The 72,089-nt window shown below is 41.1% G+C and overlaps 1 protein-coding gene and 1 long non-coding RNA gene across 3 annotated transcripts; both read right to left on the bottom strand.

Annotated features, from left to right (window-relative positions):
* Nucleotides 1-15,220: 15,220 nt before the first annotated feature.
* Nucleotides 15,221-21,993, bottom strand: LOC310839707 (uncharacterized protein). Of its 2 annotated transcripts, none has more exons than XM_083728618.1 (4): nucleotides 21,911-21,993; nucleotides 17,604-17,765; nucleotides 16,430-16,915; nucleotides 15,221-15,770 (listed from the first exon to the last, which is right to left on the bottom strand). In XM_083728618.1, exons 2-4 carry the CDS (start codon nucleotides 17,754-17,756, stop codon nucleotides 15,441-15,443), a joined length of 969 nt encoding a protein of 322 aa, XP_083584744.1. In that variant the 5' UTR covers nucleotides 17,757-17,765; nucleotides 21,911-21,993; the 3' UTR covers nucleotides 15,221-15,440. The 2 variants fall into 2 exon arrangements, with proteins under 2 accessions (XP_083584744.1, XP_083584743.1); XM_083728617.1 differs by lacking the exon at nucleotides 21,911-21,993 and adding an exon at nucleotides 21,408-21,773.
* Nucleotides 21,994-42,269: 20,276 nt separating this feature from the next.
* On the bottom strand, nucleotides 42,270-67,431 carry LOC310839757. The gene is made up of 3 exons (XR_014561641.1): nucleotides 67,004-67,431; nucleotides 66,278-66,316; nucleotides 42,270-42,398 (listed from the first exon to the last, which is right to left on the bottom strand). It is a non-coding gene; the product is annotated as an uncharacterized lncRNA (long non-coding RNA).
* Nucleotides 67,432-72,089: the final 4,658 nt, after the last annotated feature.

The following is a 72,089-nucleotide window of genomic DNA, read 5'->3' as shown; positions in this document are numbered from 1 at the left end:
ATAAAACATTAAAAAAAACTTCCCTAAACAAGGCTGCCTTCAGATGTCTTCTAAAAGTCAGATAGTTGCTTATTTCCTTGACATCTGATAGGAGGGTGTTCCACAGGGCAGGCGCCACTACTGAGAAGGCCCTCTGCCTGGTTCCCTGGTTTTTAGATTATAAAAGTTTTATACAGTGGACAGGAATATAAAAACAGCCCTGAAAGATCACAGAAAAGTCAGATGGGTGGGGTACTACTGTTGTTGCTGCTGCTGTTATAGCTTCTGTTCTGGCAGTGGCCAATCAGCTGCCTACAGGGAGAATTCTTTCCTCCTATCTTAATACTATAACCTGGAGTCAGCCAATTAAGCTGAATGGCAAGAGAGTCAGAACAGACACGAGGAAGTACCTCTTCACATGGTTAAAACAATGCCGTTTAAGACACAGCGAGGGCTATAAAGTTAGAGGGTTTAAAAGGGGATTAGACAAATTCATTGAGAATGCCCCAGCATCTCCTGAGGTGGTTTGGAGACACATTGCACTCTATTGATCCTTCATAAGAAGCCCTCCATGTTTGGTGCAGTGACGCTGAACAGGGTGGGATTCTGCCCAATCCCAAGCATGTTACTAGCAGGACTGGCTTGAGAGAATAAAGGCCAGAAATCAAGCTCACAGGGAATCATGCTGGAAATATTAATTTTCTGTATTTCAAAGCATTGTTGACAAAGCATTGCCTAAAATCATTGTTTCTCCAAGTTTTGATGGGTTTTGGGGTGTTGTTGTTTTTTTAAAAAAATGTAACTGAAACATGAACGCACTGGTGGACCTTCTAAAATTCAAGGCTATTTGCTTAGATTGGTGATGTATATTTGCAAATATCATACAATATATCCAGAGCACCAGTACTTTCCCCTGCCTTGCTTTGAGTCATTCCTCAGATATCCTTTAGGCAGCAGTGTGTGCTTATAATTTGATCATTTTAATAAATAAATAAATAAATAAACAAGCCCCATCACCTGTTCACCTGCTTTCTTCAACCAATTATAACAAATACAAAGCAAAGACAGGAACAAACTGGTTCAAGAGGACTTCTGTGCTATTCAAGTTCTGATTACAACAAATAGAATAAAACTGTTCTTCCCCCATGACAAAGAAACAACAACACAATTTTGTAGTGACGTAGAGAGTGAGCTCCTACATGTGAATATCCAACCACCACCATGTGGATTGTTTCATTTCTATTTATTCCATTTCTACGCTGCCTTTCTCCCATAACGGAGCTTTGTCAACTGGGGCTCATCTTGCATTCATGGAGTCAGGCTCTTCCCCATGTGTTCCTTACTTATATACTACTGCCTAGCTTCCCTCAAATTCTGCTACAGCCAGTTAAATTTGGAGATCCTGTTTGTTTTTTCCTTTCTTTTTTTTTAAGGGGCGCATGAATCAACGGCTGAGCTTCACCAGACTCCAGCAGGTGGAAATTTAAAGAGCAAGATTTAGGTCAGCAGTATAGGATGGGTTTTAATGGGTAGGGGAGGATATCTTAATTCCCTTTTATGCCTCCAGGCATCCACATGTGTGAGTTAAGCAGAGTTTTAAAATCCCCTTCTTGACAGCCAACTGAAAGCATAGGAATTAGGCTGTAAAGCCTCCTTTTGAGCAAGTCCAGCTAACAAAGTAAACTGGCTTCCCTTTTTCTTACCCTGTTTAACAAAGAAATAGGTTGTTCTCATATGCCTTCAGCTTGACGGTGTGTACATCCATTCAAGGACAGATGGGAGTCTGTTCAACCTGACATGTCTCAGTGCCAAGAAAAATGTGTGGCGGGTCCTTATCTGAGACACATTGTCTGTAGATGACACAGCCTTGACCACACACTCCGAGGAAGCTCTGCATAGACTCATTGGCCATTTTGCCCAAGCCAGCAGGGGGTTTTGCTTTATTATCCGCCTGACAAAGACCAGCATCCTAGCTCAGGGCATCGCCAGCACTCCACACATCAGCATTGGGGACCACACACTTGTGGTGGTAGACAATTTTGTCTACCTGGGTTTCACCATAACCAGTAATCTCTCCATTGACACTGAGCTGGACAAACGTGTTGGCAAGACAGCTACGGCAATGGCTCACCTCTCTAAAAAGGTATGGGAGAATGTGATGCTAATGTCCAATACCAAGATGAAGGTATACCAGCCTTGCGTGCCAAGCATGCTGCTTTATATAGCAGTGTGTCATGGGCAATTTGCAACCATCAGGAGCAATGCCTCAATGCCTGCTGCGTCAGGAAGATTTTGGGCATTACATGGCAGGACAGAGTCTCAAACAAAGATGTGCTGTCCTAAGCCCACATACCCAGCATGTTCACACTCCTGTCTCAGCTACATCTACACTGGATTGGTCATGTCCACAGAATAAAATATGGTCGTATCCCCAAGGACGTGCTCTATGGAGAGCTGGCTTCAGGCCCCAGGCCCATTGGCAGACTAACTCTGCATTACAAAGACATCTGCAAATGTGATATGAAGGCTGGAAACATCAACCCCTCCATGTGGGAATCCCCTGCAGACAACCACAGTGCCTGGAGACAGACAGACAGGTCATTATCCATAGAAGGTACCAGAGGAGGAATGGCCACTGGGAGGAGTGCAGAGAGGAGAAACACCACGGTGCATATGCAGCAGCACAACCAGATTCCTTCATCTGCCCCAGCTGCAACAAAACATGTCTCTCCTGTATCAATCTCTACACCACAGCAGGTGCTGTAACTCTCCAACAGTTTGACTCAAAGGCGCACTTCATCATTGTTTCCTGAGATAGACGGATGCCAACCAGGACTGCAGTTCTATCCCACTACCCTGGGAATTAGTGGCCACAAACTCAGTGAGGTTTACTTCTTAGTAAACATGGATAGGATTATGTTGCTACTACGGGGGGGGGGTGTTGTGTGTGTGTGTGTGTTTTTCACCCTTCACATTCCATGGCTTGACATGTCTTGACACAATGGCATAGAAAATTTATTCCCATCATCAAATGACTGGGTCTCAGAGGTTTGAGTAGAAATAAATTCTGCCAATAAGAAACAAGACAGAAACTATTTGCCATTTTGTCTGGAGGAACATGCTTTTCAAAGCACCATATGTTTTTTCAAATTAATTTCTGATTAATTTATGAGACAGTCATATAAATTACCTATGAACAGGCATTAACTCAGTTAACAGGAGATCTCCACATCTTAAGCAGAGGATGCAAAAGAGCGGCTAAGCTTCTCTTAATGCAAGCTTCCCACCCCCCAAACAAATTGGAGCGATATTTCCATAAGTAGAAAAGCTGTCATCTTTAAAGGTTCTTTAAATTATATTCTGTGGCTTTGACTGTGTGTGGTGATGTAACTAGCTCTAAATAGCTTATTTAATCATTTAATGTCATTTTTTTAGTTCTCACTCTTTATATATTTTTATTTCATTGTTCATTGAATGTGAACGAAACATTTTTGTCTAACAGTGTCATAAAAATGATGTAAAGATACAATTGCACATAACATGTGGTGCTTTTGAAAAGCATCCTCCAGGTTGCTGCGTAATATTTCAGCTGTGCGTTGATGACTAAGACCTAATAGTTGAAGCAGTCCAGTGGGGATACATCTGCCAGATATAAATATTTATGAAAGGAAAACGGGGAAGAAAGATTAAGGACCATTAATCATCTCTCATCATAAACCATTAGATGCTAGCGAGGCTCATTTGGAACCAGACACTGTCACACAACCCCACAGCCAACAGTGTCATCTACTCCAAACTAAGTCCATTGAGTTCAATGAGGCTTACTCCCAGGAAAGCAGAACTAGGACTAGTCTAAAAAATTTAAAAAAGAGTAAGAAAATATTGTCCTCCAAGGACTAAGTTACAGTGTAATCCCATCCAATGCTATTGAATATCTGCCTCAAATAAGCAGGAGGTAAATCACTTTAAGGGGGACGCAGGTGGCGCTGTGGGTTAAAGCCTCAGCGCCTAGGACTTGCCGATCGAAAGGTCGGCGGTTCAAATCCCTGCGGCGGGGTGCGCTCCCGTCGTTCGGTCCCAGCGCCTGCCAACCTAGCAGTTCGAAAGCACCCCCGGGTGCAAGTAGATAAATAGGGACCGCTTACCAGCGGGAAGGTAAACGGCGTTTCCGTGTGCGGCTCTGGCTCGCCAGAGCAGCGATGTCACGCTGGCCACGTGACCCGGAAGTGTCTCCGGACAGCGCTGGCCCCTGGCCTCTTGAGTGAGATGGGCGCACAACCCCAGAGTCTGTCAAGACTGGCCCGTACGGGCAGGGGTACCTTTACCTTTACCTTTAAATCACTTTAAAAATTCCTATTTTTCTTTGCTAGCTGAGCTCTGGGTAATACATCTGAGCATCTATGTAATACACAATTAAGTAAACCTTTAACACATAATAATAAAAGCTTGGATACTATAAGGTAAAGGTAAAGGTAAAGGTACCCCTGCCCGTACGGGCCAGTCTTGACAGACTCTGGGGTTGTGCGCCCATCTCACTTAAGAGGCCAGGGGCCAGCGCTGTCCGGAGACACTTCCGGGTCACGTGGCCAGTGTGACATCGCTGCTCTGGCGAGCCAGAGCCGCACACGGAAACGCCGTTTACCTTCCCGCTGGTAAGCGGTCCCTATTTATCTACTTGCACCCGGAGGTGCTTTTGAACTGCTAGGTTGGCAGGCGCTGGGACCGAGCAGCGGGAGCGCACCCCGCCGCAGGGATTCGAACCGCCGACCTTTCGATCGGCAAGTCCTAGGCGCTGAGGCTTTAACCCACAGCGCCACCTGCGTCCCCTATACTATACCTCATGCTTATAACTGTTAAAAATGAATAATACCCAAAGCCTTTTGAAGAAGAGGAAAATGATTAATTAAGGCTATATTCAGATGTCATAATAAACTATGATTCAGCATGATCGAAATGAGACTTGGTGAGCCTCAGGCCACACTGCCTGCCCACATATTCCTCTGGCAGTGCCATGAAGAGGCATCTGAAATCGTTTGCATCTGTTTTTGAATAACCACAGTTTGTTGTGTCATCTGAACTGTGGCTAATCTTAACTATGGTTTCTTTGAAAGAAGCCAGCTTCAAACCGTAATTTATGAAGCTGGCTTGTTTCAAGAAACCATAGTTCAAATTAACCATAGTTTAGGGTTCAGACAAAATGTTTAACTGTGGTTAATCAAACACAAAAAAGGCTGTTTATAGTTGCTCTCACAGTACGTACATAGGGGAACATTTTTCTCACTTGCAGTGAGAGCTAAGGTCCTTCACAGCAAGCAGTATTGACAGCATGGCTAATTAAAACAAGTGTTTCTTTGGTGAAGACTGATGAACATGCATGTGATATGTTAGGCCAAGTTGGTATTAGTCAAACGAGATACCGCCTAAAGGGTGCTCATGTGTTTGTTTGTTTTTATTTTTATTTTAATTTTATTTTTAAATATGTTTATTAGATTTTTACAAAAAAGAAAAGTATATAGCCACCATAAAAAAGTATGCAAAATGCAACAGAAAAGGAGGAAAGATTAAAGTGATATTATGTCGAAAGTAAATAATATTATAAAGGTGTTTAAGTATGAGGAGAAAAGATTGGTGACATGAACTTAATAATTAGAAATGAGATCTGAAAGAGGGTAAGGATTTGCTGTATCCGATAGGGTAAAGAGGAACACAAAAAAGGGAGGCGTGAGGAAGTCAAGAAAGGAAGTTAATTAAGTATGATCGAAAAAGTTGGAGTTTTTATGTTTTTGTATTTGGTTGGGTGGAATTTTTCTTTACTGTATTCTATATTCTAGTGTTTTGATCTGTTTTATGTGTATTTTTGATTATGTTTTATTTCTTTTTACATTCTTTCTACTTCTGTGTTTGTTTGTTTTTAAAGCCATCTCCTCTTCACAAAAATCTTCAGCATGAGCTTTCTTTTTCATGTGTGTGTGTGACAAAGATCTCTGTCAGCTTCTGCTGAGGACTTTTCTCCCTCAACTGAGGATGCTGCTGCTCTGCCAGACACAACACAACATCTTCCAACCTTCCCGATAATGTGAGGCCCTTCTCCTGCCCACAATTATGTGCAGTTATCCTGCAGCCCACACTGTCTCTGGCGTACGAGCTTGAGGATAAATACTATTTGTGTTGCAAACCTGGAAAGCAGGAGGCCCACTAGTTATCAGGACATCTTCACATCATTGGGAACAGCTTGCATTGTATGTGGCACCACAGATGGGGAGATAAGAGAGCTGATGGGAATCATATTATTGTGTACAGAATGGTACAGGAGGGATAAGGATCAAAATTGGCTGGGCTGTCTCATTTTGTGTGCTTCTATTCTTCTCCTTTTAAACCTGAGATAATAATGTTATATGACCAGGCACCATAAATACTGCATAGGATAAGAATTAGCTCTACGTCTCCCAGATGTTTCTACTCATAGTTGCCCAGCAAGTGTCCACTTACAATTATCTTTTTTAAAAAGTATTTTAAATAGCACAAAACTCCAAATTTAGGGCAACTTTTTTCTTTGGACTGAGCTTTAAAGGCAGAATATATAAAAGGAGTCTGAACCAATATGATCAAGAGAAGAACATGATACAGAAGCTACCCCTCTTTTGACTCTGAATGTAATTTTCATCATCTGCAGGTCTGGTGCAAGTCAAAGGATTCCAGGTGGTGAGGGAATTCCAGGAGCTGTTAATCAGAGGTCTCAGCAATGCTTTTAGAGACTGCTATATTTACAGAGGGAGATTCATTCCAGTCACCCTGTATTTTTATATTCTCCTGGTTTTTGAACTCTGACTCACTGTGAGCTGTGAATTAGGAAGTCCTTTGTTCAAACCTCTCTTTTATTATAAAGTCACTAGGTGACTTTCGGCAAGCCACTTGCTTTCCCTTTGAAGCAGTAAGGGAGCAAAAGTGAAAAAGAATAAGGGTGATGATCTCATATCTTACCAAACTTGTCATAAAAGCAGAGAGAGATGTGGGAGAAGCTGATTCAGTCCAAATGGCCTGCTGCATACCTATCACATATGGGGTTGTATCCAGGGTTAGCACAGCTTGGAGTAGACCCATTCAAATTAATGAGCATGACTTACTTAAATTCATTAAATTCAGTGGACAGGGGGAGACTTACCCAATTTGAAACTCCATTCAGCTTGGTCATGTGACTAACTCAGCAAAAGATATAATGACAAAAAAGGGTGGTACAAGTATACCCCTATTTTAAAGGCTTATTTTCCCTCTGCCAGGCTTGGGTTGGCCTGCTGCTGAACTGAGTTAGGAATAGGGGTAAATTTCACTGGTTTGCTTTGTTGTTGTTCAGTCGTTTAGTCATGTCCGACTCTTTGTGACCCCATGGACCAGAGCACGCCAGGCACTTCTGTCTTCAGAAGTGGGGATTCAACAGAGAATACACACCACAGTTGGGGAAGGCAAACCTAAAGGAATATTCCTTCACTTCAAGTCCTAAAATCTCATGTCTGAACTCAAGTTCAGGTCATGCAAAATTGTTGTTGTTGTTTAGTTGTGTCCGACTCTTCGTGACCCCATGGACCAGAGCACGCCAGGCACTCCTGTCTTCCACTGCCTCCCACAGTTTGGTCAAACTCATGTTCGTAGCTTCGAGAACACTGTCCAACCATCTCATCCTCTGTCGTCCCCTTCTCCTTGTGCCCTCAATCTTTCCCAACATCAGGGTCTTTTCCAGGGAGTCTTCTCTTCTCATGAGGTGGCCAAAGTATTGGAGCCTCAGCTTCACTATTTGTCCTTCCAGTGAGCACTCAGGGCTGATTTCCTTCAGAATGGAGAGGTTTGATCTTCTTGCAGTCCAAGGGACTCTCAAGAGTCTCCTCCAGCACCATAATTCAAAAGCATCAATTCTTCGGTGATCAGCCTTCTTTGTGTCCAGCTCTCACTTCCACACGTCACTACTGGGAAAACCATGGCTTTAACTATAAGGACCTTTGTTGGCAAGGTGATGTCTCTGCTTTTTAAGATACTGTCTAGGTTTGCCATCACCTTTCTCCCAAGGAGCAGGCGTCTTTTAATTTCGTGACTGCTGTCACCATCTGCAGTGATCATGGAGCCCAAGAAAGTAAAATCTCTCACTGCCTCCATTTCTTCCCCTTCTGTTTGCCAGGAGGTGATGGGACCAGTGGCCATGATCTTCGTTTTTTTGATGTTGAGCTTCAGACCATATTTTGCGCTCTCCTCTTTCACCCTCATTAAAAAGTTCTTTAATTCCTCCTCACTTTCTGCCATCAAGGTGGTGTCATCTGCATATCTGAGGTTGTTGATATTTCTTCCGGCAATCTTAATTGTAGCTTGGGATTCATCCAGCCCAGCCTTTCGCATGATGAATTCTGCATATAAGTTAAATAAGCAGGGAGACAGTTGTTCCATATCCAGTTCTAGCTGTAGCTTCTTGTCCCACATAGAGATTTCTCAGGAGACAGATGAGGTGATCAGGCACTCCCATTTCTTTAAGAACTTGCCATAGTTTGCTGTGGTCGACACAGTCAAAGGCTTTTGCATAGTCAATGAAGCAGAAGTAGATGCCTTTCTGGAACTCTCTAGCTTTCTCCATAATCCAGCGCATGTTTGCAATTTGGTCTCTGGTTCCTCTGCCCCTTCGAAATCCAGCTTGCTCTTCTGGGAGTTCTCGATCCACATACTGCTTAAGCCTGCCTTGTAGAATTTTAAGCATAACCTTGCTAGCGTGTGAAATGAGTGCAATTGTGCGATAGTTGGAGCATTCTTTGGCACTGCCCTTCTTTGGGATTATGATGTAGACTGATCTTCTCCAATCCTCTGGCCACTGCTGAGTTTTCCAAACTTGCTGGCATATTGAGTGTAGTACCTTAACAGCATCATCGTTTAAAATTTTAAATAGTTCTTGGCTTAGCATGGTATTTAAATAGTTCTTGGCTTAGTATGGTAAGCCATGTGGTGTTAAAGAAGGATAGAACTTTTTTTATGTATGCTACAACTGCAGCAAGGATACTCATCGCAAAGTATTGGAAGACACAAGATCTACCCACTCTGGAAGAATGGCAGATGAAGATGATAGACTACATGGGACTGGCAGAGATGACTGGCAGAATCCGAGACCAGGATAGAGAGACTGTGGAAGAAGATTGGAAGAAGTTTAAAGACTATCTTAATAAATATTATAAAATTAATGAAGGCTAAAAAGATATGGGTTTAAAAATTAGTGGTTTGCAGGGGTATTGACTAAGGAAAAAGAATAGAATAAATAAAAAAAATATGGAAATATGGGAATGGATTTGCTGATAAGATAAATGAGATCAGAATACAGAAGGGGGAGGTGTGAGGAGGTCGGTGAAATTAGGTTTAGAAAATAAGGTTTGAAAGTATACTTGTTTTTGTTTGTTTGTTTGTTGGTATGTTTTTATTGTTGCTTGTATTTGTGTTTATATGTGTTTATTGGAAACTTAATAAATATCATTTTAAAAAAAAATTTAAATAGTTCAGCTGGAATATCATCACTTCCACTGGCCTTGTTATTAGCATGGTTTCTAAGGCCCATTTGACTTCACTCTCCAGGATGTCTGGCTCAAGGTCAGCAACCACACTACCTGGGGTGTACGAGCCATCCATTTCTTTCTGGTATAGTTCCTCTGTGTATTCTTGCCACCTCTTCTTGATGTCTTCTGCTTCTGTTAGGTCCTTTCCAGTTTTGTATTTTATTATGGTAAGCTTTGTACGAAATGTTCCTTTCATATCTCCAATTTTCTTGAACAGATCTCTGGTTTTTCCCATTCCATTGTTTTCCTCTATTTCTTTGCATTGCTCGTTTAAGAAGGCCTTCTTGTCTCTCCTTGCTGTTCTTTGGAACTCTGCATTCAATTTCCTGTATCTTTCACCATCTCCCTCGCATTTTGCTTGCCTTCTCTCCCCCGCTATTTGTAAGGCTTCGTTGGACAGCCACTTTGCTTTCTTGCATTACCTTTTCGTTGGGATGGTTTTAGTTGCTGCCTCCTGTATAATGTTACAAGCCTCCATCCATAGTTCTTCAGGCACTCTATCCACCAAATCTAAATCCTTAAACCTGCTCTATCCAATAACTTAAAAGATACCTCTCTCTCTCTCACACACACACACACACCCCAGTGTGAGAGATTACTGTTTTATCTCTTATTCGGAATTATTGGCAATCAAGCCAGAGTTCCTGGACAAAAGTGTTTGTGGAATGATTCAACCATAAAAAGTGCATCCCTGAAATTGAACCACAACAACTGTCACAGCTGTTCCCTTTGGAGGAACCAAACAAATCATGTGACTCAGGATCTAAAATGCAAACCTAGTTCCAAATTGACATTTTGCAGAGCATTCAGATCTGTGCAAAATTCAAAGGTACTTTCAACATGTTGTTGGTAAAAATAGTGCAGAAATACACTGGATGTAGCTCATTTAGTGCTGAATGGACAAAGCAATCCTAGGTCAAGGTGCTGCTCTTAAAACCATCCGAATAACAAGGGAATCTCTGAATGGAAGCAAGGCAGCTTCATAATAAAAAAATCCTTTCCATTTTTATATGAACCAGAAAGGGGGAAACTCTATAAGCCTCTTTTGTTGAATGCCAGGTTCTGCAGCTCTGTGATATGTGTGACGTTCCAAAGCTTAGTTCCTAACCAGAGTTCAAAGCTAAGTTATTAAGTCAGATTCATGGGGAGAGGCAAGAGCTTAGATGTACTGGTGCTGCATTTCAGTGTAACCATTTAGTCCTTTAAACAGCCTTAAAACAGACCCTGTTAGCTCTTTATGTAGTTTTCTGCAGCTTGCTTTGCACTTTCATTTTCAAAACTCTGGGGTTTGAGAAAACCTCACTGGGGCAGTGAACACGAGCACCAACGCTTCACAGAGCACAACTGGTTATTTAATTAAATATCCCCTTATGGAGTATGGATTCAAAAACTGCTTGTATCAGCAAGAATCTTGCCATTAACTCAGGGATGGCACATCCTGTTTCACTGTGTGAGGCAAAATGGGAAGATGCTGCCCCAGTGAGGGCCACAAAGTGCCATCAGTGGTGCCAGCTTGCTGAAATATTGTGAGATCTCATGTGCTCTGTGAGATCTCATGAGATCTTGGTGAGAACTCTTCAGAAACCAGTTCCACTGCTGTTTCTTCATGGGGGCACCACTTTTTGGGCTTCAGCCACTTGAGGTGGCAGCCTCGCCTTGCCTCACGGGTGGGTTGACCCTGTTTTAACTTTTTATTCATCAGTCTTGAGGACTATGATTCCACTGTGGTCGACATGCTCTGATGTTTCCCAGTGGCATTACAGTGGCCAAATAAGAGGAGAAAGAAAAAGATTATTTTGGGGCAGCTATTGGAAACTGTGATGCATCATGCCACTTGAGTTTTAAGCTGACACCTCTGTGTTGTGACTGACTATGCTTGCAACCAAGAAGACATCAGTAGCAGGCAGTGAGGTGACCTGGATAGGGCTCAGTTCATCTTCTGGCTTCTCCACAGAGTAAGAGTCGCATCAGCACATGTGGAGGACCTGGCAATTACAGCTGAGGTAAAAATCAACACTAAACTAAAAATATCAAAGGGAATGAAACAGAGACACGTTTTGGGTGGATTGACACACTTATATTATACGCAGTGCAGAAGAGGAGCACACGGGATCTCCACGTTACAAAATATTTCCGTTGCCATGACTGCATGTGGTAATGGAAACTGCCACATAGCAAGAATGCGATGACCTAAGGAATATAAGATCTGATGTAATTTGACCTCACGTCTTCTAGAAAGGTCAGAAATGTGGGTTTTGTTGAATGGTAATGATAATGATGATAGAGAGAATTACAACAACAACAACAACAACAACAAAGGTTGGTTGCGCTTACTGAGAGAAAGGGAAGGAGTGAGGCATGGGGAGCTGCTCCTACCATCTGCTACTGGAAGACAGGGATAGAAATTATATTCCTCCAGTGCAGGATTAAAGTTGGGTTTAAAGCAGAGTAAAAGAGGGCAGTCTGGCCATTGTCCAACAGAGACCTTCTATACACTGAGAGGGGTTTCAAGTCCCAGAGGGCACATGAGGTTTCCAATGGAACCTGATTTGCATGACAGGGGATAGCCAAGACTATTCTGGACCAAGATAAGCAAAGGTCCAGTATCCAATCTTTGGCTTTTAGGAACTGGTGAGAAATTCAATTCAGTTTGTATTTAAAAATGAACCTACCTAATCCACACTTTCTGAAACATTATATGAACTGAAACCCAGCCATTCCTTTAAATTTATACTTTTCTGAATTTTGCTACACAGTTTTCCAGTCAAGTAACATTCCAGTCAGGTAAGTGTATATATTTGTGAAAATAAAATACAAAAAATGAATCTTATTAGGCAAAACTGCATATATATTGGTATATCAGGAGAAATTAGCACTCCAACGCTGAGGAATCTGCACAAGGACTTTTTTTTAAAAAAAGTAGAAACTTATTGTGAAAATGAGCAACTGAGCAAACCCAAAACTGACAGATCTGCCCATTTCTACCTGGCAACTCTGGACAGGGCAAACCCCCTGCTTGAAACCTTGCAGAGATGCTGCTCCCAGATAGTATATATGACAAATATATGGTTATTGGTGGGGTACAAGGCATGTATGAGATTAGAAGCACTCCATCATGTTATGACAAAGAGCTTGAGATGAGTCTTGTGGGTAATAATACCTGGACAATGTCAAAACCATTTAAATAAACACTGGGTATGTAGCAGTGGTAATTTAGATTCAGCCACATTCCCTGCATTTATTTTCAGATATAGAAACAGGGAAGAATGGTTTATTTATTTTGATTTCCCTCCCACTTTGCCTAAGGGATTCAAGGTATCCTCTGAAGATTCTTTGAGATCAGAGGCTTGGGTGAGAGATAGTGACTGGGCCACAAAACAAAACAAACAAAACCCCTCTAGCTAAATACTTTTTGCAGAAGTCAAACTCCTAACAGGGAAACAAAAGGTGGTGGTGATGATGATGGGTACTTTTTCATTTTGATTCAAAATGGAGGCCCATCCAGTCCCTTGTGAGAAGTCCCTGAAGATCCACCAATATAACCCATTTCATTATTAAAAGAAAGCATTTTGTTGAGGCTTGTTTTTAAAAATTAACTTTGTGGATTCATGAGATTAAAGGATTATATGAGATCAATGGAAACTACATGGTGTGTTTCTAAGTAATTGTGGATTGTTTTGGAAACTTGAAAGAACCACTAATAATATTGAAATATTGAGGTCTCAGAGCAATAATTATGGATTTTTCAAGTAGAAAGATAAAAGTAAACAAGCTCCAGTCTGCCAAGACTTTACTGACATATTTGTCATTCCCAAATGAGGCATTTTCCATGGTGAAGGCTATATCGTGCCCTTTTCTAATTCAGTGCTGACATATGGAGAAAGTTTTGAGAAATTCATCCTGTGCTCTGTTAACTCTGTTACACAGAACAACACAAATGAAAATTTGTTTAGTGAGTATTCTTTACACAAGGAAACTGCAATTAGCCTTCTTGTTAATAATCTCTATTCTGCCATTGCATGGTTCCATGGGAGAAATATTTTAAAAATAACTTTCCATATGATAATGTGAAGTGAAGTGCTTAATGATTTTGCTTCAGATTTACTTTCATAATCCAGAAAGCCTATAATGCACTTATCTCCAAAATCCTTGATTTCTTAGATTCATTGTTCACATAAATCATACAGAAAAGCCAGTATAGAGGAGCTAATTTTAGATATATCCCGTAGCTAGAAATGAGGGCTTTATTTGATCCTCTGAATGTTTGGAAATGCAAAAATTAAGCTTCATGATAATCTTTTATGGGTTTTTTTTTTTACAACTCTTCAGCATCATTCCCGCTAACAGAAAATTTAGGAGGTTGAGTGTTGACAAGATTAGGACCACAGTGGGACTACTGAGAATCTTAGAGCAGGCAGTGCTTATTTTCTTAAAAAAAATGTTTAGGGTACTCTCATTTTCCTACTCATATTGAAATACTGCCCCTCAACGAGGCCAAACTTAGATTTACAACTTAGATTCACAAAGGTATGCATACCTCTGCGTCCCCCCCCCCCAAAAAAAAGCACTGGAGCAAGGTATTTGAAAGTGACTGAGTGGCAAAATCAAAACAGATTCCATTATACTTTCCCAATTTTGGCTGCAGCTCTAGTTACCACAGGATTTTTTGGCATTCCTAAAACCAGTTGGGCTTATTGCTTATGCCTAAGGAACTGCTTATAGCACATGATGCAGTTTTAAGCAGGTCTGATCCTGTACTGTGTTTGCGTGGAAGTCTGTCCAAGGCCATTTTTAAGATGCTCTGGGCTTCTTGGAGGGAACATTTGTCCAATTATAAGTGGTTGCTTGAACATATTGGGTTATAAACAGTCTCGAAGAACGCACATTTTAAAACATGGTACATTAATAAATAGTTGTATTTATTAAGTTTTTATACAAAATAGTCCCCCCCTATCCATAGCTCATATCAAACATAACAAAATACAGGAACTGTTTTTTGTTGTTTTTTATCATGGAGAAAAATAGTATTGCTTGAAAGATGTCTTATCAGCAGTCATACTAGTAATTTGAAGACTTCTACATCCTCTTCAAAGGCTCCATGCCTCTCCTTTCTTCTCCCGCATTTTTCTAAACTCTGACAAAGAATCAGCTGGTAAAGATGGCAATGAATAATGCATCTTTCATTCCTACAGACTGAAAGTTGCTGTTAAGTGGGCAATTACAACACCTCTGTTACATACTGAATCTTTGTTATTCTGTTGGCCAGGATGGAGAATTGGTCAGGTTGTCCCTGTCTTCCTTCTGTAACAGGAGTGCTTGTAGAGGGAATTGTCAGTGGCAGCAACCAGAAATGATTGCTCATTAGATTAAGTACACTAGTTTTTCATCTGCAGTATATTATCCTCCATGCCTCAATATACAAATTCTACACTTTTTGCAGCTGAACTATTTGGTTGCAGAAAGACTTCTCTTCTCAGATTTTCTCAGCTTGAGTTTTTGTGGTAGAGAGAGAAGCTAAATCTCAAACCACATATTATCAACTTCTTATTTTAAACAGTGGTATGGGGGGCGTATTTTGGGAGCTTGCCTTGATCATGACAAAATTCTTCTTTCCTTCAACAATTTGAGAGTCTGATTGATCATCTATAGGGTTGGCAGTTTTAAAAAAAAAAACGATAACTTTTTCATCTCCTTTATCTTCTGCCAGAGATGGCCAATTTCTCCAAGTTCAAGCAAAAGCTAGTTGAACATTTCTCCCCTTTTTTCAATGGCTCAACTTAATATGAATAACAGTTTCTTATTAAAATGTTTCAATATAAATTATTACTAGGCTGTGCAATGGCAAGAGTCCTTAAAACCATGCCTGTGGTTTCAATCCCAGTGGAGTCAGCACACCAAACAGCCATTCTCATTGTCCCTAGTTTCCGGTAAAGTTCCTTCACTTTCCATACCAAACATTTCCAGTGCATCTCTGCTGCTACAGAGCGCATTACTTGAGGCTTCTGGGCCAAGAAGCAATTTCCCATACGTTCTATAATATGGAAAATAACCACTGTCAGAAGGTGATTGCCTCAAGTTTAAAATTTCATCGAAGAGAGAGAGGTCAGAATCGCAGGACTCAACAATGGAGTCAGTTAATACTTGGTTTTCAGTGAATTGAAGACTCTCAGAACATTGGCTGGTATCCTCTGATGTTTCACAGTTTTCCTGAATATCCTGAAAACATAAAGGGGGGCATGGTCAAAATTCATGGATTATGTGAACTAAGGACCAGTCCCTAATAACTGTGGACTACTTTGGGATACTCTTTCAGAAATCTATGGGCCTCAGATCTGTGAAGTGTGAGTGTTGGAACCTCTCTGTCATTATTATTTATGTATCTCTAATGGGCATGAAAATATTATAACAAATAACGAATTTGACAAAAGAAGCAATAATTCTTCCAAAATAATAAACAGATAAGAGTATAGAGTTCCCAGGGTGTGGTTAGACAACCCCACACCTCTAAATTGCCCACTTGCATATTGGCTTTTCTCTTTTTTAAAAAGACTACAGGTGTTTTAATACACATATTTATATGTAACATTTAGTTAGGCCCTAAATCTCATAGGTGAGCAGCAACAGAAATGATGTTCTGCCATCCATAAAGCTAATAATAATAATAATAATTTATCATTTATACCCCGCCCATCTGACTGGGTTTGCCCAGCCACTCTGGGCAGCTCCCAATCGAATATGAGAAACACAGTATAGCATTAAACATTAAAAATTTCCCTAAACAGGGCTGCCTTCAGGTGTCTTTTAAAAGTAAGATATAAAGGAAATTATTGTATGATATTGGGTTCAGCGTAAGATTTGGCCTTTCTTGTACTTACAGGACCTTCAGATACTTCCTCAGTTTCACAGCTAATTTCACTCTTGATTTCCTCTGCATTGTTTGCCACACTCCCTTCACTCTCTGCTCCACTGTGTATTTCACTGGGAAGATCTGAGCTGCCAAAGTATTCCTCATATGTTCTATAATATGGAAAATATCCCGTGGTGAGACTCACGTCCTTTGGAGGCTCATCTTCATACTTAGGATTAAAGACACAGCCATCGCTTTGAACTTCTTCTCCTTCTGCGTTCTCATGGCTCAATTCTATATTTACCTGCAGAGGGATTTCCACAAGGTTTGAGTATGTCCTGTAATAAGGTATGAACTCATTACAGGGCGCCACATCACTTGAGAAGAACAAATCATTAAAAATGGTCCACTCGGTATTGAAATCCTCAGCACTATTCTCAACTGACTTGGAGGTTTCTTGACAGGAGAGAGTTGGTGCTCTTTCCTTTGTTTCTTTCAAACTTTCTTGGCTTTTCTAGAAAGAAAATGACAAAGGTTAACGTACTGAAAGGTCCACAATCATAATTTCATACATCAATGATCTATTATCTAATAACAATGATCACACCACTTGTAAGCAGAGATGTAAGAATGCATTGTTTTCCATTCCTCCCAGTAACCGTCTCATGCAACACTGTTTCCACTCTGCTGCAGTTCGTCCTAAGCTGAAACCAATATTACATCTCTGAACATTGTGAGATGGGGAGAGCGCTATTGCTCAGTGCAGAGCATCTCCTTTGCATGCTAATGGTCCCAGGTCCAATTCCTGGCATCTCTAGGTAGGGCTGGGTGAGAAACCTGCCTTAAACCCAGTGAGGCATCTTTTGCATGCTGCTGAGCAGAGAGCCAGGGAGGTATAGAGAGGGTCCCTTGGAGGTTGCTATAGAGAGGGAGGGGCCTGACATAGAGGGCTAGGGAGTGAAAGGGGAGCCACAAGCCAGTCTGGACAACAGTGTCACTAAGACAGGGGCAACCTTTAGAAGTCTCTCTGTGTTCTTTGTTCTGCTTTCCTTCATAAATAAACTAACTGTAAGTTAGCCAAGTGTTTCACTCTGTTTATCTCATCTATGAATGACGTGCTCTCCTTGTCGGCTCCCTGACATTGAAGGGCTAGGTCCTGGAGGGTGCCTGCACTTTTTTCACAGAATTAGAGGAGGCCATACCTCCTTTGACTGCAACCTTTTCTTTAACTTCCCAGTGTTCTTCCAGGGTGAAATCCCATTTTTCTGTTTCCTCATGAATCGGCAGCGTGCTTTGTGCTTATAATTCCTTTCATCCTGGGTTACTTTAGCCTCTGAGTTGTCCTCTTCCTTCATCGTGTGTAGCTTTAAGATGGAAATAAACAAAAAAAGTCATCACGTGTGTGCTCCATGAATTTAGACACCAAAACCAGACGCTAATATCCATAAAATCACAGTCAGGATACACCCACTGAGACACCTTTACTATGAAACTAGCTAACTGCAAGTCCATGCAGTGGGTAAGAGGTTGGCAGCACAAAGCCTCTTCTTTTAACAAAGGGAAGGAGTTGTGAGCGGGAGCCGGTTCCAGCGTTGGCAGGGGGGCATATTTGCCCCCCTGCATCAGATATTCTGGCTGCCACACTGTGCCCTTCAGCCAGCCAATAGAGCTGGCTTGTGGGCGGGGTTTAGCTGCGTTTAAGCGGCCATAGCAGCGCCGTGCCCCTCATGCCGCTTCCTGAATTCGACGGATCACCCGCCTACCCTCCCTTTAGGTCACATCTATGCTTTTGACCTTGCTATGGAGTTTGGTTGGTTGCCTTGGTTGCCCAGGGGGCCTGGTAGGAATTTTATCCATTTGGCAAATTGGTACCAGCCTCTTGGTTTTTGCCTACCTCATAGCAAATCGTCACAACTTTTCAAGTATTGGCAGTTAGGCATTGGAATATGTGTGGTATGTCAGAAGGCAGGTTGTAGCCATCACCTGCCCCTCCCCTCGTTGGGTATTCTGTTAAAGGGATCCAGCAGTCGTGGATCCTGTCCAATGCCCTGCTGGTGGCTAAGGCCATTACATGACCCCCGGTGACGCCAGGGGAAGCTTCCTGTTGTACTTGCATCAACAAGCTCCTCCCACTGGTTGTTAACCCTTGAATGACTCCCTGCTGAGCGGGGTGGAATCATGTATAGATTGTCTGATGCCTAAGACAATACCACTCACATGCTGTAACCATTAACCTAAAATACTTGGGTCCTTGTGTTTTATTTATTACTTAGCGGGTGGCGGGTCCTTGACTCACAAAAGGAAAGACTGAAGGACAGTCTGGCATGACAAGGACCTTCTAGTTCCTCTGGTTTGCAATAATAGAAGTGTTGTAGCCCTAAGGGGATTCCAGGAGGGTTTCAATACACCTTTGCCCATAAGCATAACAGGTTTTAGTCCCTGGTGCTTTTCCGAGGATTTTGTAATGCTGCCGTTACCAGCACAACTGGAAAATCAGGGATGACTATTTTTATGATTATTTACTAAATACACCCATTGCTTTTTCTTGTCACAGGGAGCTCAAAGCGACTTTCCAAAAGTGTGGGATATCAATAACTTGGTGCAACATTGTGTAACCTCTCAGAAAACAAATCAGAATAAATTATCAATAACAGTCAACATTGTACAACTTCCTGCAAACTTTGTGTAGGCATAACAGGGCAAAAACTCCATAAAAAGGTCATCTGGAAGCACCCTGAGTCATTGGTCCAAATGCAAGCAGTCAAAATCATGGCCAAATCCCTATTCTACTGGAACCCTGAGCTCACCAACTCAAACAGCTCTTTTTGCTTTGTACCTTCAACCCATCTAATGGCAAATAATGGATATGTCTGTATTCTTAACCCCATAACATTATGGGGCTTCATTGAACCTTCTCACAAAGGCTTGCAACTAAGCTCTCTGCAATATTTAAAAAAGTTTCTCCTATTTGTATTAATCTAGCTGCCTGTTCAGCTGATTTGTCATTGTTCATATGCTGTATAAAAAGATAAAAACATTTCACTCCTTTAATTTCCCCAGAGCTGACACTGTTTTCTCATTTGTCATGATCAGACCCATCACCCTTCAGCCAAGTTAGTGTGTAAAACAGAAGCCTGGTTTTGTAACCTTTGTAAACATTGAATTCATTCCACGTTCCCATTTTTGTTGTTGCTGCTCTTCCCTTTTCTTACTCTGGGAGATGCACGCATGACTCAGCTCCGTCCCAACAGGATGTAACACATTCCATCTTCCACCCACTCTTTGCATAATATGATCCCATTTGGCATTATTCTCCCAAACAAGTTAAAAATGCACTTGTTTGTGCATACAGGCCTTTGGGGAAAGGGGACTGGGACTCTTATTTCCCTCCTGCTGTTCTGTATAGTTATACTGCTATCCTGATAGTATTTTTGTACAGCTGTTTAAAATGTTTAAACTGGATTGCTGGGCTAGATGGTCCTTTGGGCCCCTCCCAACTCTACAGTTCTGATTCTATGTGTATGCCACTCTGGGTTCCTATGGTAGGAAGATGTTAGAATTCCTGCTCCATGGGATTTTTGTCTATCACATGATGGGATGTGTTTTGACTCCACAGAGTGGGAAGTGATGGAGACAGGATGTTTGTGTTACTGTGCTTCAGTGGGGTAAAAATATAAGGAATAAATATAGATGTCACATTATGTCATTATAGGGAATAGAAGGCCCATGCATAGCTTTTCATAGCCTTTCCTATGTCTGCTCAGTTAAGCAAACAGGAGGACGCAGAGATCAGTGGCTATGTTCTACCTCCAGCCCTGCCCCTGCCTGCTCTCCGCCCCACGGTGCCGGAGCATGAAGCTCCACTACTGACTGCATGCCTCTGAAAGCCCAATGCATGGGGACTGTATCTTTGTTGCTGTCCTCTCACAGACATCGGGTTGGCCACTGTGAGAACAAGACCCTGGACCAGATGGGCCATTGGTCTGATTCAGAAGGGATCATATGTTACACTACCATATTCTGGAACTGCTGGGTGTACATATCCTGAAGCCAAGAGGAAGCACATAAATGTCTATGCAATAGGCAGGGGTGGCCCAAGACATTTTGGCACCTGAGGCAGACCACAAAAGTTGGCTCCCTCCTTGACGGGGAAGAATGGGTCAGTGAATATCTACATCAGGAAGAAGGGGAGAATAAAGATCTACATCTGCCTCTCCTGTGGCTCCTGCCACCTGAGATAGTTGTCTCACCTTGCCTCTTGAGTGGACCAGCCCTGGCAGTGTAGGTATGATCAGCAATGGTAGACATTTCCACCACTGTGCTGCTCCTGCCCTCCCAGTGAGCAGTAGCAACACAGGTGACAGGAGGTCAGGAGAGCACCACCCCTGCAGCTCACAACTGAGTATGTTACAGTCAATTAATTTTTTTTAGAAAAAACCCCACTCCCATTGATTTGAATGGTAGAGATTTAAGCATGTGCTCAATGGTCTCACTGAAATCAATAATGCTTAAATGTGCTTTGTTTGAATTGTTTCTTGGTTGTGTCTGTGTGAGGCTCTATGATATGAAATACAGGAAGCTGCCTTATACCGAGTCAGATAATTGATTGATCTAGCTCAGGATTACCTGCACTGGTTAGCGCAGGCATAGGCACACTCTCAAAGCAGGGCTGGGAAATAAACTTGTTGGAAACCCAGAGGAGAAGCTGCTAATCTAGGCATAGGCAAACTCCGGCCCTCCAGATGTTTGAGACTACAATTCCCATCATCTCTGACCACTGGTCCTGTTAGCTAGGGATGATGGGAATTGTAGTCTCAAACATCTGGAGGGCCGGAGTTTGCCTATGCCTAGATTAGCAGCTTCTCCTCTGGGTTTCCAACAAGTTTATTTCCCAGCCCTGCTTTGAGATGCTGTGGATTGAACCTGCGACCTTTGGCATGTGTTCTGGAAGGATAAAAACAAAAGACCACACTGCTTGCATTTATGCATGAGAGTGATAAAAGCACCTCCATTGTCTTCTCTTCCTTTTCTAACAATTCCTAGCAGCTACACTGGATGCGATTCCTTTCCAGCTGTAACAGTAACTGAAATACACCAATGCTCGAACAGAAAGTCACATTTTTGTAAGGTCTATCTTTGATCTACTGGTGTTTGAAGATTTTTCATCCACACCTACTCCCAAGTGGGTTCTTCTCTTTCAAGCCAAAGACTGTTCTCCAAGAAATGTTTCTTTGAAGGCAACTTCCAGGGCATCCTATAAAGACTTCACAGAGCAAAAGCCCACACATTTCAAAATAAGCTAGAATCATTGGAGAATGGAGAGGATAAAGACATTTTCTGAACTCAGGAAATTCTGATTATATTGCTTCCTTTTTCTTTCTTTAGACTGTTCCTAATTTTGTATCTCAAACATATGCCAATGAAGTGTGGGTGTAGGTGTAAGAGGAGTGTGTGAGAGAATTTCAAGGGACTCATAGATATATTCAGCTTTCCCCTTTTCATAGCTTACCTTCTGTCAAACCACAGACCTATGAATAGTAGAAGGATTCAGTCATGACATCAAGACGGCAGTTTGTTCTCTCCTTTGGTGAGGTCATAAGTAAGGTTCCAAGAGGCTTCCAACAAGACCAGCTGCATGGAGATTGAGACGAAGATCAGAAGATTCCCCATTTTCCTTTCCTCACATTGTGTCTGACCATGCCATATTCCTTGATAATACCAAAAAGTGCCACTAAGCTTCAGATATATACATTGTTCATCTTCTTTTGGACCTGATCCTTGTTGTATTTCTTCAAGAAACATTATTATACTGGAACTTTGAAATCTCTTGTTCTGGTGTATATTTCAAAATACGTTAGGTACAAAGGTACAATATGGTGGCACATTGTGAGACCGATAATGCTGGGTGTTTGCTGAACTACCTATATACAACCTCTCATTTATTGTGCAAGTGTGGTGGTTCAGTATCTATGCCATACTATGCCTGAATTGGTTGGACAGAGAAAACATCCCTCTTCAGCAATTTGGGCTATTGAAGCAAGTTACCCCTACTGGATCGCACACAAGGCCAAGCTTTTTAAAAATTGAAACTGGAATGGGGGCCTGTTTGGCGTGCAGCGGAGAAATTTACCTAGTGTTGCCAGTACAGTTGTACCTCGGGTTAAGTACTTAATTCATTCCGGAGGTCCGTTCTTAACCTGAAACTGTTCTTAACCTGAAGACCACTTTAGCTAATGGGGCCTCCTGCTGCCGTTGCAATGCTGGAGCATGATTTCTGTTCTTATCCTGAAGCAAAGTTCTTAACCTGAAGCACTATTTCTGGGTTAGCGGAGTGTGTAACCTGAAGCGTATGTAACCTGAAGCATATGTAACCCAAAGTACCACTGTATATAGATAATTAAGATGGACTCAGATGGACTGGGTTCAATTTTTAGTGAAATATGAAGCTTTTTAGATTGCCTTCAGTAAGTCACTTATCTCTCTGCCTTTTCTACCTTACAGGGGTCTTGTGGTGATGAACTGGGATCTTTCATGCACCTGTAAATATAAATACAAGCACATTTTCAACCACTTGATTATTATTACTTCTTAATGTTCAGTCCATTCAGTTTACCGGTCCACCAAAAGCGGTTTTATCCATCAAGATTGTGGGTTACTCAGAACTTAGCATACTGGGTGCTTTGGGGTGAGATGGGGCGAGGCATTGCATAACATTTGTAGGCAAGACAAAAGAAACGTATGGTGGATCCCTTCAGATGTTTAGGTTCCATGCGTTACTGGAAGGCTCACTTCTTCTTTTTTGGAAAAGTTTTCATGTGCATTACTCCATCGCAAAAACACATTAATACTTTAATATTAGCCTGGTCAATAGCACAATCTTAGGTTTTTGTTGTTTTAGTATAACTTCCAGATTTCTGTTTGGAAATACATTCCAAGCTATTCCATCTGTGTTCACAGCTGGCTAAATAATTCCAACTCCTTCTTGAATAGAACAGGGTGTTAGTTTGGGCTAAAACAACACAGCCCTCTTTAAATGTACACAAAGTATATGATGAACTTCAAAGAGAATCACCAGGTACTGAACAAACTACTGAAGATCAAACCCTGGATGAAAACAGATTATTTCTGCGCAAGGAAACAACTGCTTGATTTCTGTTAGAAATCAAGCCATTATGACCAATGGTTAGGGAGAACAAGAGTTGTATCTGAACAACATCTGGAGGGACACAGATTCCCAATCCCTTATTTAGATCTTTAAACTACAAATTGATAAAAAGCAGGGAGGGGGGCATCCATTCTTTTATAGTTAAAACAAGCAAATCATCAGTTATTTATAAAAATGCATACTTGGCAGGAAGGGAAAAAATCTGTCATGGAAGAATGGAGAACCTACTGAAATATTTCAAGTGCCCTCTTGTTCCCTTTAAAACATGGTTGCCATTAATTCTGTTCTTTTTCAGGACAGAATAATGGGTGTAATCTCTCCCACTGACCAGCTGTGACAGCACCTCTGGTTTAGACCCCTTCTTTAAAACAAAGGATTCTATTATTATCATCATCTGATTTTAAAATATGGATGTAGGTTTGTATCTGATACACACAACCCAGGTCAAGTCATAACATCTGTTTTATTTTATTGGTTCTTGTATGAATCTTTCTTTGAAAAGAGATCATTAATTTTCTTCTGCATGGAACCCATAAGTCAGGCTCCTCTCAACACAGAGAAATGAGGGAAGTATTTGTTCTTGTGTCTTCTGCAAGGTATACTTGTTCCCCCCTAAAATAGGCACTGTAACTGAAACATTTTGTGTGTGTGGAACAGGCCAGATAAAATGACTAATATTATCCTTTACTACACATTTGCACAAACATATCAATTTCAGTAGGACAAGGGGCAATTTACATCACTGTTTCTATGAATCAGTAAACCCCATTCATTAAGTGTGTGTTTTCATGATAGAGGTGAACACTGAGGCATATGTTATATATGAAAGCCAGTGTGGTGTAGTGGTTGAGTATTGGACTAGAATCCGGGAGACCAGAGTTCAAATCCCCAGTCAGCCATGAAGCTGATCTTGGGTCAAACACTATTTCTCAGGCTAACCTACCTCACAGGGATATTGGGGGACTAAATGTGGAGCACACTATCTTGAGCTCCTTTGAGAAGAAGTGGGATATAAATGCAATAAAGAAAACAAAATATGGCATAGGTACTCAAATCAACTGTAATTCAAATTGTTATGGTTAGTGCCAGAAAAGCAGAGCAACATCCAGGATGTTTCTAGAGCAAGAGAGTGCAAGCATTGTGTGTAAGAATTCATGCAAGTCTTCAAGGACTTCAAGATCAGTAGCGATGGACTAACACAAGCCACAGCTTGTTATTCACAACAAAACTCCCCACCTGTGCTTCTACCCTATGGGTAGAAATTATGATATTCGTGAGATCTGGAGAAGCAAGATCATGGTGACCTTTTAAAGGAAGTACAAGTAGTTTAAAGTGAAGGTGAAAAGAGAGAAATTACTGGAAAGCAGATGAGTAATAAGGTTGAAATGGAAAGTGGAAAATACAAAATAGGAAGCAGAAAGACTGTTATAGTTTTACCATAAACAATGTGAGAAATAGTAAGAGAATTAATATGTTTGTAATGTCTGCAGAAAAACCAACACAATTGTATTAAATGAGTGCACTTAAATGAACAGAGATGAGAAATACATTAATTTAAGAGCACAAGAAGAGCCCATTTGGGTCAGATCAAAGGCCCATCTCACCCAGCAACTTATTCTCCTAGTGGCTAACCAAATGCCCAGGGGAAGCCTGCAAGCCATGTTAAGTATAATTGGTTTAATTCACATTGAAATGGGAATGGCTATGTGTATCAATGAAAGATTTAACATGGGGATTTTCCACAGAGCTATACTGAAGCCAAGAATAGGACTCTGAACTCTAACTCGGTTGATAATTATAATTAACTATTATTGTTTTCTGCTGGCTAAGATGTGATGGTTTAGCCTTAGATCACATGAGAGGTATTGAATTGCAAAATTTGCCATCTTGGAAGGGCTGGAGTCTTTTCGTTCTCAGACTCTGCATGGCTGAGGCTATAAATGAAGCTCTCCAGGAAAACAGCTCTGGGCAAATGGAGGCTGCAAAGGGAGAAAGACCTCTGCTTATAGGCATGTTAGGAGTATTAAATTTTTTGTAAAGTGCTGAGCCTAGGCCTTGGACTCGTATATGCCTCATGGAACTGTTTGGATGTATCATTTTGCTATGTTATGAAGAAAGTTCTTCCAGTAAAGTTTTGAACCATCTAATGGATCTAGACAATGCTTCATTTCAAACACAGTCAGTTTTTAATGCACCCAGTCACTTTGAACTGTGCAATATTAATATCTGCAATAAGCCAGACCTGAATGTAGCAGCACTATCCCAGACTGTGAATCCCAGCAGCTAATATTGAGAGCAATACTGACTCCAACACTGGAAGTAGTACATAGCCACCATAGCCTAGTAGCCATTGATAGCCTTAAACTCCATGCATTTGTCTAATCCTCTTTTAAAGCCTTCCAAATTGGTGACCATCACTGCATATTATGGTAGTGGATTTTGTAGCTGAACAGTGCTCTCGATGAAGAAATGTTTCCTGTTGGACTGTCTTGAATCTCACACGATTCTGCTTTATTGGGTGACCCTGGGCTGGCATATTATGAGAGTGGGTGAAAGACTTCATCTGAGGATCAAATGGCCTTGGATCAGTTTATTCACAACCGATAGAAATTATAGTATGTCTATTTATTGCATTGGCTAATTGGGTTCAGATGGGCTAATTGAATTCAGATGATACTTGTGAAGACCTGCTGATTTCAGGAAGCATCAATCTTGAGAAAGAGGATGCAGAGATATATTAGTCTTCAGGTGAGCATTTGTGGGAAAGAGGTGAGGCATGGGTCATCCAAAAGAATGCTGGAAGAGTCCTATGGGACAATAAGAGACTCTTTGGTCTTAACGCTACAGTTAAATAATTCTCTAATGAGTAATGATTCCATTCTCCCTTGCAAACACATTTATAATGAATTGGTGAAAGACAATGCAAAACCATTAGAATCTTTCAAAGCTCCCCTGGCAGAAATGAAAAGGAGACAGTGCAATGAATTAAAGTAATGAAACACAGAGCTTCCATTAAAAAATATTAGCACCGCTAATATTTCATGACTTCTGGCAGGAAGTAATGAAGATGGCGCCTTTAGCACATCAAAGCAGTGTTGAGATCATGGTTTCGCCACCATCACATCTTACACACACTGACAGAAGCTCAAGAAACCAAGGTCTCTATGCAATCCACACACTGGTTTTCATGCAAAGTGATGCTAGTAAAATAGGTATACTTGACATGCAAGCCTCAGTATTGTATATATTCTGTATATGCTGCTGCTAGTAGCCTATGTATATACAGTAAAATTCAGTGCCCCTGTTATGAAAGCCATATAGTCCCAGCTCATCATTAGGCAATTAGATTTTAGAACTTCAATTCTTTCATATAAGTGGGAACATCACATACAGACTACGACTCAGGTGTCTTGTACAAGGCGTATATTTTTGGTTACAGGGACCTAAGGTACAGGCAGTACATACTAACTACTTGAAATATTTCAAGAGAGTGCTGAAACCTTTCTTCAGTTTACACCTGGTTCTCACTATTGCTTGGGAGGGGTGAATTAATCCAAGACATAATCAGTCATTAAATGAACCATACAAGATGAATGGTGATAGGTCTTTGTACACAACGTTGAGAATCAAGAATACCATGCAAACAACCCCACCCTACTGACACCAGCCAGTGACAAAGACTTCTGGACAACCCAGCTGGCTTTTTATGGAGAACTGCAGACTGACCCAGTCAATCAAATTCCAAAGTCTAACAGTGATGTGTGTGTTTTGGACAACCCCTCCTTCAATCTATAAATCAAGATAGTCATAGATACTATTATATATTTCAGACATGCTTAAACACAAATCATTCAACAGTTGAACTGTGTGTGAATTGTTATTGCAAAGTTAACATTGGTCATCATAAGCATTTCATTAATCTTCTGAGTTCTAAACATTAGATGGATTCTCTTTTGAAATGTTGCTTACAAGTGCTGCTGTGGTGTTTCATGCTACAGTGAATTCCAGAAATGTTTTCACTATTAGAGTCTGGTCTTTATCAATGGTTATATTGATTTAAATGCAACAGCATTAGGACAAAGAATTGAATGCTAAACCTATTATAGGCTTTTGGGGTGGTTTGCAGCCATTTCAGTTTTTTTCTTGCAAGCATGTTTTTATGGATATGTGTGGAATTTCCATAATGAGAGCTAAGACGCACAAGGTTGTTGCCACAAAATAATAATGTGTCAAACAGACATGCATTTAACCGTGTTGTAGTGGTGGTTTCTTGGAACATACATTTGCTACATTCCAATACATTTGTTTTAAGAGCAGAGCATTCATTGTCAAAAAACATCCACTACATGTAACCAAACAAGCAAAGCATAACAGTGAATACTTTACTAAGCACTCTGGGAATGTGACCCTGGTTGTTATGAATCTCTTCAGTAGCAGACTACAAAATAAACAGATTTGAAATGAGCCTCTAGTGTTTGAATGCCTGTGACACGCTCGGAAGAACCTAATATGAAATAAGAAGGTATAGCATGTGAGTGCAATGAGGGAGTCTTTGTTGTGTGATGGGGTTGCAAAGTTATTTTAAAAACTGGCCACAATTCTGTCTTGCATTCATTTAGCATACTTCAAGAAATCTGGAAGTAACTATGGAACTGCATTAAGTTTTAATTGGAACAGCTTAGGGCAAAAATGCATGTTTCATGAAGCATGTGTTTTAAAATGGTGTGCTTAACACTGCCACTTTAGTTTAAAAGAGAAGCAGCTGATTGTCATGTGTTGCTGGTTTGGAGAGACAACCAGTTAAGAGCAGCCGCTCCTTATTTCCCTTGCCTTCCATCTAGCAAGTCTCCTGAACCTGCTGGAAGTACCTCTGCCTTTCAGTTCTATCACATCCAGGAGGAGAAGGGGAAGAGGGAGGGTGAGGGTATGCAAACAAGACAACTTAAGAATATAAGAAAGGCCTGCTGGATCAGGCCAATGGCCCATCCAGTCCAGTATTCTGTTCTCACTGTGGGAAAACCTCAAGCAGGACCCAAGCACAAGAGCAGTCTCTCCTTCTGTGGTTTCCACCAACTGGTAGAGCTGGTAGAAGAGCATAAAGAAAAGGCAGGAGAGAAAGTCAATGTAGCTTGCTTTCAGTGCAACACCAAAGGTTGGTCATGGAAGAAAAAGCCACCACATCCTTTCACTTGATTTCCCCTTCTAAATCAGAGGTGAGGAACCAGAGCAGCCCGTGGCCTTCCAGTCTCCTCCATTTGACCCGTGAGGCCATTTTGGCCAAGACAGACCCACTTGCCTTGCAAGTACCATGTTGGGGTGATTGGTTTCAAACCACGTGGGGGTGAATATGGTCACAAGACATCATTGTGACATCAAATGATTGACAGGTGGGACAACCCCACACCCTGCCACACTTGGCTGGCATGGGTTAGGGGATATAAGGATCCAGACCTTGGCTGGCTGAAACTAGTTTACCACTCCTGTTCTAAGAGATGTAATGGTGAAGATTGGGCTCCAAGAACAAGGCAAGCACTGTCTCTGTATGCTCTCTTTGCTCCCTCTGGATGACCCAACTGGACCCAAGCCTCCCACCATACCACCCAGAGAGCAAAGGTGAAGGAGCAAACAGAAGCAACAGCTGACCTGAACTCGGTATTCTCTGGCCACAATCTTCCACCTTTCTCAGAGATGATTTTTTTTTGGGGGGGAGGAAGAATTGCCGGGAAGCCCTGCTCCCATTCAGGCCAGATGATGTGGCCTTACCAGATTCCTCCAGCTCAAGAACACCCCTCCAGTTCATACCTCATCACCTCGATGGTATAGAAGCCAGAGGTTACAGAACTTTTTAGAGAGAGAGAACTGGGAGGCAGGCGGTGGCAGGGAGTGGTGCTAATAGGAGGTTCAGGCTGGCCAGCCTTCATAAGGTTTGGCATGCTGTTGAGGCAACAGCTCCCACTGAGAGGCTCCTATTGAACAACGATCACTGTGAGCTCTCCAAGGTACTGACACCATGACTTCTGCCCTTCTCCCTATCAGTGAGTGCCCTTGGGAGTCTAAGCTGAGAGGACAGCACAACCCCAGTATAATCAGCCTGAAGTCTGTATTTTCCATCCTTTCCCCCAGAGTTCTGTTTGGTTTATTTTAAAAGGAAAACATTATGAAGAACAGGAGAACCTGAAGAGTGGCAATTTGCTGCAAAAATCTCCAGCCTTCTCTCTCTCTCTCTCTCTCTCTCTCTCTCTCTCTCTCTCTCTCTCACACACACACACACACACACGCACACACACACACACACACACACCCTTTTTGATGGTGGTGGTGCTGGGGAGAAATGCAAAAAACTAAAACTAAACTGATGTCATGAAGTGGCAGAGAGCAGGGAGAGAACCCCAACAACGGGTATAGCCAGAACTGGGAAACACTGGGAAAAGCTGGGGAAAGGAGAGGTTATTGCAGGCAGTATTCACATCATTTTAATATATTTTTCTGGTATATTATAACTGGTACCACTTTGGAACTCCTTCTGGAAGTGGGAAGCGAGATATGAATTGAATTGAATTGAACCATCACATTCTGTGTAATGTGCACAATGACTCTGAGTCCAGGCTAAGGTGATGTCATGCTAAGGCTGCCACCACCCTTTGCTTTACAAGAGTGGCTAGGAACTTCTGTCATTGGAGAGTCAAACTGAACAGCACCTCACAACTTTCTTATTTAACTTAAAAGGCATTGCAACAAGCGGTTTATATGATATATCCTTCAGATTTAATATAACATGTTCATTTCACCTCTTGAATACATAAACAAGGCCGAAGCTAAGGGCTTTGAGTAGGTGACTTGCTCATTTGACTGACTTGTGGTTTTGAGAAGAGAGGCATTTTTAAAATGGTAATACTTAGGCACGAAGGAGAATTTTATTTGGTTCATGTTTTAAAGTGAGCTGATCCAATTCATATCTACTAGATTAATACTTGGGTTGAAACATAATTATCTATCAGATTTCACACTTCTCTGCAGTTCTCAGCTTAGAAAACACCATATGAAACTTTTGCCTCCTGATTTCATCATTATATCCAGCCACTGAGTCTGAACTTTCTATGGCCAGTATTCCTTTCATTGTAATTAGAGGCAGAAGGATGGAGTGAAAGAGAGGCAGATAAGAATATGCTACATCATATATCTTCTTGCGTTGCCAACCTTGAGATCCTGTTTTATTTCTACCTGTTACAGAATTACATGTTGCATCAAACCCAATGGAAGAAAACATAGTGGAAGGTAATCATTTTCAGGAGGCTTAGCAGTTTATAGAAAATAAAATCACAATGACAGGAGGGGAATATGTGAGCTGTCAAGGAGTGTCAATCCTCAAGTCTTATCATGTATATATTTCTGACTTCACATAGCTGGAGATAGGGGAAGAGGGGATGAAAAAGAAAAAAAGGAACTGTGTATAAACATATTACCTTTTGAAAATGACATGCAAAATTGAAAGAGATTTATAAACTGTTTGCAGGATTTAGGCTTGGAAAACACCTATTCTTGTCTGGTTGTAAATATTTCACAGACTTTCAAATTGTGTGAAACTTGATGCTTGTGAAATGTTATTCTTTCTTTAAACTGCCTGGGGAATATAATTGAAAGATGGCATTTAAAAAAACAAAAAACTTTTGCTGAATTATAAATAAGAAAATGCTCCCAGAAAGAGAGAGCACTGCAATTCTCAGACAACTCTGAAAAGATACAGCATGTATTTATTTATTTAATTCTATTTAATTTATCCATTCATTTATTTCTGCATGTGTATGCCACTTTTCAAAAGCAAGCCCCACCCTAAGGTGGCTCACATCGCAAAATTTGTCATGAACATAATCATAACCTATGAAGTACTACCTGGAGTAAAATGGAAAGGGCTGAATTCAGTATCATGCAAGATCTCTGCCCAGGTGTGGTCAGTTTCCCCACTGTGGCTCTGGATGACACAACCTACAATGTTTGGCAGGTCCCCTTGATAATGTGGAAAGGTTTATGGGGACAAAGCTGGGAGGGCTTGGGAGGAAGTGAAAGACCCACTGCCCAGGCAGACTTCTGCTTCTGAAATGTTGGATCCAGTCCTAAAACATCAAAAAATGTTACTCCAGCAGCACTTAAAAGAGCACAAATGGTATAAAATGTTACATATATTAGATTTAAGCAGTTGAAAAACGAGTGATTAAAATAGCAGCACTTTAAATACAGAACACTAGGATATTAGTTAAAAATGACTTCAAGCAGAAAAGCCTTCAAGGGATGTTTCAAAAACAACTGAATGGGAGCTATATGTCCCTGCCTATGGGGTGGCCACTAGAACGGCCCTGTCTGAAAGCAGTTGTCAAAATAACTTGACCCCAAACTGATTAAAGCTCTAAAGGTAACCACCAGCACTTTAAATTGAGCCCGGAAATGAAATGTCAACCAGCGTAGATTGGGTGAGTGATATTTATTTATTTACAAATATTTCTATACCCCCAAGAATTAAAAAACAGCAGCCAAGTGATCATAATAAAAACATCAATAAAAGATGTTACTTACAGCAATATTACACCAACAAATCTGTAAGTCAGCTTAGTATTCATCTCTCAGGGAATGCTTGTTTACCTGGGCTAACAAATATGCTAAAATCAATGTTTTCAGCAGAGTGCAGCTAGAAAGGTCCTACTGAGTAGCACTTCATCCCTGAGGAATTCCTCCAATGAGAGGTGATGGACTCTCTTCCCTTGGAGGTTTTTAAGCAGGGGTTGGATAGCCACCTGTCAGGTATAATCTAATCAAGATTCCTACATTGCAGGGGATTGGACTAGATGACCCTTGGGATTCTCCTCCTGACTGTAAGGGTCTCAATCTGCCTCTTGGGGCACTGTGGTTCACAGGGGATTGGGGGTTGTTCTGTCTTGCTTCAGAGGTCAAGCCCCCCTTTTGCAGGGAGAGATCCCTGCCAGTCTCCACTGAAGGTCCCAGGTCCTCCTCAGCTGTTGTTCTGGACTGCTCCTGTGTTTCTGGGGGGTGCTTGCTGATCTTCGGCCAGATCTTTCTCAGAAGAGAGTCATCTGATGGGGACAGGAAACCTACAAGGCCACCATAAAGTAGATCACAAGGCTCCAGAGTTATGAAATAGCAGCCCACTTCAACTTAACTTGACACCTTTAGCAAAACAGAATGACCAGTTCTACTATCTTACGGTGGAAGCTAGACCTGAATTTTCTGGTTGGTTAAGGGCAAGAAATCACAGCTATCAGATTTCATAGCTTTGCAAGCAGTCTCCTAAAGGAAAAACATTTATAAATATTTACACAGGTGTCCACTACAGGTATGTTGCATTCAAGGAAGGATGACAGGATGTAAAAGAAAATGGCATTTTTCCCAACACTGAACTCAAAAATATTGAGAGAGAGAGAGAGAGAGAGAGAGAGAAAGAAAGTGGGGAAGAGAAGACTATTTTCTTGTAGCTCACCTCTTCTGCTTGGCAAGTGGACTACAGGAAATACGACTTCAAAGGAATTAACTGCACATCTGATGACATTTAGAGAAGAAAAGAAGAGAGGAGGATTTACTTTTTTTAGACTTACAAATGGCATCTGTATTCATGACTGTCAATTTCCATTAAGAAAAAGGGGGTCCCCCCCTCAAGAAACATATGGACCAGAATTAAAAGGTAACTATGGTAACTGCAATTTAAAATAAGTATGCTTCAATATGACAAGCACTTGAATGTGATCATGCTCAACTAAAGTCCACTGACATAAGCTTCTTGGATGCTTTAATTTCTATTCCGTAAGCTCAATTTATGCCTTATACATTAGCTAAGGAGATATATACCATACTTTTTTGTGTATAAGACGCCCCCTATTTTGGGGGACCCCAGATTAAGAAAACATTCCTCAGCACTACCTGTGTATAAGACGAGCCCCAATTTTAAACCTAATGTTTTGGTTAAAAAAAAAACCTAGTCTTATACATGGAAAAATACAGTAAATAGATAGATATAGAAATATAGATATATGGAACATTTTTCAGCTCAAGGGCTGCATTTGCTCATGGCTAACCTCCCTTGTGGATGGAGCGAGGGATGTGACTCTTATTATATAGTAGGCTACATTCCAGCCACAAAAAGCCACCATATATGTCTACACCAGGCATAGGCAAACTCCAGCCCTCCAGATGTTTGGGACTACAGTTCCCATCATCATCCCATCATCCCTGACTACTGGTCCTATAGCTAGGGATGATGGGAATTGTAGTCCCAAACATCTGGAGGGCTGGAGTTTGCCTATGCCTGGTCTACACACTCACCTACATGCATCTCTCCACACACTAGCCAGGCAAGCAAGAGGCATTCTCCCAATTTATTCCAGTCAGGGTAAGGCATTCAAAGAGGGTTTAGATCGGGCTGCTGAGGGGGCTGGGTCTGTAGCTTAAGTCCATTCTCACTACTGATGTCTCAAAGGAGCTGTATGAAGGGCAGCCTGCGAATGGGTGCATAGGGTGGGCTTTTCTGTGTCAGAGCAATGGGGGAGGACCTAAGGGAGTCAGTGGGTGGTGGACATATGCAAATGGTAGACAGAAAATGTAGTGTGCCTCAGCCTGTTAATTTTTAAGAGGCAGTTTCATAAAAGGGCTAAAACTGGGTGAAACTCCTGTTGTGTTGGATTGGGGGGGGAATAAATCTATTTTTTATTTTATTTTTAACAAACCAAAGTCTTCCTATCGTTTAGGGCTTTCTGTCACATAGGAACAACCTGTTTTCAAACAGTGTAACATTTGGTCTTCCAAAATAAACCACTTCAAACGTCACTGGTCTTAATCATCTCAGTGATATTTTTGACTAACATTTACTTAACAGGCACACATTGCAAGCTACAGCACATTCCTCGTGAAAAGAATGAAGATAGATATTGACATTCTTTTTATTTTCATGAGACGTTAAAAAAGCACCCTTAAAATCTTTATAATACAAACAATCTCTAATGTTTGCAGACTTCTGTATTTTCATGGTGCAATATTTTTCAGTTAGGCAATTTTCTACTATATCTTCGTAGCCAAAGCATAGGGGGAAATAAACCAGTAAAGGCTTCAGTGAGGGATTCTTATTTCCCCCCTCTCTTTCATTCCTCCTCTCTCTCCTACACATCTCTCATAGGAAAAAAAGTGCATCAATTAAATTTGCATTCTTTCCTGAATGCAGGTATTCATATTTGTTACAACATGCTCTTCAGTACACATTGAACAGGTGTAGGATTGATGGCACTTTCCTAATACATATCACTCAACAGAATGGTAGTCGAAGGTAGACTCATATGGCTAGATTGTTGGCCTGCACCATAAATCAGATTTAAAAGTAATGGAAATTTGCGAAGCTCCAGGGCTGTTCCTCTTTCAATCACTTTGTCTACGTTATAGCTTCTAGTATCGAACATTGATTGAGTTGTTGTGGTGTGTCGGTTTCATACACGAGTCTCTCCAAAGAAGGATAACAGACTGCAGAGAGGACTCAAATTCTAGTGCCAAAAGCAACATTACCATGGCAACCAGGGGCAGCCTTTCTATCATGGAAGGCCGCCTGGGCCAGTACTGCCATTAGGCAAAGTGAGGCAGCCGTCTCAAGTGGCAAATTCTGAGGGCAGCAGTGGCAGCACTGCCACTTTAGCCATTCCTGTATGTTGAAAATCAGAGCTGCGGGTGCCGCAGAGCTCTCAATACACCTCCATGAGGCCCAGTAGGAATTATCCCCGCTCACTTTTAGACACCGTCTGAAAACTGTATTATTCAGGCAGGCCTTTTGAACTTGAAATTCTTTGCCAACCAGCTTTTACTGTTGTGTCTGACATTCTTATCCTTTTTATTGGGTTATTTAGGTTGCATATGCCTTGTAACATTTTATGTGAAAGAGTGGTTTAGAAATATTTAAATAAATTAAATAAAATTAGAATACATTTGAATGGGCTAATCTGCTTCTTTTTAACATCAGATTGGTGGTACTGCCTATGACTACTGTCCAATTGACGCTGACTCATGACAGGACCTTCTTGGTGGTGGTTCCCTGGTGGTGGAATGCCCTCCTTGGTGAGGTGTACTGCTCTCCCTCAGCCCAGTACACCTGAAGGAGCATCTCCACCCCCATTGTTCAGCTTGGACACTGAGGTCCAGCTCCGAGGGCCTTCTGGCGGTTCCCTCACTGTGAGAAGTGAGGTTACAGGGAACCAGGCAGAGGGCCTTCTCATAGTGGCGCCCGCTCTGTGGAATGCCCTCCCATCAGATGTCAAGGAAATAAACAACTATCTGATTTTTAGACGACATCTGAAGGCAGCCCTGTTTAGGGAATTTTTTAATGTCTGATGTTTTATCATGTTTTTTATATTCTGTTGGGAACTGCCCAGAATGGCTGGGGAAACACAGCCAGATGGATGGGTTATAAGTAATACATTATTATTATTATTATTATTATTATTATTATTATTATTATGCTTCAGAAGAAATTCAAAAACATTTCCGTATACCCAGGCTAAAATATACTGGCTACGGCAAAGGTGAAATCATTAACTGGAAGGGTATGTGATCGCTTTTAAATATTTTTAGAAGTTCTAAACATTTTTAAATGCTCCAGATGATTTTAACATGTTTTTATTTGGTTTTAAATTGTGTTGCTTTAACATTTTGCTGTTTGCCACCCTGGGCTCTTTTGGGGGAAGGAAGGGATACAAATTTAATAAACAATAAGTAAATGAAATGTTTTCACACTCAGCAAAGTACCACCCTGCTACAAAACTGTTATTTCAGCATTCTTCCCTGTGCTCTCAGCCTGTGATTTGACTTCCCTGAAATTGTTGCTATAAAACAATATAAAAGACTTGAGGGGGCTGTTCCTTGGTGTGAGGTCCATGGGGTTTCTTCACATCAGTATCATCAAATATAAATCTGAAGCCAGAGTTCAAAACCTTTAAACCAAGATAAAATTACACATTTTGGAGCCATCGGTGCCAAGCCTACTGCTAATGTCTGAATAGTCTTCTGATGGCTCCAGTCACTGCATAAAACTCTAGGCTTCCTGGTTTATTCTGTTCTATATTTCCAATCCCCCTTTTCATTTCATGCCTCCTACCCATTTTATATTTACCGTTTTGATATATCCATCTCTTTCCCCCCTCAAAGCAAAGTGCTTGTATTGTAACAATGCTGTGCCTGATACAAGAAGACTTTAGGTTAAAACTGACCACCCAAATGCTTGTATTCTACACTTTGATCTCAAATCCCAATGAACTTCTCTGTGTTTTGCTTTTCAGCATAAGCCATTTGATACAAAGGATGTAAAACCTGGCTGAAGAACAGAGGGTCTAGCAGTAACTAAACAAGAGAAAGGGCATGGAGATTTGTGGTAAACAGAGTTCTGTTGTTGTCAGTGAATGCCTTGTGGGACAGCCCTTGGATTGCTATTATGCACTGAAACTTGGCTTCATCGTTCATGTTTTGATTTTTCTTCTTTACAGTATATATACAAAACTCAGCGCTCTTCCTATTCATCTTCTCACTTAACTAAAAATAAAAAGAAGTCTTGGATATTTATATCTGGATAATATGGAATATTTGGTATAGTGAGGAGTAAGCACACATGAAAACAAGCCCTTTTATTCTATTTATTTACTGTCTACATCAGTAAAGGACAGGGTGGTAGGAGTGCACTGCTCAGGCGACCTCCTTCCACCTGAGTCAGTGTGATACATATGCACCTGTGGAGCCAGTCTGGTGATACACCCACCTCACTCCCACCACATCCCTCTCTGTCCTGGTATACAGTAGTGACCCAGCTAGAGGTATGGTGGGGTGAGTGCCACCATGCCACCTGCTACCTACCGGACTGCTTTTGGCTCACCAGCAATACTGGACAGCACAATCCTATACATGTATACCAGTGTTTCCCAACCTTGGGTCTGCAGCTAGTTTTGGACTACAACTCCCATCATCCTTAGCTAGCAAGACCAGTGGCCAGGGATGATGGGAATTGTAGTCTGAAAAACACCTGGAGACCCAAGGTTGGTTAAACACTGATGTATACTCATTGGTAACCACAATTGAGTTCAATGCACTGGACACGAAGACACACTCTGGACATTTTATCTGGCCTTCAGACTCTAAGGTCAACTTGCAACTTTCACCTTCATACTGAAGCCGGCCACAGTGCAAAACAGGGTGGCAAATGAACCCAACTGCTGATCCTATCTAATTTTGCCATTGTTGCTTCGAAATCTTCAACCCGAAAGCCTGATACTGATTTGCAAGCATCGCCGTGAGATCTCCTATATTCTAATCATGAATGCTACAGTCCTGTTGCACAACAAATTATAATGGGGATCCTCTAACTTTATCCAGAGTAGCCAAATATTGGCGGTCATGACCATATGGAGAAATACGTCTCTAAGGCAGCCAAATTAGCCCGAAGTGAGACCCAAAGAAACAAATTCTTGGGAAGCCTAACAGAAGCATTTTTAAAGTGTTTTGTTTCCAAGTTTTACAAGAAAGGAGCACTCTCTTTCCTAGCAGCTACACTTACAATCTTCCAGCCCTTCTGTATGGAACAGATCTCAGGTGCACCAAAATTCTCATAGGAGCGGCAACCTACCTGTTCAAGGTTCACAGCCTTGAAGAGCCTTTCTGCTGCATGGTAACAAACTCCTTTGCAAGACCCTGTGGTGGTGGTGACATAAATATATTTGCTAAATAACTTAATTAAAGCATTGATGTTTTGTGTGAACACAAAGAAATATATAGTCTACATCCAATATAAGTAGCGGTCTTGAGGGAAGACAAGATTCTTTGAGGGAGTCTCTGTTAGTGTTCCCCTTGTGGCTCAAGCACACAGCTTCATTCCATCAGGAGCTGTGCATTCAGTATTTTGGGTCCTATCCTGCGGAACTCCCTCCTGGCTGTGACCTCGCAGGTCCACTCCCTATCTGGTTTCAAGCAAGGCTCTTATTTCAGCAGGCATTTTAAGTTCTTCTGTTTTATGATTAATTTTAACCAATGTTGTTTACAATATCTCTTTTGTAATTTTATTGCACATTGCTTAGAAGCTTTGCTGTTAAAGCTTCTAGGCTTTAACAAATAAATTGTTCAAGCTTCTAAATTTTAACAAATAAATTGTTGAAATACATCTTAATGAAATGAAATAAACACTTGGCAGGCTCTAAGACAGAGACTCCCAGGGTCTGTTGGGAGATGCATACTTTTGGCTTAAGTCTTAAAGAAGCTACAGATGCAGGCAAAGCAATTAGTGACATTTGGTATGTGTAAAGCATGTCAATAACCAGGACAATAAATTAAAATAAAGCTTCCAATTTCTGCAAAATAAGAAACAGACCAGATTTCAGAAAGGAGGCTCTGAAATCTGAAATATCCCAATTAAAATGGCAAATAACAAAGGAAGCCTTTCTTGTATTTTTCAGTTCTGGGCATACTATATTATTCCCATCTCAGTTGCATCAGTAAAAGCTACCAGATTTTTATTCTATTTAGCTGCTATATAATAATAAAAAAGAGCAGTTGAAATGAATAAAGTGCCTGATAGTTTTTTCCTGTTTTAGTTCTAGGAATATTACAAATACAGATATGCATCAGATTTGAGCAAACCCTAATGCTGACCCAAAGGAATATTCAGGGCTTGTTCATACTGAAGGAAGCACCTTGTACAAAAAGGAGGAACTCTGAAATAATAATAATAATAATAATAATAATAATAATAATAATAATAATAATAATAATTTATTTGTACCCCGCCCATCTGGCTGGGTTTCCCCAGCCACTCTGGGCGGCTTCCGCAGAGACCAAAAATACAATGATTCAGGCTGCTTTAAAAATTGGAACGTTGAAAAAACACTGCAGGCCATGCACAAAAAGTGGAACTGTTCTCACCTAGCTTGCCATAAAAGGAAAATGCCAAGGTGGAAAGAGAGTATGGCAGAAGTCTTTTCTGACTGACAGGTATAGCTTCTAATCACAGGGAATGATTTTACCAGGGCCTTCCTCTCTCGCACTGTGAGTGGAGGTGAGGATCTTGAAGTAATATATGATCTTGTTAATGTCTGCACTGTGCTGCTGAATAGTTCTGCTAGTGGTGCTTGCTTAGAAAATGCTGGGTGTTCAGGTTCTTCACCTCTGCCACATGCTCATACATCTACATCCACTCCTGCCAAACTGTGGAATGGCTAGAAGATGCTATCTTGTCCTTCACAACAGGTAGCAAAATATTTTTTGGCAGCCTGACCTTTGGCAGACATAGACCCCATTAAAACCTGTTCCTTACTAAGCCCCAGGTCTGACAGGACTAAACCTTGTGTACGGGATACTGTTTTATTTGATTACAGATAGGTAGCCGTGTTGGTCTGCCATAGTCAAAACAAAAAAAATTCCTTCCAGTAGCACCTTAAAGACCAACTAAGTCAGTTCTTGGTATGAGCTGAAGTGTGCATGCACACGAAAGCTCATACCAAGAACTGACTTAGTTGGTCTTTAAGGTGCTACTGGAAGGAATTTTTTTTGTTTTGTTTTATTTGATGTTATATTGTTAACTGCCCTGGTTAACACTTTGGTAAGGAAAGGCAGAATATAGGTTTAGCTAACTAACCGGATACAACACTTTGTCTTTAAGAAAGTACAAGATAACTGATTCCCCCCGCAACTTATTGCAGTTTGTAGCTAAAGTGTCCAAACAGAAAGGCCTCCAACATTTGACAGCTGAAAAGGAGACACCGTTGTGCAGTTGTAACCACATTACTTTCTGAGCGTCCAGTCCATATCACCCACAGAAAGATACAATGCATCAGTCTCTTCTCCATTAGCTCCTCTCCATTGTACGTGCTTTCTCTGCAACAAACTGTCTTTCAGCGAGTTAAGAACCTGCTTACAGTTTTGATTGAAGCTACACTGGAGAATTGCAATTGCGTGACAATCCAATATAACATGGCTCTTCCCTGGATGCCCCTATCAAACAAAGTATGTGTTTCCTGGTTTCTCATTAAAAGAGCTCTCTTGGCCTTGGCAAACAGATACATCAGCAAAAAATTGATCAGGCCAGGACTGTGGCAGACATGAAGTGTACAACTGCAACTAACAGACTAATATACTACACATCCTAAGCCTCTTCATATGTAAGTAAACCCAGGCTGAAGGAATCTGTTGTGGTTCTATCTTGTTGCTAAACTTGTGAGTCAAATTTTCAGCTAGGCTTCTCTGAGTGCAACCAGAATTAACTGAGCTGTGCATCCTAAGTGATCATATACTCAGGAACTGTTTGAGAAAACCTAAATACAGATTAGTCCATAGTTTGCACATTTTGGTGTGATTGCTCTTGCAATTGCTGTTGCAACATAGACTGTATGATGATTGGACTTACAGAATATAACTTTAGCGTTCAGTGTAGAAATGATTGCTACTTATTTGTTTATTTCCTTATTGAGTCTCATTTCATATGGAACATTTTCTGTTTCTCAAAAAAAAAAAATGAAAATGAAAACAAACCAGTGAAAAGAATTTTGGAAATGTTGTTTTCATAGCACTAAGTTTTATTTGGTTTCCTCTGCAAAGTGTTCTGGGGAAAATTTCCATGAAAAGAAAAGACCACACACACTATTTCCATACTACTGCATGATTACTCTTAACCAGAAACTTGGGGGATTTGTACAATTTTGAATTATGCTGAATCCTTCGTGCTTTGCCAAAATGGGGGGGAGAAAGAAATCATGAACAAAATGAAAATGTGTTTCATGGTAATAATGGATTGACTAGTTCATATGGCCAGGGCAAACAAAATTGGGTAGCTCTGCTCCCAAAGCCCCCACTCTTCCCTATGACCCAACCCCTATGTCACACCTTAAATAAGCTCTTTATTTTTTATTTAAAGTTAGTTTTGTGCTTATTAATAAAATGTCCAGACTCTTGGAGTTTGAGGAGACCACTTACAAAGTGTCTTTATACACATATTGTGATCAACCCATAGCTTTTCTTGGCTGCTAGTCATTGCCTTCTGTAAATTCAAAACACGGCTTCCTTTAAAACCAACTTATTAAAATTACCATAGATCCTGTATAGAAGTGATTAGCTGTAGAATTTTCAAAGCTGCCTAAAAGATACAATGTCATAATTCTCAAACTAGAATGTCAATATTAGAAGTTGCTAAAAATTTAGGTCAGGGGGAAAGAAGGTTGGCAACTATTTTGAACTTATAAAATACTGCCTTCTCCCAAAAGCTTAGATTTTGTTCTCATACACACACACACACACACACACACACACACACACACACACACACACACCAATATTTAGGTTTCTTGCATCATATGAAACATATTCATACAGCTTTACAGAAACTTTCATGTATTTTCTACCTCCAGTGCTAATCCAAATCTTTTTTCCTTTAATTAAAATATTACCTCACAAGTGCCTTCAACCTCCAGTTCAAACTGTCAGACTCAATCCCAGCTCATTTTGATAACAAAGTGCTCATTGGTTTGAATGACAACTTTAATTAACATGGCCAATCCGCTGTAATTGCTATATTATTACCAAGATATCATCTTGCAGGATTATTTCAATATTTCATTATAAAGGACATTCTTCTTTAAAATGTTGCTAAGGAACATTCTGGGCATGCAAGTTACCTGCTCCCCACCCCGTCTTTTTTGGTTTTCAGAATCAAAAGCAACATTAGGGAAGGAAGTTATATCAAAACGTTAAATAGTTGGACTAACTTTCTATGACTGCAGATGTCTAAGGGCCTCTTCCTTCCGCAGCAGCAGTGATATTTCAAAGCCTGGAACAATGAAGAAGACCAAGATGGGACAGATAAAACTTAGCACTTCTTCACACAGCACATAGTTGAACTATAAAACTCACTCCCACGTGAGGCAGCGATGACCACCAACCTAGATGGCTTTAAAAGGTGATTAGATAAATTCATGGATGAGAGAGCTATTGATGGCTACTAGCTGTAATGGCTATGCTGCGCCTCCATGGTTGGGGGCCAATATGCTTCTCAATGCCAGTTGCTGAAAACTGAGAAGAGAGTGCTCTTGTTCTGGAATCCTGCTTGTGGGTTTCTCACAGTCATCTGGTTGGCCAGTGTGAGAACAGAATGATAGACTAGATGGGCCATTGGCCTGATCCAGCAAGCTCATCTAATGTCCTTATGACTTTCCATGTAGGGGCATATCCCAGTTTGATGCTGCCCAAATGGTTTTGGCATTTAAAATATTAAGTGGGGTGGTATGGGGAGGGGTTCTTGTGGTATCATGTGTGATGGGCAACCTGATTCCGGAGGGTGAAAGGGCATTTGATTAATCCCCTTTCCTTGCTTATGATGATAATGGGGGGGGGGGACACCCACTGTTTCTTTCTCTCCCCAGAAAGCTGCGCAGTCCACTTTTTATCAGCCTATGGTCTAGGCTAAGAATCAGCCACACAGAGGAAAAGATTGTCCTGAAAGCAATAGAAGAATCAAGGCCTACGTAAGCAGAACACATTAAACTGGATACGAATTGGAAAGGTAAGAATCTGGACCAGTGTCTATTCTGCAATACAGTGGTACCTCTGCTTAAGATACTCAATTTGTTCTGGAGGTCCGTTAACCTGAAGCTGTTCTTAACCTGAAGCACCACTTTAGCTAATGGGGCCTCCTGCTGCCGCTGCATGATTTCTGTTCTCATCCTGAAGCAAAGTTCTTAATCCGAGGTACTATTTCTGGGTTAGCGGAGCCTGTAACCTGAAGCGTCTGTAACTTGAAGCATCTGTAACCCGAGGTACCACTGTATTATCTGATAGAAGTGATACCCAAAGCCTTCTCTGCTATCCTGCTGGATATATATTACATAGATATCAATGAATCTGTTTAGACAGATGCCATTTTCAGGCAACGGTTATGCTGCGAAGAGTTTTCGAATGAACTCTCCCTTTTAGAACTCTGGTGGCATATGGAGCGGGTAGCAGGAAGTCACCCCTTTGGCATTCTTGTGGTCAACCCATTGTGAAATGTTGTACTGGTCCACAGAATGGAAAACATGTTTTGTAAATATGAAGTACTTAGTAAATAGTTGTTGACCTTTACTTCATGATCTATTGCTGTTCCAAACAGAATATGTGACAATATTTCATAATGTCTTGTGCCTGTAGAGACACAGGGCCCAAGCCACCTATCAGAACAAAAGAAAACAGGCCAATGACCTGTCCAGTTCAGCACCCTGTTCTCACAGTGGCCACCCAGATGCCTACGGGAAGCCCAGAAGCAGGGTCCTGATCTCAACAGTGCTATCCTCACTGGGAAGTCCCAGAAATGGACATTCAGAGGAATACGGCCTCCAACTGCAGAAGCAGAACAACGATGTCCAGTAGAACTTAGCGATCATGGCCAGTGTCTAAAGAATTTGTCCGATCCCTTTTTAAAGCCCTCTAAGTTGATGGCCATCATTACATCTAGTGGGAGTTAATTCCAGAGTTTCACTGTGTGCTGCTATGTGAAGAAAAACTTTATTTTACCTGGATGTTCACATGTTCTGAGAGAGAGAGGGAGAAAGACTTTTCTCTATCCACTTTCTCTATGCCATGCACTATGTTATAAACTGGTTATTCGCCTTTTCTCCATAGTGAATGGAGAAAGATGGGTATTGTAGTCAAGCAGCATATAGTGCAACTAGTTAGCCATGTCCACTCTAGAAAGCACTAATGCAGGGGTCAGCAAACTTTTTTCAGCAGGGGGCCAGTCCACTGTCCCTCAGACCTTGTGGGGGGCTGGACTATATTGGGGAGGGGATGAACGAATTCCTATGCCCCACAAATAACCCAGAGATGCATTTTAAATAAAAAGACACATTCTACTCATGTAAAAACATGCTGATTCCAGGACCGTCTGCAGGCCAGATTTAGAAGGCAATTGGGCCAGATCTGGCTCCCGGGCCTTAGTTTGTCTACCCATGCACTAATGTCTTAGGCAGCCACCAGCAGACAGCATTTAGTGGTAAGCCTAGCATTGCTTGGAAGGAAATGATTGCATACTAATTATCCAAAGTTACAAGATGTGAATCTTTGAAGCCTTTGCTCATAAGCTGTCATGCAGCCCAACAAACAAGACTTGCCCCCAGATATATGGCATTAGGGTGACTTCGGATGTTGTTCAGGTAGCACTAAAAAGTGAGTTTTTGTGGGCCTCCTACTTCACTCTTACCAAAAGAGACTGTCTATGCATTTGCAGCTTGTGTAGATCCCAGTGTAAACTTCTCTTTTGGCATTACAGTGGAGGAAAATATTGTACTTATGAAGGTGAAAAATAGTCCCACTGGCTTTGACCAAATGCCTTTCTCTGAGGTGCAGGGAGGTATTTGTAGTTGTGGAAATGGCAGGGTGTGTAGCAGCTCCTCTCAAACGCAGGCATTGGTTTAGACAGTCACTGCCTGAATGAAATTCCTGCTGGGCTACAGACTCCCATGGATTTGATTGATCTTCAAAACTTATGAATTGGGGCAATATTGAGTCTTGTAAGTGGTACTCTTCAGAACTTTTGAGGAGGGGATTGCTTGCCTTTTTACTCAGCAAAAATCAAGATTACCTCTCCCTCTTCCTCTTTTTCACAACCCTTAAAGACTTTCTCAAGTTCTTCATTTACCTTTGTTTGGAATTTTCCTGGATTGTAAGGGCTCATACAAATTACTAATTGGAGGATTTCCTTCTAGCTGCAAATGACCTTTTAAAACCTGACAGTCCTTTATTATGTCCTCTCTCCTTCCTATTGTTTCTTCTGCAGTGAGCAACTTTAAAATCCAAGGAGCAGTTACTGAAGGCTTATTCCCATTTATGTTCCTAAAACTAATCTTCATGTCTAAAGTTGGCATTCTAATCTTCATGTCTAAAGTTGGCATTCTTCTGTTTCTCCTTACAGAATCATTACTTAGTCTAATGACCTTGCAAGGTGATTGAATGCACTTTTTCTGTTAAAAGGTTCCTATGTGGACAGAGACCTCAAATGTACAGAGAACAGTTCTGGGTGCTCCGAAGCCCAAAAAGCATAGTTACATGCTTAGGTGGGGGGGGGGGCGGTCTTTTGCCAAGAGCAAAATTTGGACAAGAATTTGAACAAGATTGTCCCTTGGTAAGCAGATTTTATTTACAGATAGAATGAGAAAACAAGGAAGAAAGGGGAAAGCGAAAGAGAGAGCTTGCGTCCCTGTGGTATCTGGGAAATCCTCAGAAAAGCAACCGAAGGACTCCTCTAATGGCCAGTATGTAGCACCTTCCATGGTCTCAGTCTGTTACAGTATACTCTTTTAGGCATGGGAAGACTGATAAGTTAAAACTTTGGCATTCTGCAGAATTTCTACCTGCTAAAGAGCAAAGATACAACAAGAGCCCATTATCTGCACTTTCTGGAAACCACGGAAGACATTTTTGTTCCAACAAGATGTCCCAACTGGAGAAATAGGCCTCTGTCAAAGTCGTACCCTTTGTATTGTTTTAAAATCCATCTTTTGTTATTGTTATCCATGGCTTTTAACTGTTTTTAGCTATTTCATTGTATTTTGTACATCACGGTGAGACATTTGTGGAAGGGGATTCCTAAGAACAATAAAATTTGATTAAGTAAATATAAAGGCTTCTTCAATAGTTTTTTTTGCCTGTTCTGTGCCATTGCCAGGGTTTATTAGTTTGTAAATGTCTAAAAGACACAGTGAGCTTGGAAACACAATAGAGTTTTACTGAGCATCAATTATCCATGGACATCTAACCAGGCTGCTTGAATTTAAGCCAGATGGGTGAGGGAAGAGGCCTTCACGTGATGAATTATTTGGTGAAGACACACTAAACTTTTGTCTCCTAAAAATCATCAATGTTTCAGCAACAGTTTGGCGTACATACGAGGAGATATTAATCCCCTCATTAGCAAGAGACAGACATTGTTTCCTTTTTGAACTTGATATGTCTGCATACAGAGCAAAAACCCCAACATAATTTATAGGAAAGCACAGCTGAGGAGCACCTGTTCTTACATTACTTGTTCTGCCCAATTAGTTGGGTGGGGAACAAAATCCACCACACCATTAGACATGAAATCTTAGAACAATAGAGCCATCAGGAAATCAGAGGTTTTGTGTTGGAATTTATAAAAGAAATATAATGTTTAGGCTTCGAAGCAAATTCTGGTTATGCATATAAAACCCCTTGCCTCTTCCATACTCATTTACAACTAGAATCCTAAAGTATGCATTTTCTCTAATTTATCTCTTGTTGGCTTTTGCTTTCCCTGTTGCCCCAGTACCAGAGCTGTTTTCTTATACTTTAAGTTCTCCTGTAACTTAAATTTTACTAAAGTATTTTAAAACAGAGATTTTCCTGCATATGCCGGTAATTAATTTGCGTTACAGCAATAGGCAGAAGCTGCTTACTGGATGAGGCTATGCCAGGCTTCCTCAAACTTGGCCCTCCAGATGTTTTGAGACTATAATTCCCATCATCCCTGACCACTGGTCCTGCTAGCAAGGGATCATGGGAGTTGTAGGCCCAAAAGATCTGGAGGGCCGAGTTTGAGGAAGCCTGGGCTATGCTAATAGGTGAGTCAGTGTTGCTTACTGGGAGTGAGGGGATCGAGGCAATGGGGAGGTTGAAGTGCCAGATTGGCTCTGCTGCTAGCACAACCACATGTAAAAAATCATTTTAAAAGTGTCATCATGCTAGACCCAACAGCATTAAAACTTACAATTAAAGCAAGAAAAATATAGAATAGAACACGTAAAAACCACCCCTTCTCTTTTCCAGTTCTACCACTGTGTGTTTTAAAGCAACGTTGTCGTTGTGTATTTTCCTATTAATGAAACACTTCAAGAATTCTTATACGTTTCCCATTTGGAGTCATTGATATTCCTGTAGCCTATATGTCAAATGAAGTGTCCAAATGTCTATGCATTGATTTTGCTGACCAAGCCCTTTTTGTTTATTCTGTTTTAAAAATAGGTATCTCATGGGACTGTATCCAATGAAGTCACCCCATTAGTGCAAGGAGTTCTGCCTGTGTAATAGGACTTCCTTTCCCTGTGCACCTCCCAGATCTACTGTGGGAGAAGCACAGAACAGATTTGGGGGGAACAGGAGCACATGGGAAGAGGAAATGCACAGACAGAAGCCCAGGATATTCAGCAAGGATCAGGAGGTACTGAGGGGTTGTGGAGCTGGCACCCTATCAACAGTGTTGTTGCCATATTGCAGCTTTGGGGGGGGGGCAGCAGCCAGGTTGAGGGGTCACATTGATGCAACATATAGTTCATTTACCTTAAGATTTTGAAATAAAAAGCTGGTGTTGTGGATCATCAATTTAGAGTAGCAATGTCCCCTCACTTGCAGGAAATGTCTTACCCTGAATGCCTTCCACTGAGCCTCTTGGATTTGCCGATTGGAAGGTCGACAGTTCAAATCCCTGTGATGGAGTAAGCGCTCGTTGCTCTGTCCCAGCTCCCGACAACCTAGCAGTTCGAAAACATGCCAGTGCAGGTAGATAAATAGGTACCACTGTGGTGGGAAGGTAAACAGCATTTCCGTACGCTCTGGTTTCCGTCACGGTGTTCCATTGTGCCAGAAATGGTTTAGTCATGCTGGCCACATGACCTGGAAAGCTGTCTGTGGACAAACGCCAGCTCCCTCAGCCTGAAAAGCGAGATGAGCGTCACAACTCCATAGTTGCCTTTGACTGGACTTAACTGTCCAGGGGTCCATTACATTTTTACCTTAACCCTGAATTTAGAATTTGAAATTTGGTTGTTTGTTATTAATCAGCATCATGTATGTGCTGCCCCCAAAACAACATTCAATAAATGTAGATGTTGGGCTTCCTTTCTAGACATTGTAAGACAGAACTGTGGTTGAGTTTCTGCAAAAGATAGCTTGGGCACAGCTGCCACAATCCTTAGCAGAGGTTGTCTGCCTATGAAATCTCAGTTTGCTCTCCCCTTCAAAAATTAAACCAAAGAAAACCAAAAGCCAATGTGGTGTTGGAGTAATAGTAGTAGTAATAGTAGTAGTTGTTGTTGCTGCTGCTCTTTAATTTATACCCTGCCCATCTGGCTGGGTTTCCTCAGTCACTCTGGGGAGTGTTTGAATGAGACCTGGGAGGCCGGGGTTCAAATCTCAACTCAGCCATTAAGCTCACTGGGTAAGTCACTTGGGGCAGTTACTATTTCTTAGTTTAACCTACTTCACAGGCTGTTGTGATGATAAAATGGGTAGGGGGAGAACTATGTATGCCTTCTTGAACTCCATAGGAAAAAGGGGGATATTAATGTTATAAGCAAACAAATAAACTGTGCTTGTCCCCGCTTCAACAGAGAGCTTTCAGATTTTGACACAAGATAAACTATTCCAAAATATTAAAATTCGCAAATCAGCCACTGGGCTCAGTTTTATTTAGAAGCATATTTGTCTTTGCATACGCCACCTTTAATTGTCAAGAACTGCCAAAATGTTTTTGAAAGGCAGGGAAAAAATGCTCCATCATTTCATGCAAGCATATAAGATAAATAGCTTGACTAGAGGAATGCAAAACTGTTATTTGTGAACATGCTTCAAGTTGTACAATCTCTCTAATAAAATGGTGAGGGGTTGTTTTTTTAAAACACACTTCATAAATCAAGTTAACATGGACCAAAAAAAAAAGTTATCAGGATAATATATCAGACATGACTTCAAAACAGAGTCACCTCAGTGTAAAATAAAGACTCATGTAGGAGCATGTGCATCTGTGAATTATTTGGATTCTTTACCTGCATTAATCACAACATGAGACACACAGCTCAAGGCAAAGCATATCCTGCAACAGCTAGGATAGCACAGTAGGTTTTTTCCACATGCCCTCCATCCTTCCTGGAAGTACCTTTGATGAAGAAAAGGAAAAGAGAGAGCTAGCTATTATTCATAATAGCTAAAAATGATTGGGGGGAAAGCAGGCCACCAGAGCAGTCTAACCCTGCTGCTCACTCCTTGCTCCCAAAGCCAAAATGTGGAGGAGAGTGATGACCCATGCAAAGTACAGCCCTGTTTATTTGCTTCAACATCCCTCCCCAAAATCACTGTGCATTTGGAAAATAATTCACTGTGGTTAAAGGGCTGCCCTTAGCCTGCTTGGTTTCCTTCCTCAGAAAAGGAGGGAGATGCTGTATGTTTTACTTTTCTGGGGGGTGGGCAAGGCAAAGTTGCTACTCAGAAGGCAGGAAGCTCCTTTATCTGCCTCCACATGCCTTGTTAATGGGGCCAGCCCAAGACATTTTGCCACCCGAAGCAAACAAGAAAATGGCACTCCCAACCTGGTATTCAGAAGCAGAGCCAGCCTTGGAAGTTTTCTTGCCGTAGGATCAGAGGAGGAGCGGGCTACTGCTTGCTAGATTCTCCCTGCCACAGCTGCCTCCAGCATATGCTGCCTGAGGCAGTCGTCTTGCTCAGCGTAATGGTAGGACCGGCCCTGAATGGCACAAACTGATTTGGGGAAATAAGAATCTGCCTGAAATCCCCTCAGTTTTCGCCTCGTTATTCAGTGCACACAGTGTTTTTAACTTTTTTATTTTTCCTTTGTCTTTTATATGTTGTATTTTTTATTTTTATTTTTTATTTTTTCGTGTATTTCCTTTTTTATGTGCTTTTGTATTCATGCTTTTGTAAAACTTTAATAAATATTTCTTCAGTGCACACGGAATCTATGCACACCCCTAATATATGTATCAGTCTCTAAACAGAAATGTCCATTACATGCAAATTCTATCTGTATTAATGATGAGAAACCACTTAGTAACTGAAGAAAATTTCAAGTTCCTGACGACTTCATAAAATGGAGACCATACCTTAGTATTTACTGCTTTGCTGGCATGCCAGTACACACTACATAGCTTTCATTCATACAGATTCATGCACACATAGAGTGAGGGATACCAGTAAAACGTAGAATAGTTTTCTCAGATAGCTGAGGCACATCCACAGGTGCTACAAACCTAGAGAAGAATTCAACACAACATTGAGGAGATTGCTCTGACAGCACAAGTATTTCTGCTTCCTTAAAGAACATTCTCCTTTCTCCTCCCCTGCATGCTGCTCTGGGAGTTCTCCCCAACCCCAACCCCACCAAGCTAATTTGGGTGGGGGGCAGACAAGGGAGGAGAGTGAGGAAGCTCCGTGGCAATGATGGAAGTCCTTGCCTGTCCTTCTGCTAGCTGGACTGGTTAGTTGAATACAGCCCTTAACTTTCATACCACCCAACAACTGCTCTGCTGCTACATTTTAAACTCTCTAAAGTTAAACATGTAAGTAAGGCCCAGCCTGCTATGCTCAATAGATGTTTTTGCAGCCTGTTTTGAAGGCAATGTTTCTTTCCTACTGCAACAGTGTCAAGGATTGCCATTTCCTGAAGGTTCACATACACAAATGGTTGGAAGAGCTTTCGCACACAGTTCTGGACTTTTCTTTTATATCAAACTCTTGCTTCTACTAGGCAATCTGGGATTAATCAAGCCTTAGAATAATAGCAGCACTTAAAGTTTATTACAGCTTAAAGCAGAGAGCATTTGAGCCAACAAGAATGTGGTCTTAATCATCATGGTTTGAATTTACAGTTTAAGTAACATAAATTTCCCTCCTTGCCACTGGGGCTCGCCTTAGGTCACCATTTTTCCAGCGTGTTACACACTCACATACACAACCCACCTCCAAACGCCGGAAGGCTTTCGAATCGCAGCGTTGGAATTCTGAGGTCAAACAAGAAAGCTGCAGTATCACAAGGCTGCCCCCTGAATTAGAAGCCCAGTCATTTCTGCATTGGGAAGATCTGAACATGACCACAAATGCAATAGTGGAATTCAGCTTGGATCCTACAAATCTGGGCATGTCAGAGAGAAAGGAATTCGTTCCCAGATTCTGGGGAAAGAGGCAGCACACCAGTGGTGTTTCTCTCCTCTCTCAGTAAAACACTCAAAAGCACATCAATACGCAGATGTTCCAGTTATATCAGGGTAGCCTCCATTCCCCAAAGCCCTTTCCCTGCTTAAATAAATGTCTTTGTTTTGCCTTTAGATGAGGGGTGGGAGAATTTTGGGGAAAAGATATCGCTGCTATAAGGCTCTTTTTACTGCTCTCCAGTTTCATCCACTGAGGGTGTGTGTGTGAATGAGAATAAAACATAATTTAAGTACAAATATATAATAATGTAGGGCACACGGGTGGCACTGTGGTCTAAACCACAGAGCCTAGGGCTCGTCGATCAGAATGTCAGTGGTTCGAATCCCCATGGCAGGGTGAGCTCCTGCCCACCTAGCAGTTCAAAAGCACGTCAAAAAAGTGCAAGTAGATAAATAGGTACCGCTCCAGCGGGAAGGTAAATGGCATTTCCGTGCGCTGCTCTGGTTCACCAGAAGCGGCTTAGTCATGCTGGCCACATGACCTGGAAGCTGTCTGCGGATGAACGCTGGCTCCCTCAGCCTATAGAGTGAGATGAGTGCGCAACCCCAGAGTCATCTGCGACTGGACCTAACGGTCATGGGTACCTTTACCTTTATATAATAACGTAAAAGCTACAGATTAAATAAAAAAGCACACAACACTGAGCAGGATTAAAACTGCTCAGGGAAATATGAAGGCCTTTCCTTGGCACAGAAAGAAATGGTGAAGCAAGTGTCCGGCAACTGTCTCTGGGGACAGCATGCCACAAGTTGGGCACCACCACTGAGAATGCCCTGTCTCTGGTGGCCACCAGCCTTACCTCACCTCAGCGGCAGGGGTGGGGGGACCTGCAAAAGGCTTTTTTCATCAGATATCTCTGGGTTCAAGGAGATCTTTATGATGATGATTGACCTTTTAAGCACTGTGGTCCTAAGCTGCAAATAACGTTTGAAGTCAAAAGCAGCACTTTGAACTGGGTTCAGAAATGGACTGGGTATCGGTGCAGTTGGCATAGCACAGGTGAAATATGGTCACGGCACCAAGGCCCAGTTAGCAATCTGGCAGCTGCATTTTGTGCTTGCTGCAGTTTCCAGAGCACCCAAAGACAGCCACATATACAGTGGACCGCAGTAGTAGCCTCTGGGAGGTTTTTAAAGTATGGTGAAATGAGGCCAGAGTTGCCATTCTTAATCTGCTTCCCATGTCTCATATACTGTATTTAGCCCCCAGAAAGAGATACCTCTTAACTCTGTCATATATTCCTGCACAAGCATACACAGTGTGCACCGATTCACTCCTCTGCACTGCATTAGGATGTATTCAGATAGTAAATGTTGCTGAATAAATGTTGTTGAGTTACAGCTGTTGCATAACAAGAACAGTCCAAGTTGATTCTGAGATTCAGGCTGCAATCCTATAACCCTTTCTGGGAGTAAGTCCCACTGAACACATCGTGGCTTACTTCTGTGTAAACATGTAAAGAATTGCCTTGTAAACAGAATAATTGAATGCAACATACTAAAAAAAACCTTGCTTTACCAATGTGAGTTGAGGGTGGGAGCTCAATTAGCATTATCCTTGGTGAGAGAATAATTTTTTGCAAATGAACAAGTGTCCGTATTTTTAACATTGTGCTCCATATTTTCCTAGCAGTTGTAGCATACTAGAATCTGGAGCAGTCAGACCCATGTTTTACTTAGGACTCAAGTGTTCTCTTTCTCTCCCTCTCTCCCTCTCGCTGTGTCTGTCACACACACACACACACACACACACACACACACACAGCTATGAAAGATTGTGGTGGACCTCAGTCTGGACTTGCTTGAAACACACTAAAGCTGTTGGAATAAAACCATATCCCCCTTACACCACTCCTCTGCCTTTTCTTGGGTCCCTGAAGCATCTTACAATGGGGGAAGAGGAACAAACTGTGCAACTTGAAAACAATATGTGGCTGGAAGATTTTAAGGCGTCAATAGTGTGCAAACTACTTGGCATCAGGGGCACTTTGGAGTGGCCAGGGACTACTAAAGTGGTAGACAAGGAAGGGGCACTAGGGATGCTCCAGAAAGGAGGCTTCCCCAGGGAGCTGTAGATGGTAAGCAGTATTCAACATATGCTGAAATCTTCCTGATGTCTTCCTCTGTCCTGGTGATTAACCAGCATAAGGGTTAGGTTACATCTATGCTCTATGTCTCATGTCAGTCTGTGTCTTGGGGTTGCCCAGCTGTTTGGATGTCTGTACACATACAATGAAGCTGTGGCCTTAGCAAAGCATTCTTTGCTCCTCCTTCATCACAATTCTTGGCCTGGATGGAAAAAATCTATCTCCTGTGAGTTTGTGCCCTGCAATCAGATTGTATCCTGTCTGTTTGTCAATCTACCAAGCTATACATAATCTTTGTATTTGCATTCTAGGACTTTGTGACCTTTGTTCAGTTTTACTCGAGACATTTGTGGAAAGAGATTGCAAGGATTATAAGCTTTGTTGTTGTTGTTTTTAACAGACTCTCTTAATGTTATGTTAAGTTCTACAGAACTAAGTACTTTTGAAGATTATTGCTGTATAACAAGGACTCACCCCCAAGTCTCATATTACAGACGAATATACCAAATGTTTGGTTAACTCTCATGACAGTAAATCACCTCAGGACTTCACAGTTTGACTAAGTTTATTATTAAATAATAATACAGCTTAATTCTTGTTGATAGTATTTTTCATTATAATATTTCATATATATAAATTATTAGGGCCTTCTCGGTAGTGGTGCCCTTCCTGTGGAACACACTCCCTTCAGATGTCAAAGAGATAAAGACCAACTATCTGAAGAAGTGTGCATGCACACGAAAGCTCATACCAAGAACTAACTTAGTTGGTCTTTAAGGTGCTACTGGAAGGAATTTTTTTTGTTTTGACTATGGCAGACCAACACGGCTACCTATCTGTAAAGAGATAAAGAACTGCACAGCTTTTAGAAGACATCTGAAGGCAGCTCTGTATCAGGAAATTTTTAATGTTTGATATTTTATTATGTTTTTATATGTGCTGTAAGCTGCCCAGAGTGGCTGGAGAAACCCAGTCAGATAGGAGAGGTATAAAATAATAATTGTAATTGCAATGGTAATTAAATAAATCATTAAAGCTGCAATCTACAGTTGCCTGGGAGTAAGACCTATTGAACTAAGTCCCACTGAAGTTAAGGGGTCTTTGCTTTAGTGTAGGAATGTACTGTAATAATTTAGGCTTCATCAGCATGGTGCGGGGTGAAGCCCTAACTTCTAAATATGAAAGTTAAAATATTGCAGAAGGTGATGGGAGGGAAAGGATTGGCAGCAAGTAAGAGACAACTTCAGCTCGAGCTTTCCATTAATTTTTTCAGGCACCATGACTAATTATTTTAATAAAAACAAGCACAGTATTTTGCCAGGGGACGTTAAGTCTTTCAAAGACTACCAGGGGAAAACTCAGAGGACTTATTAGAAAAATGTTGTAAACAGATGTATTTTAACATCTGTAAGATCCTCACGCTCTGCAAGACATTAATAACTTACATTTTTAAAAAAACCTTGTTGGCTTTGTCTTAAGTTATATTAGGGAATGCTGCCACTTTTTGAATATTTTGAAGCTGTTAAAAGCATAAAGCCTTTGTTTGGGAAAGGGAAATTACCCTTTTATAGTGTGTGTACACACTCACACACACACACCTGGAACTAAGGCCCAATTAACTCACTGAAGCTTACTTCTGAGAATTGCTTTATATTTTGAATATTTTGAATAGGATCAATCCTATGAGACATCTTCTCTAAAAAAAGAAAAGTCTTCAGTAGGTGTTCAGAACCTTGTATACTCACTGCCTGTCTAATGTCCACAGAGAAGGAATTGAACAGGGCCAAAGCATTGTTATTAAGGATTATTAAATTTCTACCCAGCCTTACTTCTATTGGAGCCCAAGTCAGCAAACAGCAAAGTCATAAATACAATACAATTTAAAATAAAACACATGAAATCATATTTAAAAAATTAAGAGCATCAAAAAACATTTAAGAAAATTCAGGTACATACACAGCTAATAAATTGCAAGGTTTTCAGAACAGTCTCCTTTGCCTGGGTGAACAAAGATGATTCCTCCTGAATTTTAATAATGAGGGAGCCAAACAGGGAGGTCTTTCCACAAACAGGGAGCCACCAACAAGAAGGTTCTGTCATGAGTCAGCACTAAGCAGGCTTCACCAGTGGTGGCACCACTTATTGGGCCTCTGTGATTAGAGACACCTGATATTGAGAGACTTAGTTCTCACAGCCATTTAGGGTTTCACATGCTTAATGCTAATACATACATTGCATTGAACCTGGTAGCTGATTGGCAGCCAGTGCCATGTTTTCAGGTCCAGTGACACATGGTCCCCTGGGCTGCCCTACACTCTCTCCATCTCTCTCTCCATATAATGTGACTGCCTCAGGCAATAGGTGCTTGGGGGCCTCAAGCAATAGCAAGATGCTAGCAGACAGAGCACTGTGTGCCATGAGGCTGTGCCTATTAAGCTAGCCAATTGCCCTTGGGTGTGGTGGAGGATGTTGTCCCATCACCAATGTGACTCAATTGTCAGTCCATTCGGCTGCTGTATGTGGGATGCTGGGACAGACGCCATCTTGCCCTTTGCGTCAGGCAGCAAAATGCCTTGGGCTCACCCTGCTTGTTTTCCTGACCTTTTTAACCACAGAGCCAAAATATGGCAGCATAAAGTTGCTTTGCTTGTTGGCCAAGAAAATATGGGCCTGATGATGGTGGCGAAGATGTTGCAATCATTCCAAAGGTCAGGCTTGCAACAGTCTGGTATTTTGAGTTATTCATCCCAGCACTCCAAAGACTAATTACGGTAACTTTATTGAAATGGGAATGGTTTTACAAGCCATTTCCACTTGAGCAATTGTGCAATGATTACACTACCATGAGCAAAGGAGAAAGGACCTCTTAGATGCATTAAGAGTTTGATTCTCTAATGGATTAGTGTTCTCAGGCTTGAAGTCCAAGCTTTGTACTCAGATTCCCGTTTTTACTTCATCCTAGAGCGAGTCAGCCCTGCAGCTGTACTCTGAACTTTCCCAACCCCAATTAGGAAAAATAAAAATGAAATGAACAGCTGAGGTTTCAAAGCAACCTGACTTCAAACGATTTGGTGTCTCCCCACCCCCAGCCCTTCTCAAATTAGAAAAACAGACAACCCAACCCAAAAACATGGTGCCCCAGCTAGGCTTGAAATGATTGGGGCATAGGCTCCTTTTAAAGCTGAAAGATATCAGGCAAAATCTGTTAACTGTTCCATCTGTTTGCCTCTCTACTATTTCCCAAGATCTTTCCCAGCCCATATTTAGATTAGTCCGTTCTCAATATTCAAATTAAATGTTTTTTCAGCAGTTTTGTTCAAGACATCTTGCTCTTTAATGATAGGGAGAGTGCTGGAGATGTCCAAAATAAGGATGAGAAGCTCCTTCCCACCTGGCTCATTGCAGTCAAAATTTGATGGCTGTCATATCTCCTCTCAGTCTCCTGTTTACCAAGCTAAATGTACCCAGCTCCCTCAATCATTCCCCATAAGGCTTGGTTTGCGGACCCTTGATCATCATGGTCACCCTCCTATTCTCACATTCCTGCTTCTCCACATCCTTCTAAAATTGTGGTGCTCAGAACTGGGCACAGCACTCCTGACCTTGTATAAAAAAAATGATTTATCAAAGACTGAGAATTTGACTAGAGAAGGAAGTGAAATAATAAAATGCAACTTTCCAGACAGGTGTTGTGGTCCAACAATTGGAAATACTCTTGGACAGAGATGGGATGCAAATAAAAAATTGTTATTATTTAAAACTGAATCTACCAAATTTGCAATTTGTGGACTGAAATACAGCTATCTTTCCAATTTTGCTCTTATTCAAATACTGTGGTGCAGTTTTTTGAGCAAACAATTTTTAGGGGGGGAGGAATACATAAGGGGAGATTGTGCATAAAAATAAATCAATTTGTGAAAATAACATACCAAAAATACATTGTATTAAGGAAAATCCTGCAGTAACAAGTCTCAAGGTCTATAAAAAACCAGTACATTTCCTGGAAGGCCAGGAAAGGTACTGTTTTGTTCCTATAGAGCAGGCATGTCCCAAACTCGGCCCTCCAGATGTTTTGGGACTACAACTCCCATCATCCCTAGCTAACAGGACCAGTGGCCAGGGATGATGGGAATTGTAGTCCCAAAACATCTGGAGGGCTAAGTTTGGGGGTGCCTGCTATAGAGACATGCACATGCCCTTCAGCCATGCTTCTAAGGCAGTTTCAGAACAAAATACATACACTGAGAACAAAATGCGTTAACAAAAATTAAACAGTATCTATTCCTATTGATCCCTCCCCTTCCTTGGACCTAACAAGCTTCTCCTGGCAAGATGTCAGTTTCCTTTTAAATCACTTGAATAATGTGAAATTGGAAAGGCTTCTGTTTACTGGTCCAGGTTTGATGAAACAAAAGCAAAATGAGGCACAAATGGGTTGGGCACGATCAGTTCTTTGACTGTAAGGTGATAGAAGAACACTAACACCTCACACTCTTAATCTGATAACTGATCTTGCCCCACTTAATGCCTCATCTTGCTTTTCATTAAACAGGGGCCAAAAAACAGCTTTCCCCCTTCTTGTGGAAACTTCCATTTGTCAGACGGAGCATGAAATAAAAGAAGATCAAGTGATGTCAAACATTTTCCAGCCTTGCTTCTTGTCTTAGGCCACAAAGTTTAAAAAGAAAATAGCATGATTCATGAACGCTTTATATGTCAAATGCCAGATAAACTCAATGCATTATTTTGAAACAAACCATGATGTTCCCCTGCCTTTTAAAAATGGCTATTATTTTAAACTTTCCAGGGGAAAAGAAAGAAGTTAAAGCTTTGTGCGCATATTACATCTTCAGTATCCTGGGTTTCCTTTCAACAGAGGGACTTTGGAAACAGACAGACCTTTGAAGCTTTGTTTTCCCAGGGCTGACATATCCTGAGGCGCAGAGGCTGACTGACTCAGGGCTTTAGAGAAGAACAGGGAAGTGTCAAAGTCCCCAATAAATAGTCATCGTGTTCTTCCATTAAAAAAATCAGTTTTAAAGTCCTGTACCATTTTATTTTCTGTCAACACTAACTACACCAGCTTTTCCTGTACTATATTAGGCCAGTGGACATATATCCCTTGTGATAACAAATGAGCAAATATTTTGATAGGAAGCCATTTTGTAGTTGCGATCAGGGGCGCCGACTTATAAAAAATATTGGGGGGGGCCATACCGGGGTCCTGCCCCGGGAAGTTTTCTAAATTTTAGATGAAAATTAGTGAGTTTTAAAGTTTTTTAAAAGTATTTTAGAGTCATATGATCAACATTAGAACCCCGAAAACTCGACTCTCTATAACTCCACACTCCGGGAAACTCGACAAGCCTGAAACACTTTTTGGCTTTGAAAAAAGAAACAAAACATAAACACGCACGGTATTTTCGTAAAAAGCTAATTTAATTTACAGTAACAATTATGCTTATAGACTATTACAGAGCAGTGAATATATAGCTCTGAAAAGACTGAAATGATATTTAAATAAATCCTAAACTATCATTAAAAGAATAAAACATAAAATATTGCTGTCGCACAGTAATAGCACTTTGATTAATAAGTGAAATAGCTAATTTAAGCTTACTTTGAATAAGGCTGAGGGTTCATTAAATAAAAATAATATCTCAAAGTTAATGCTTTAATACAGTTAATAAAGTTAATACAGTATGCCTAATACTGTATGTAAATACTGTAATACTGTATGTAAATAACGGGCTTTAATTGGGTCTTAAACCCTAAAAATATTTAAGTATTTGAAAATAACTAATACAGTACTATAGTAATATAGAAATACAGTACTAAACTAGTACTAATATTTCGAAACTGAAAATTTAACATTCTGTATGTATTTAATTCTCTATTTTATAAAGATTTTTAATATCTGACAGTGAGTTTGGAGTAGTCCAATGCAAAAATCCTGAGGATCCATGTGGATCCGTGCTTTGTAACCACGTTTTTGCACCACTGTGACCCTAGGCAACAGTGGGTGCGTGATTTTTTTGGTGCAAGATGTAGCCATGGACATGCTATGTGATCTGATGGTGAATTTGGGGTGACCCAATGCAAAAATCCTGAGGATCCATGTGGATCCGTGCTTTGTAACCACGTTTTTGCACCATTGTGGCCCCAGGCCACAGTGGGTGCGTGATTTTTTTGGTGCAGGCTGTAGCCATGGACATGCTATGTTATCTGATGGTGAATTTGGGGTGACCCAGTGCAAAGATCCTGTGGATCCATGCGTTGTAACCACGTTTTTGCACCATTGCAGCCCCAGGCAACAGTGGGTGCGTGATTTTTTTGGTACAGACTGTAGCCATGGACATGTAATGTGATCTGATGGTGAATTTGGAGTGACCCAATGCAAAAATCCTGAGGATCCATGTGGATCCGTGCTTTGTCACCACGTTTTAAATGGGGAGGGAAGGAAAAACACAGAAGGGACAAGAAGCACAAGAGGGGTGTGCGGAGAAGCAGCTGGCTAAGAATGCAGGGAAGGAGTTTAACGGGGTGGGGGGGGGAAAGGAAGGCAAAAGTCCCCCCCCAAGCCAGCCCCCTCTCTCTCTCTCCCACCTGCGAGTCCCTAGAGCACAGAGAGGAGGAGGTGGTGGGCTGGAGCCTGCACGCAGTGTGACTAGGAAAGAATTAGAAGGAAGGACTCGATCCTTTCCTTAACCCTCTGCTTGCCAGGAGGGCAGGGGATTCCCTGCTCTTTGTTGAGTTTGAGCAAACGCAGCAACAGAAGCGGGTGGGCAGTAAAACCCTGAGGCAGAATGCAGGAAAGCAGCAGCTTCCGCCTTCCCTCCGCCCGCCCGCCCGATCTTATTTTTGCCTGATTTTTGCCTATTTTTGCCCCTGCGCTCCGGCGAGTCAGCTCCAGGGACCACACATTCGCTCAATAACGCGCACAGACATTTCTCCTTACTTTTTAGGAGAAAAAATCTGCATGTTATAGAGCGAAATTTACGGTAATAATTTTTTTTAAATTATTGGGGGGGCAGAGCCCCCCCCAAATGAATTTTTGAGGGGGCTCGGGCCCCCTCAGGTCCCATGGAGTCGGCGCCCATGGTTGCGGTTTAAAGTGTGGCTAACATTTCTAATATTTGCTAATAAAGCCCAAGTCTAGGATACATAATATTTCTCTCTCTCTTTCTCTCTCTCTCTCTCTCTCTCTCTCTCTCTCTCTCTCACACACACACACACACACACACACACAATTTGATTCATTTATATCCCACTTTTCTTCCAAGTAGCTCAGGGTAGTACACATGATTTCCCCGCATCTCCATTTTCTTTCACATCAACCTATGAGGGAGGTTACTGTATTTTTCTGTGTATAAGACGAGGTTTTTTATTATAAAGAATTGTTAAAAATTGGGGGTCGTCTTATACACGGATACTGTGGGGGGGACATGCGATTGGTGGCAACCACGAGCAGCAGATTGTAATTGGCGATTGGGCGGGTGATTGGTGGCTGCAGCAAGGCCTGCTGGTGATTGGCGGCTGCTGCAGCAAGTGGGTGGGCGATTGGCAGCTGCTGGCGGCAAGCGGGCAGACAATTGGTGGCTTCATTGAGGCGGGTGAGTGATTGTTGGCAATCCTCCCCAAGAGGGGTCGTCTTATACACGGGGCCGTGTTATACATGGGAAAATAGTATATGAGAGAGAAAGAGAGAGAGAGACTGGCCCAAAGAGACAAGTTCTTCATTATTGTGGTTAACTAGCTTTTATTTAAATACCTTTATTTATGTGTCAATTGTGTTATGGCCCTAATACCTTGAAGAGTCAAAACAGTTAATGCTGAAGCTGAGGTCTGTTTCTAAACTGCTCTTCCACTCTAAGCTTCCATCCTGAAGGTGTGAAGTCTGGAAAGGACAGTTTGTTTGCTGATGGTTTGCCAGGTGATGGTAGCGATGGGCATATATGTCTGTATTTGGTTTCTCTCAGTTTCTCATTTTTTCAAATCTTGAGTTCAGTTCTCCACACATGCATATCAGGTTGTGATTTTAAAAACCAAACCAAACCACAAATCCTCTTGAAAATTCCATTATTCCACTGCACATTCCACCTTAGTAGATGCATTTCGGAATCCCCTACTTGACTGCATTTCAAGATTCAGAGAAGTGTGAAGGGTTTCCTAAAGTCTGTACTTGAAGATCTTCTAGAAATAACAGTCAAAGAAAACCCCCAAGAACTGCTTCTTTTTTCAAAGACACTAGGTTTAAAGTTTTTATTAATTATTGGGTAGGATCTAATGCTAGTCGTATTCTGAGTAGACTCTTTACTGTTAATAAGCATGACTGACTTAAGTTCCTTAATTTCAATGGGTCTTCTCTCAGTGGAACTTAGCAGGTTACAAGCAGCTATAGTGCATGATTGCTATGTGGATGTTTAATTATGCTAAGTCCCATAGAAGTCAGAGCATATTTTTAAACATGATTGGTTGGGGCTTCTGATCTTGTGTAGGTAGAGCAAAAATGTGTGTGTTCATCACAATGTAATGGTGTCCATGTGGGGTCTATGCTGTTTCCTATATGGACATGAGAAAGCATGTCGGAACATTTTCGGAGAATTGGTGTGATTCAGTGTTGCTCATCTGTTCTACATTTTATGACTGTATAATTTTGTGATGATATCATAGCCATGAAACTTATACTTTTAATGAGCTGTCAGCTTAGAAATATTCTTCTGTACTCTGGTTTCTCTTCAGATTGTAGAAATCTTTCTCCTTTTTAAAGAAATATTATTCTAAATAAATAGCACTTTTAGTTACCAGAATTAAACTTAATAATGGGAACCACTTGCCCCCTGTGAAAACAGGACATCTCCTCTTAATTAATTGCCAACAAAGGACATAGAATATACTAGAATCCTTTTGGTTTTCCATCCCAACTGCCCTCCACAAGTCCTTGCCTCGAATGGATCTTTTCTCAGAGGCTGAATGCCTGGTTCCTATTAAACTAATTCCAGCAGCTTACTGCTCAGAAAATTAAAGTACAACTTTCTAGCTTGTCTGCTCAATTAGTTTATTACAAAGTCATGGGATATGGACATAAATTACGTTATACCCAGTATATATGGCTTTTCAAAGGAGAAGTATGGATTTTCTAATTGTATCAGTTTCTAGCAAATTCAACCTGCTGGAGAAATTGTTCCTGAATCAACTCCTTGTCCTACAAAATGTCACAGACCAACTTCAATTTTTAAAACCAGGAAGAGCCCTGAACATTCGCTCTGAGGTTTAAAGGGATTTATTTGAACTGGCATTACAAAGAAGTTAGGGCTGTAGTAATAGGATTGTAGTCACAGGAAAATGAAGCACATGATTCTTGTCACATATGGTGCAATATATCAGCCTGTCTTGGCCCCTCAGCTTGTCTGCTTCATGCGTAATTTTGAAACAAAAGATCAGAAAACCCTATTAATCCATGAGAAAATCCTATGAATCTCCTTAGTCCTTTAATATCTTACTGCCGTGAATCATTACCAACAAGGCTCACTAACTACCTTGATAAATGATCCTATACTTTGCAAGAATAATAAACTCGCCAAAGCAGCTCAATTTTTTGTCAGTCGTGAGCGATCGCAAAAACTAAACAATGAATGAGCACTCAAGATTAATAAAACAGTCCTTATGCACTTCTATCCAGAGGTTAGCCCCACTGAGCTCAATGCAATTATTTCCCCAGGAAATTGTTACAGGGCTGCAACCTAAACCTTCCTTTGGATTAAACATGCAGACACCCTATTGTAGGGGTAACCAACCGGGTGTTCTCCAGATGTTTTGGACTCCAACTTCCATCAGCCCCAAGCAGCATGGTCAAAGCCCAGGGATTGTGGGAGTTGTAGTCTTTAACATTGGTTGGATATCTCTAAGTTGAAGACTGCTCAGAAAGTCTGCTATAATCACATTTAATTTCAAAAGAGTGAACTTAACTTATTGGGGGGGGGGGGAGTCAGGTTATGTTAAAAGGAAGCTGAAATGGTCATAACCCATAAAAATGATGATGACAAACCATTATAAGAGATGGTTTGCAAAAACATATTGGAAAAGGAAAATTACTGAGCAGCTCAAAGGTTTAATACAGCATTGCTAAAGAAGTTAATAAAAGGCTTCTTTTTAAAATGTGGAAGTCTTCCAAATGAGAACAAAAATGAGCCCTAACTCAATCATTGCAAAGGTACGGTAAGTTGATAAGGCTAGCTGGAAATATCAAATGAAAAGAGCTTGAGAAGTGCCTGACTTGCAATAAAGAATGATGGCTGTGATGTAAATATATCAAAAACAGCCAAAGATCCAGAGAAACGTTTGGGTTTTTAAACAAAGGAGGTATAACAATTATGAAAGGAGAAAAAGGAGGAGAATTTGAATGACCTTTTTATCTTGGTCCACCCTACCAAGGATGCTGGAGAGATACCCACCCCAGAACTGCTTTTTCCAGGGATAGCATCTGAAGAACTAAATCTCCAGAGATGGCAAGAGATGAAATTCTTGGACCAAACGACAAAATGAAAGAAACTAACTGGTCGCGGAGTGTGGATGACATATATCTGAAAGGTCTTAAAAGTTCAAATTTCACACACACACTCCTCACTCTGAAATCAGTCTCTATACCAGAATTTTGGAAGGTAACCAAAATAATCTCAATTTTAAAAGGGAGGGGAGCCAGGAAATAGCAGGGCCACCTGCCTGATATATATCCTGTGTAAATTGATAGAATTTAGTACTATATTGTATAGATAAATGTTATCTGTAGAGGCATGTGGACTCAAATTTTGTCGCACTCCGTGGATGAAAGCTTGGGTCTGACAAAAAAGATGGGGGAGCAGTGGTGACGCAGGTTTGCAAGGCGGGGTGAGTTGCCACTGTTTGCCAGGGCTCTTTCCAGCTGTTGTCGGTCATTTTTATTTTCCCATACACACCTTGGAATAGCATTGCTCTGATGAGGGGTTCTGGGAAAGTATGTCAAATTCCAGAGTGCTGATGAATTCCAACATTTTCCAATTGCTTCACACTGGAATCCTCTTCTACCTTTGAAAGTCCATCTCCCACCCCACTACAGAATATCCAAGGAGACTCATTCCCCACCCGCCACAGCCCCAGTGAGTTCTGAGAGCTATGCTTTTTTAAAAAAAAAAAAATCTTTTCTAAGGAAGTCTGCAACTGCATAGGAAAATTATACCCCTTTTGCAAAAGAGCTGCAGGAAGTGAAGTGCTCTCAGCTGTGCACCCATCCCTTTTTCTACTGGGAGTATAAACAACATTAAACAGTTTCCATCAGCTGTCCCCCCCCCTCAGAAAAAAAATATGAAATCCAATCCTCAAATTCTTTGGAAAAGGCAGAAACTGAAAGAGTGCTCATTCTTCTCTCTCTTTTTCTTTCTTTCTTTCTAGGAGCATTTTCAAACCATTGACTCCAGACCAAAACCCCTGTAGGGGTAGTAGAGGCATCATTCATTAAAAACATGTGCAGAGCTCTGATAGATTGTGTCAAGGAATGCTTACTCTAACCAACTTTGACATTTAACAAAGAACCTTTGACCCCCTGCTATAAATATTTAGACATTAAAATAGTCACAGAATCTGTGTATTGAGCTTTAGGATGCTCAAAAGAGTGAAAGGGTGTTTCCATTCCTTGCCTGTCGGCGCAACACACTCGCTTGAGTCTGAACATTCAGTCCCAAGTCTGTTCTTAATTATAGGAACTGTCAAATGCGGCTAGCTCTGGAAGGGACAGATTTGTCAGCAGGGATGGGGAACCTGTGACCCGCCAGATGTTGCAGGACTACAATTGCCACCACCCCTGAATACCTTAAGCCAGACACCTCCAAGCTCGGCTCTGCAGATGTTTTGGGACTACAACTCCCATCATCCCTAGCTAACAGGACCAGTGGTCAGGGATGATGGGAACTGTAGTCCCAAAACATTTGGAGGGCTGATTTGGGGGGGTGCCTGCCTTAAGCTATGCTGGGTGCAGATGATGGGAGGGTTTGATTCTAGCATTGGTACAGAATATCTGTGGGAGGGACAATGCAATATACCTGAAAAGTGAGTCCCAGCCTTAATAAATCATTGCAACACTAAAGGTCTTTTTAGACCTTATATTGTGTAAGCATGGAGATCTTTCACAATGAATTAAAATGTGCTGGAAACTTAACTCCTCATACTATTTAAAATCTACTCTTGTTAAGAAAGGTAAAGGTAAAGGACCCCTGGATGGTTAAGTCCAGTCAAAGTCGACTATAGGGTTGCAGCGCTCATCATGCTTCAGGCCGAGGGAGCCAGCATTTGTCCACAGACAGCTTTCCAGGTCATGTGGGCCAGTATGACTAAACTGCTTCTGGTGCAATGGAACACCGTGACAGAAGCCACAAGCACACAGAAATGCCATTTACCTTCCCGCCGCAGCAGTACCTATTTATCTATTTGCATTGGTGTGCTTTTGAACTGCTAGGTTGGCAGAAGGTGGGACAGAGCAAGGGGAGCTCACCCTGTAGCAGAGATTCGAACCTCCAACCTTCTGATAGGCAAGCTCAAGAGGCTCAGTGGTTTAGACCACAGCACCCCCCGTGTCCCTACTATTGTGTAAACTCAGTGCTCACCTGTTTTTCAGAGATGCCATGTTTTCAGCAGTAAAATGCCTGCAAAAAAATAAAAATCAAGGTGCACATTATTACCATTCATATTAGAATTAATGATGACTGAGCTGGATAATCAAGCTACAACTATTGGCCTTTCTGAGCAGTAATAACTCAGTAGGATTTGAAGATGCAGGACATGCCAGTGTATGTCTGATCTGGGGTATAGAATGTAATTGGCTCTACCCCTAGAACCAACATTTTACTTCTGCCTCTTCCCTCGGGCCCATTACCATTGTGCCCCGACTCTGCTTTTTGAACTTTGGGGTTCTAGTAAAAATCAAAACTTGAAAACTTGCTGTCTGTGCAGTCTTGCCATAGATTTATATTGTTGGTGGTTCCTGTGGGTTGAATTATATCCATTCAATCCTCCAAATGCTATGACTAATAAGTGTTCTCAAAGGGGAAATGATCACGGAGTTTTTTGCGAGCTTCCTGCAAAATACAATTACAGTGATGGAGTAATTCGGTAACCCACTGCTTAATCCAGAAAGAATGAGATCTGATAGAGTCGTGCTCTGCGGTTGTTAATGCAAGAGTTGTATCAACAACTCCAGGGCTGCCTGCTTTATTTATTAAAAAGGAATCTGGAGATAGGAACAATTATGGCAGATTAACCTTGGCGTGACTCCAATAGGAAAGAAATATCACCAGGGCCAAACTTTGCTCCAAATATAATATCTCTCTTACCGTTCCTGGGGTTCTGTTTGTTATGTTTGGAAGACTGAGCTGTAGTTAATTACAGGAACACGATGCCAATATTTCATGCCAACTAGGCTTCTCATGATCTCGTGCTTCGCTATAGGGAAGGTGGGGGAAGAAATCCTTTTGCCTCGAAGAAGTTTCAGCAGAACTCTCTTTGATCTAATGGAACTGTTTATTTCCCACTGGCTTCCCTTTGTTTCTTTCTGTTTGGGACAATTAATGGCGTGAAATCTGAATTTTATTTATAGTGGTGGCTTCCTCTTATCTCCTCCCCCCTCAAAACTTTAAATACACCGTGTTTGACTTCCATGACAAAACAGCCGTGTGTCTTACTTCCAAATTCTTTATGAAATTGCTGCTCCTCTGGCAATATATGTGTCTTCTTGATTCAACTAGATTTACCAAATTGTAAGCCTCAACAGGGGGTGTCTTTTGGTTGTTGGTTTTTTAACTCATTTGTAAACAACCCCAGGAATATTTTTTTGGCTGAGTCACAGGGTAAAAAAAATGCTTTAAACAATTAAATAAATTGTAGACACATTCTGAATTATGTTTACCAGGGGGAAAGTCCTGGTAAGCACAGTGAGACTTGTTTCTGTGTAAACATGTGTAGGATTGTGCTGTTAATGTTTTTAAAGTTTTGTGTTTTGGCTGTCCCACTGTCCATTTGGATAAATGAATGAGGTTATACTGCGCTCAGTCAGTTAGAGGCTGGAAGAAATCAGAGGAAAGGAAAGGACAGCTTTCCTGAGTCAGTCCACAACTCTCATCGTAAGTAAAAGGAAATGAGGGAGTTCTTGGATTCATTTAAATAGAGGATCACACTGGTCTGCAAGAGAAAAAAAAAACATTCTGCTTTCTAGTCTGTTTACTTGGTTGCCTTTTCAAGTTTTCTAAGGTAGCAGGCATCACCACCACATCTTGCAGCAATGAATTCCATGAGTTAATTATTGTAAGCCTCTTGTGAATAAATGCTTCTTCTTTTCTTGACTCTACTTCCAATCAGTCTTTCAGTGAATGACTTCAAGTTCCAATATTCTGAGAGAGAGAGAGAGAGAGAGAGAGAGTAAATAATTTGTCCCTGTCCATGCTCTCTGTACATTTCAGTGTCCATAAACTCTTTTTATTTGAAATGGCTAAAATAAAATACTAAGAATTAAAATTGGCTTTTAAAAACCTGATACCAAAAAGAAAAACCCACAAACCTCTACCTACAACAACATCAAAACCATTTTTAGAGAAAAAAAATTCTAAAAATCAGCAGACTGAAAAAGTACATCAAACTAAACAGAAATAAAGATCAGCAATTCTGTCAACTTTCTTTGAAATGCTCTTTTAAAGGCAGGTTCAATGAGGTATGAAGCAGAATGCAATAATGTGGCCATTTGCTTCTCTGTTTTGGTGACACTAGTGAAAAGGCCCCACTCTATGTGTGAACAGTCAGTTATCATATCTCTCTTTTCAGAAGTATAGGGCAACCTGAGAAAATCTTACAAATATCTCAAAGAGTGGATTGAGAGAGGATACTCTCACTTTCTCCAAATGTCAGACTATGAGGTCATCCAGTGAACTTTTATTAAACCACAGGTTGACATTCACTGGCACCTAGATGCATAATTATTATACTCTTAAACAACTTTGCTAGCTCTAGTTTCGCTCCTTATTAAAAATTAACTTGACAGACAGCATGGCCTTTGCTAAATCTGCCTTCATTTGAGGTGTTTGGTGGTTCCATAGATTTATTTTCTCAAATCAGGTCAGGAAGTGCTAGTTAGAAAGCTAGATCATTTTACCTTTCACAATATACATGGCGTTTTCCTCTTCTGCAGGCTTTAAGGAAAACCTGAAGAGTTTAAATCTTATAGGAGTGAATTCTAGGACATTCTGCTGGGAACACAGTGGTACCTGAGATTAAGAACTTAATTCACTCTGGAGGTCTGTTCTTAACCTGAAACTGTTCTTAACCTGAGGTACCACTTTAGCTGATGGGGCCTCCCACTGCCACTGCGCCGCCACTGCGCGATTTCTGTTCTCATCCTGAAGCAAAGTTCTTAACCCAAGGTACTATTTCTGGGTTAATGGAGTCTGTAACCTGAAGCATCTGTAACCTGAAGCATCTGTAACCCGAGGTACCACTGTACTCATTGAACCCCTCCATGTGTTGGTTGAACTCCACCTCCCATCAGCCCTAAGCAGACTGGACAATGTTCTGGGATGATGGGAAATTTAGTCCAACAATATCCAGAGGTCCACAGATTCCCTATTTGAGGTGAGTGGGTGCACAGAAGGTTGTTTTCACATGCTGGGTAAAGCCTGCCCCACTGAAAGTGCTGCCTGTCACACAACTGTCAAAGGCACATCAGCCATGCCAGAAATCAAAGTGGCAACACAACCTATAAATGATCTTGAGCCATTGTTAGCTGGGTGCCTCAGTGCTGGTGAGATAAAGCTTGTTAACTGTTCCTGAAACACTTTCAAACCCCATCTATGCAAATGTTTTCTCCATACATCCTAGCAACTGCTAGTAATTTTCTTTTCAGCTGACTTTAATTTTCAGTAGAATTCCTTCTCAACCTGCAAATAAGAATAGCTACTCCAAAAATTTTGCTGTGTATTATTGATTGTTGCTTTTTAAAAATAATAATTTACTGCTTAATTTTTTCCCCCTGGTAAGGTCTTCACATACTCCATTCGTCTCATTGCCAGTCATGGTTCATACAAAATGCTTCAAATCCAGAAGAGAAGCACACTGACCTCTGGTCTGTTTCTGGAGAAGGAAGGAAGGAAGGAAGGAAGGAGGGAGGGAGGGAGGGAGGGAAAGAAGGAATCAGCAGATCTTTCCTGTCCCTAAAAAACCAGACCTTTTTAGCATGGTGGCCAGAATTTAACTTGAGGGATTAGTAACAGCAAAAACACAGCACAAATTTTCACTGGGAATGAAGAAATGTTGCTCTGACTGTCCAGTTCCACTTGCTCCCTGTCAGTTCAACTGCTTTAGACCACTTTAGCCTGACCCTCTGCTTCAGGTTGGTCTGAGCATTAACGCCACAGAACCTGTCAGCTAGGGAGAGTTTTGCAAAGGGCGAGTTACATAAAATTTGGCTTTCTTAGGGAAGTTCATGGCAACTGATACACATTCAGCAGCCATTAAAAACCATTGCTCTGGCAGGTAACCTTGCATGTAGGTAGACTTCTGTCTTACTATCAAGAGAATATAAATTGGGCATTGTGAACCTCTGGCACATCAGTTGCATTTTTGGACTCCAACTTTCACCAGTTCTGTCCACATGGCTGGGGATGACAGGTGTTGTTGCCCGACAACTGATTCACATGAAAGAAGCTTACATTTCAATAACATCTGAATATATACACAGGTATCTGAAGAAGTGTGCATGCACACGAAAGCTCATACCAAGAACTAACTTAGTTGGTCTTTAAGGTGCTACTGGAAGGATTTTTTTTGTTTTGACTATGGCAGACCAACACGGCTACCTATCTGTAACTATACACAGTTATGTAAGGTATACTGGTTCTTTTGCCATCTCCCCTAGTGTATGTGAGCAGTGCATTATGCAGTGTTGCTAACACCTTGTCAGATGTGCTTTAGTCTGTCTTTTATTCCCCTGGTTCTAGGGCAGATTGTTTATGCAAAGACTGGCTCTGCTTGGTAGGCTTTTTTAAATTCTCTTAGACCCATAAATATGCATTGGTGAGCACTGAACTCTACTGGCAATATCAGACTCTTTCCACCAACCTATGGTCTTGCAGTGTGTGTGTGTGTGTGTGTGTGTGTGTGTGTTTTTACTAGTTCTGAACCCAAACTGGTTTCAGAGACCAAACACTTTCCACGACCATCCCAATTTGGCCATTATTTATTTAGCAGCAGAATTTTGTTTGTTTGTTATTCATTAAAATTAAATACACATTTTCCTGATGAACATAATGGTTTTCATATAGACTATCTGGTTGCTCATGATTTAAAGTTCTTGTGTAGTCTTAAATACTATTATTGTTTGATTGTAAAACTACAGAGCGAATGTTTTAAATTGCTTATTTAATTACAATAATATACTTAGATATCCCACAGGACATTCTGGTGAGGGCAGATGATGATGATGATGATTGATGATAGGCATGACTGAATAAAAGTTTTTAAAAAAATTATTTCATTGAGAAAGTTTTAAAACACATGCTTAGAGTTTCTTTTCAGGGGGACTGTGCTCAAATGGATAAACTCCAGGCTTTTGCAAGTCTTTTGGAAGAAAAAAGAAATTTCTGGGGCAATAGACCAAAACTGCATGTGATTCTGTTTGTAGTTCTCTAGATTGTTCACTTTCTATCATATATGTTTTTAAATCCTAATGGTATTCTGTATTCTCTATCCCAATCTAATTCAAGCATGCCCCTCAAATGCACACAATGATTTCTTAGAATGTTTTGGGTGTTCTTGTTTGTTCCATCTTGCAACAACACATTGGTCTCATTTCAACCTGAACAATATCACTCCAGTTGGCTTTATTTGCAATTATGTATCAATATTTGAAACACATTGGGTGGGGGGGGGGGAGTTGTGAACTGGAATGAAATTCCGTGCATATTCCAGAACTTGCCATGCAGTGTCCAGCAAACACAGATTGAAACCAGTCAGTGCATAATTCAAGGAAAATAATATTTCCATTGTAAGTGATATTAAAACTCATAAATCAAATGCCTAACTATCTAACAGCGGAAACAGTCCCATGAATTATTGAATCCCCCTATCAATGATCAAGAGCTTTGCTGCTGAAATTACAACCTGGTATTTATGAACAAAAAAGAAAGAACAATTCCTAGAAAATTTCAGCAAAGTTGCACCTGCCTTTACCAAGACTGCCTTTAGCCTCAGGGCTCAACAATATTCTCCTAGCAACCCAAAATAATTGCATGCTGTGTTTAAAACAGAATGAGCTTGGAATCACACTCCAGGCTTTATATGTTTTGTCAGATGACACCGTTTCCATTTGTTTTGCTTTGTTTAAATTTCCAAGAGGAAAGTAACCAAGGCTGCAGCGTTATACACATTTACTTGTAA

This window comes from Podarcis gaigeae (genome assembly GCF_964106915.1).
Source record: "Podarcis gaigeae genome assembly, chromosome: 2".
Classification (NCBI taxonomy): domain Eukaryota; kingdom Metazoa; phylum Chordata; class Lepidosauria; order Squamata; family Lacertidae; genus Podarcis; species Podarcis gaigeae.
The sequence above is the reverse complement of the archived record's forward strand: the minus strand, read 5'-3'. Positions and strand labels throughout refer to the sequence as shown.

Excerpts from the sequence above, each read along its gene's own strand:
- LOC310839707 (XM_083728617.1), bottom strand. Across the intron at positions 16,916-17,603 it reads AAAGGTTGCAGTCAAAGGAG|AAAAGCCAAGAAAGTTTGAA; the intron begins GTATGGCCTCCT and ends TTTTCTTTCTAG. Across the intron at positions 15,771-16,429 it reads AGGAAGTATCTGAAGGTCCT|GATATTCAGGAAAACTGTGA; the intron begins GTAAGTACAAGA and ends TTATGTTTTCAG.